Source organism: Vanessa cardui, chromosome 23 (assembly GCF_905220365.1).
Source record: "Vanessa cardui chromosome 23, ilVanCard2.1, whole genome shotgun sequence".
In the NCBI taxonomy this organism is placed as follows: Eukaryota; Metazoa; Arthropoda; class Insecta; order Lepidoptera; family Nymphalidae; genus Vanessa; species Vanessa cardui.
In genome coordinates, this window is record NC_061145.1 from 11,244,410 (window position 1) to 11,315,324 (window position 70,915).

The 70,915-nt window shown below is 45.2% G+C and overlaps 5 protein-coding genes across 11 annotated transcripts in view; 2 read left to right on the plus strand and 3 right to left on the minus strand.

Annotated features, from left to right (window-relative positions):
• The window catches only part of LOC124539678 (protein Skeletor, isoforms B/C), an 80,625-nt gene extending 61,673 nt beyond the window's left edge, over window positions 1-18,952 (minus strand). For both annotated transcript variants that reach the window (XM_047117000.1, XM_047116999.1), the window contains exons 1-2: window positions 18,795-18,952; window positions 951-1,088 (exon numbers count right to left, since the gene is read on the minus strand). In XM_047117000.1, the coding sequence (XP_046972956.1) occupies window positions 951-1,088; window positions 18,795-18,831 (175 nt within the window). In that variant the 5' untranslated portion in view covers window positions 18,832-18,952. The remainder of the gene's footprint in view (window positions 1-950; window positions 1,089-18,794) is intronic.
• A 6,221-nt stretch (window positions 18,953-25,173) lies between these two features.
• Window positions 25,174-29,836, plus strand: LOC124539769 (protein Skeletor, isoforms B/C). The gene is made up of 13 exons (XM_047117118.1): window positions 25,174-25,366; window positions 25,469-25,542; window positions 26,619-26,767; window positions 26,921-27,163; window positions 27,249-27,356; window positions 27,421-27,697; window positions 27,780-27,926; window positions 28,090-28,225; window positions 28,304-28,475; window positions 28,539-28,746; window positions 28,815-28,980; window positions 29,053-29,235; window positions 29,353-29,836. Exons 1-13 carry the CDS (start codon window positions 25,324-25,326, stop codon window positions 29,502-29,504), a joined length of 2,058 nt encoding a protein of 685 aa, XP_046973074.1. The 5' UTR covers window positions 25,174-25,323; the 3' UTR covers window positions 29,505-29,836.
• Window positions 29,837-30,050: 214 nt separating this feature from the next.
• Window positions 30,051-34,583, minus strand: LOC124539767 (protein fem-1 homolog A). Of its 3 annotated transcripts, XM_047117117.1 has the most exons (9): window positions 34,287-34,583; window positions 32,918-33,137; window positions 32,314-32,839; window positions 32,018-32,243; window positions 31,850-31,950; window positions 31,648-31,782; window positions 31,382-31,515; window positions 31,072-31,206; window positions 30,051-31,001 (listed from the first exon to the last, which is right to left on the minus strand). In XM_047117117.1, exons 1-9 carry the CDS (start codon window positions 34,457-34,459, stop codon window positions 30,636-30,638), a joined length of 2,016 nt encoding a protein of 671 aa, XP_046973073.1. In that variant the 5' UTR covers window positions 34,460-34,583; the 3' UTR covers window positions 30,051-30,635. The 3 variants fall into 3 exon arrangements, with proteins under 3 accessions (XP_046973073.1, XP_046973072.1, XP_046973071.1); XM_047117116.1 differs by having other exon boundaries at window positions 31,850-32,243; XM_047117115.1 differs by having other exon boundaries at window positions 32,018-32,839.
• A 607-nt stretch (window positions 34,584-35,190) lies between these two features.
• Window positions 35,191-38,650, plus strand: LOC124539649. The gene is made up of 5 exons (XM_047116950.1): window positions 35,191-35,443; window positions 36,195-36,491; window positions 37,325-37,507; window positions 37,578-37,919; window positions 38,468-38,650. Exons 2-5 carry the CDS (start codon window positions 36,201-36,203, stop codon window positions 38,648-38,650), a joined length of 999 nt encoding a protein of 332 aa, XP_046972906.1. The 5' UTR covers window positions 35,191-35,443; window positions 36,195-36,200.
• A 19-nt stretch (window positions 38,651-38,669) lies between these two features.
• LOC124539759 lies at window positions 38,670-41,707 on the minus strand. 4 transcript variants are annotated; one of them, XM_047117106.1, is made up of 5 exons: window positions 41,167-41,707; window positions 40,759-40,853; window positions 40,565-40,690; window positions 40,385-40,491; window positions 38,670-38,933 (listed from the first exon to the last, which is right to left on the minus strand). In XM_047117106.1, the coding sequence occupies exons 1-5, from the start codon at window positions 41,222-41,224 to the stop codon at window positions 38,705-38,707; spliced, it is 615 nt and encodes a 204-aa protein (XP_046973062.1). In that variant the 5' UTR covers window positions 41,225-41,707; the 3' UTR covers window positions 38,670-38,704. The 4 variants fall into 4 exon arrangements, with proteins under 4 accessions (XP_046973062.1, XP_046973063.1, XP_046973060.1 ...); XM_047117107.1 differs by having other exon boundaries at window positions 40,385-40,464; window positions 41,167-41,704; XM_047117104.1 differs by having other exon boundaries at window positions 40,759-40,914; window positions 41,167-41,701.
• Between the last annotated feature and the right edge of the window lie 29,208 nt (window positions 41,708-70,915).

A 70,915-nucleotide genomic window follows, 5' to 3' on the forward strand; every position in this document is an offset into this window, starting at 1 on the left:
CAAAATCTTGTATCGAATAATACGCCTTTTTTACCAATGTATTTTTTATAAATGATTTGAATTTACGAGACGGCAAAGTTAAAAATGTCTGCGGAATTTTATTATAGAAATGGATACCTTGCCCCAAGAAAAATTTATTGACTTTGCGGAGTCGGAAACTTGGCATTATAAGCTTATCCTTACTTCTAGTGCATATACAATGATTATTATCACTGATTTTATCAAAGTGATCAATGTTACTGTGAATATACATGATATTGTTATAAATATATTGCGACGCAATAGTGAGTATTCTTACTCTGTTAAAAACATCCCGAAGAGAGTCTCTAGCTCTAAGATTATAAATATACCGTCGTTACTTCTGAATCAATTTTATTTTGCCGACTAAAACCTAACTAGTACTTTAAAACGGTATAGACAATCAAATGAAACACAACTAAACATGAAAATTGAAAAAAATAACGAAATACTTTCTAGGTAACGAATTTCTAGTTGTTTAGAACACGTGCATCTTAACCGCTGACTGCGGGTTCAAACCCAAGCAAGCGCCACTGAATATTCATGTGCTTAATTTGTGTTTATAATTCATCTCGAGCTCTGTGATCTAGGAAAACATCGTGAGGAAACCTGTTTGTGTCTAATCTCATAAAAATTGTAACACATGTTTACCAACCCGCATTAGAACCGCCTGGTGGTTCCAAACTCAAACTCAAACTCAAATTCCTTTATTCAATATAGAAGCATTACACTTACTTATTGATTGTCAAATAAACACTACCACCGGTTCGGAAAAAGGAACACCCTGACCTGAGAAGAACCGGCGAAAGAAACTCAGCGGGTTCCTAATATTATGTAATGTGTAAATATGTTCCAAACCTATTCCTAAAGGAGTGAGGATGCCTTAGCCCAGCTGTGGTAAGTTCACAGGCTGTTGTTGTTGCTGTACTTACCAGGCCCTTCTCCGTCATAGTGGAAGTCGTGCAGGTAGAGCGTGCGCGAGTCGACGGCGAACACGCGGCCGCGCACGCCGTGGTGCAGCTCCGACAGCGGCCCGATCTCCTTGCCCAGGTAGTGCGCCCTCGACACCCCTGCGGACGAAATTAATTAGTCTTAGTAATATGATCCATGTCACATTCACAAGGGAATTATATTTAAATTTTTTCAATTTTTTTTTTTTTTATGTTATAGGTTGGCGGACGAGCATGTGGGCCACCTGATGGTATGTGGTCACCATCGCCCATAGACAATGTTGCTTAAAGAAATATTAGCTATTCCTTACATCGTCAATGTGCCACCAACCTTGGGAACTAAGATGTTATGTCCCTTGTGCCTGTTGTTACACTGGCTCACTCACCCTTCAGACCGGAACACAACAATACTGAGTACTGTTATTTGGCGGTAGAATAACTGATGAGTGGGTGGTACCTACCCAGACGGGCTTGCACAAAGCTCTACCACCAAAAAAGATTATTTACGTTAATAATTATTATCTCAATATATATGCACATCAAAATAAAATAATGTACAAATCATAAGCGTGTCAATAAACCTATAAGACAATATTTCTCTTCCCCTATTAATGTCGCAATAAAACTTCCTAGGATTGGCGTAGACAATAAAACCGCGTATTTTGTATATCACTTTTTTATAATTAATTTTAATTTCAAGTAAAGTACATAAAATAAAATACCACAACTAGTACATTAGTTCCTCAATGAACTTTTTGGTGACACGACCTTCAATGCCTTTCAATTTATTTAACCATTATTTGAATATTGGTTTCAGTTATTTGGTTCATTCTTGACAACAGGAAGCTCTAAGAACTGTCATAATATCCGTGATAAACATCTATACGAAATTGCAACGGAATTCGATATTAATTTTATGTTTGCATTATCTTTTTTTTTTGTTAACATAAGAATATATATATACAAATATGTTTGCATGGTATTACAGACATCTAGTTTCAAATAGACATCTAGTTTCAAATAGTCGCTTACAAATAAGTTAAATCGTTAACTCTTATTTTTTGCTCTTATAATTTCTAAATAATCGAATTCGTAACTGAAACTATCAGAAACAATCGGATAACCATCACCGCGTCTGAAACCGGTCCAATAGTGTTCATATCGGTATCTATATCAGAATCGAAATAACGTATCCATAACATCCCTTTGATAACGATAACTATAATAGCGTAATTGCGATCCCGTCTTCACAAGATACAGTTGACTCCGGCCGACGAGAACGAAACATATACGTACGACAGCGGAGAGGCTTCGCTCAGATCGTTGTTGCTACTTTGAAAAAAGTTCACACCTCTTTCTTATTTTCGGATTCTTTTTCTAATTATTTATTTTTCTCTAATATAAATATAAGAAAAATACAGGAACATATCAATTATATGAATAAATGATTTATTCCTTGGAGGACGTGGTTATGGAAGTTATTTCAATACTCTGCTCTTATGCGGGTTGCTAGATTCATACTTGCAATATTTCCTACTCATGTTTTCTTCACCGTCGAGCACGATGTGAGTTTAAAGTATAATACAGGCTTAAGGTCAAGTTAAGAGGGTCCCACCGATGGGCCTTTTCTAATTTATCTGTTAATAGACAGGCTGAAAACCAATGGGCCACGTCGCGTCGGTTTTCGTTATGTGTAGCCGACAAAAAGCCTAATTCTATGTCAATTTCGTGTTACTTAGTATAAGAATGAAGGCAATCTTTCTATTACTAGTTATTCTGATTTTATATTAATCTTTACATTTCGTAAATTCCTGCCGTTGCCAGTAATCGTCGATTAAACGATATAGAATCTAATTTGTCGCAAGGCTATCACAAAGTGTAGTATACAACCTCCTCCATGAACAAAATGTATATTAATACCAACGGTCGTGGTCTTCGATCAAACGGCGTTGAAGTATTTTAATAAGCGTCAAATAGACAGACCGGCATCCATTTTATGTGTGGGTTGTCCGCTGAGTGTGGTAACGATAAATGGTACTACAATTTCTAGCAATAGTTAACCTAACTAAACTACAATATAAAAACTTTTATGTAACTTAGTTTTAGTAAACCTACATGCAATCTCTTTTAGTCGTTTTCTCTCGATAGAATCAATTTTCCGAATCGTAACGCTTGACGAATAAAAATTATAGAATACGAATATTTTAACTTCATTGTATTTAAATTAATGTTAAATACCACAACATTTTAAGGGCGCTCAACGCGCTTAGGTCATAAAAAATACAAATTTTATACGGAGGAAAAGGAAGTCCTCGCTGTGAGCAGCTTTCTCTTCCTCCCTAAACGATCTCAAACACTTCTTTACTCACACACATTCACTTATTTCGATCGTAGAAAGAGAGATCACGTTTCTGTGCTTTGCGCCTGACAGACACACTTACAGTTAAGTGATAAATTACTTTCCCAAACACGGCTTCAATAATAACTTCTCATTTTATTTATATATTTCTTACACTTTCGTTCTATTTGCTTGTTTTTTATTAAATACGAGTTACTAATGTGCTTTTAATGTTCAAACGGGCCGCGTTTGTGACGCAGAATTTCTCAATATAACAAAAGATGCTAAGTTGTAAGGTGGTTCTCATATAAATAAGTCGACAATCAGAATGTACATATGCCCTTGTTATATTTATATCTGTACGTAGGAACGATAAAATGTCAATCGAAGCTTAATGGAATAACTACGGCGTAAGTGTGTCAGGTCGACATCCATTAATTCATCTTAACCGCTAAGTTATGTATCATTATGAAGTTCAGAGCGTATCTGGAGCGAGGTGATCGGAGGACATTTGAGAGGCGACCCTCCGCGCCCGCCGCGCCCCCCGCTACACGCTCCGTCACTTAATAATACACGAACTAGTTTTATTGTCTTAGATATATATTTCTAAGTCTACATATACCACATAGTATAAAACAAGGTCGTTTCGCTGTCTGTTTGTCCCTGTGTTTGCTAAGGTCTTCAAAAATACACAACGGATTTCAAAGCGTTTTTTTATAGATTTAATTTTTGAAACATTCTGCTTATGTATATTGATAATTTTAGAGGTTTCCAATGTGATGTAAATAAACACATATTTTTGCGCTTAGATCGCAAACGCTGCCTGAATCCTACGAGATAGATCAAAATAATGTAAAGCAGTATTGAAAACCTTTAAAAGCTCTGCAAAAAATTCGCAACGCTATAATATGTATACGTCTTACGGATAACTCACAAAAAAGACTTTGTTTTTTTATTTCTTCCCTTTTAACGAGAAAGCTTAATGCTAAACTTTATCCAATTAAGTAGATCAATATGGCCCTTTACAGCGTGTTGTTTAAATGAGTATTATCGCAGATATTACAGATTTAAAATGCAGGAACATTGCGCCTGGTATTGTCTTATAACAAAAAAGCTATAAAGTGAGAGTTGTACATAGAGATATTCTGCAGCAAATTTAGTATCAACATTGCACCCATGCAAGGCCGTATACATTATGTAGTCGAATCCACGCTTAGAATCGTTCCAGGCGTTCGAGTATTACTAACTAACACACACACACATGTCACATATCATGAGATAAAGTATCGAACTTGTATCAAACATGATCGATGCGGAGTGCTAGCTGTTGGTGCTTACAATTATGAGTCTCCGTCAAACGTTGTCGCATTTCACTCACGACGTGACGCATAAGCATTTCGCCCGGCGTCGGCCGCGGCGCGCAGAGCGAAGCGAGCAATTCATCGGCGACACGTAACTGTACGTCTAACGCATTACGCCGGTCCGTCTGTGAAAGTGCTCTCAGGAAAGTGACACGGCCTTAAATGGTTCTTGAAAAACGTTCAGTTGAATAAAACATCATCGCAGCCAGAGATGAAGTTTATAAAGTTTACAAACAAATATGTATGTCGATTGGTATCATTGTATCTTTAGCTTCGTTTGCAATTTAAAAACCTTATCGAAGTAGAGCACTTTTGGTACTAAAGTGTCTATCACTGGTAAGGTATATAGATTCTACTGACAGGAGACTCTTCATCATCAAACGTGATTTTTTATTTACTTAACTTTATTTAACTGAACTATATATGAATACTGTATCGGTAAATTTATATCGGTATGGGGGAATTTGTCATTCATCTACAATTCAATAAAATATATTGAATACACCAAATAAAATAAGCAAATACAGACAAGGAATGTTGCAAGCAAGATCTTACATAATATGATATGTTTATTAAAAATCAATTTTATGCACAAACACAATTTATTATTTAGTAATATGTTTGCACTGAGTCTGTTAAATATTACATTTTTGGTTTCTACTAAACAAAGAAACGGCATCACAATAGTTTACCCATTCATGAAGTTAGAGGCGTCCAATAAATTCCCCCGTTTAATGAAGCCTTTGTAGACGTTTCAATCGTCGACTTGTAACTCGTGATGGAAATTAATCACAACGAGACTGTCGGCTCTTGTTGCGAGTATCGCCGAATGGAATGAATGTTTATGATAAAACTTAAATATTAATTGATAAAAAGCCGGGAAGCTCCAAGTGAAGGAAACGTGAATCTGAAGTTGCTGACACTCTGGGTACTTAACTTGTGTTTATAATTTGTCTCGTGGTCGGCGGTGAAAGACAACACAGAGAGGAAACATGCAATAACGGATTAACTCCTGTCTCCCGTCAACCCCACTACAATTGTGATGAAGAAATGAAATTAGCTTCTAAGAAAGAGAAGACTCCTCCGCCCAGCGGTGGGTCACTCACGAGTTTTTACTTTTACTTTAATATGACGATGACTACAAAGATCCCTAAGCTTAGATTTACAATGATTCTAATTTTAATTAATTATAAATTCGATTGCCACGTCAGTCCTCACAGTTGTATAACTGTATTTACATTAAACTATTCCACTCGAAAACACATTATGGAAAAATTCAACTCGATTACACATTTAATATACATATTTCATTCGACATTCATTTAATATGAAAACAAACAGAATTCGGTAGGAATTCCTTTCATCCGATGAGACGTACTTTTGTGTGAGGAGAGACAATACGTTCATCAGAAATCAATTCGTAAAACCCAATCAGCAATTCTCAATCACTCCTGTTTTAAAAACTGTAAATTCTAAAATTCCTGCAGTCGAATATACACTCTATTTTTCTCGCCATGAAATACAAAATCATATTTCTGCTTGGAAATATTCGACGGCTACATGATACGTACGTGCATATATTCATATTATGGCTTTATTCTTAGGGCGTTGGACGTATGTTTCTAATGACAAAATAATTATCGAATTTGAGCTCTAATTTAGCGCAATAAAGCACAATTTTGCTCGGTGAGCTAGTTTAATCCGTGTATTGAAAATGCAAAGGTCGAAAGCTATAGGCGTTGAATACGTGCTAACGAACCCAAATGCATCGCTGAAACTACGAGCTCCCTTTTGTGAAATTCAGTTTTTGACGCTGTTTTTATGCTCTCTTCACACTTGGCGCACAAATCTTAAGCAATAGACGACTCTATGACGACTGCTTATATGGCCGTCAGCGAAATAATATCAATTTAAAATGTATTTACATTCGAGGTAATGATAAACTTTCATAGTTATATCTCTACGATGAAAACATTTCATTCGAGTTGGAGTGCGCTTAGATAGTAAATATCTTATGCAAATTTATAAATAGCGTGTGAAACATCAATAAGAATATCTTTATTATTTAAGCATTCTAATTTTAATCGAGACTCATTTCAATGTAGACCGGACCACGCGATCGCAAGCGTTGCTTCTAAAGCCGTTGGCAGTTTCTGCATTCGCAACTCTTTAGTACCTACGAATGTTCACAAGGAAAAATAGCAATATTTATTTTAAATATTTACAGACAGCTCAGTATGGAAGTGTTCGTATGTTTCTTAAAGAGTAAAGCCATTATTATAAAACATAAAACGTTTAATATGATTGCGTTTACGAAACTGCAGTGATAATTGTATTTTGATTACTATCCGAGCTTTATTTTACGACAGTAACTGTAATTTGGAATACAGTTTCGGCGATTTTATTTGTGCAATCAAACATTAAAATATCATCTCGTGCGTTATTGGCGGAAACGTTTCAATTATTCAGTCGCTCGAAGGGACACGTGACGTAAATTACTTTGACGTTTTGTAAAATTAATTCAACTGAGACTTGAAATTTAATTTAGATCTTTGTTTCGTAATGTCGTCTACGTTAACGATGACGTCAGATAACACGTAGGTAATCTATCTATACTTCTACAGATAATAAAATTAGCATGTCTCTTTGTAATTAAATAACCGCTTCTTGCTATATGCTACCTTTTATACAGGGTACATATATTAAAATAAAATTTTTGTACCTAACCAAAATAATTTGTTATGTCTGGTAAATAGCTGATGTAATAAGTAACTTAAGGCTACTTTTATTTTAGAATTACATATTAATAAAGACATCCTACAATGTCCAAATAATCCCGCGCATCCACCGTCCCGTCGACTGTCTCCCACTAACACAGAATTAATAAGTTATAGTAATATCTACGAACTGAACAATACATATTTTTTGAATTCAAATTCGATCAAAGTCGCGAGCACAGCAGAGTCGTTAAACAATACGTCTAGTTTTAAAGCTTATTTGTGTCTGTATAATTAATAAATTGTATAAAATTAAGAAAAAATAATCTTAATTTAAATGCCTCGTGGACGTCATAAAAAAACTATTGTAATATTCAATAATAATGATCAACCAAGCAGAAAAATGAGAAAAAGATACTATGTCATAATATATTGTATAAAAGTTGTTATATTTTTAAACATATGTTTTTTTTGTTTTGACGATAAAATCGCTTTTGCTCATTAGCTAGTTCGTTTGCTATTTACCCTGAAACGTGTATATAATAACAAAGCGCTCTCCGTGGACATATTTCGCCGCTATCAGAGAGAGTGATCGCGTCCATGTGGAAAGTCACCGCCGTCGAGGTGAATGTGTGTGACGTAACCGCGGGCGGAGACAGGCGTCTTCATACCCCAACTAATTACCGCAGGACTGCAGCTTCACTTTTAAACCATCTTGTTTATGTAAATATTACCTTTAATCTTAATTGTATTGCGTAATATTTGTATTAAGTTTTATATCACATGTCATAAAAATATGATTTCAACTATATGCTCGTTAAAATAAATATATAAAATAATATCTGTATGTCTTTGCGTTAAAATGGTGTCACATTTCAAATAGAGAATGATGAGTCAGTTGACAGGTTTTTATTGTGCTATTTAGTCACAGACGGCTCTGGGAGTAATTGTAATAATCTGGCTATATACGCTGTTGTCGTATTCAAAGAACACAAGCTTTATGAAATACTTAGAACATTTTTTACCAGTTTGTAAAAAATAATTTAGAAAAAGCTTATTTCATAAACACGTATAATATTGACAAATTTGGTGCTATTTTGTCTGATGACCTTTGACCAGCCAGCAACGGTATATTTGTGTCTTTAAAGGCTCATTACTGTAAATTGGAAATATAATTAACGTACAATGCAATCCCGTAAAATGTTGAGGTGTTTTACTTTAACAATGCAAATGCAATGAGACACATTCGCCGTCGCAGAGGCAGCGAGTGCTGAGAGTCGCGTCTGTCGTCGCTGTCCGCTTGTGACGACATTAAATAATCTAAGAGTGTCTCATCGCGCGGTACTTTCTCGCACTCACTTTCTACGAATTCTTGTGTTATTACTGCACTTGCGCTCTTGCAACGAGAATGTGTGACGCGCGGCAGACTCGCGGGCTCGTGTGCACTTATGTCATCGTTACAGGTTGAATCAGTTTTGAATTGTATACGGGCAAGAAACTTTTTACTAAATTTTATTATTTTAATTCTTCTTATGTTAGTTGTGCAGCAATGCTTGAATTGTTCTGGGAGTAAAGTGTCACCGTAAAGTGGAGCGACGTGCCGACGTGATTTGTAAGAATAATTTTATGAGCGCCGAGCACGAGTGTGTCACGCTTGCGTTTCATCTAATTGTAATATTGTCACAATAATAATTTAAACTGAAATAATATGTTTCTTTCGAAACAATGCATTCCTATGAAACTATAAAATAGTTTATTTTATTGTAAAACTAGTAATCTTGGATATTATACATAACATAATAGCTACATTTACGAGAACGTTGATAAGAATTCCGTTAATGATGATTAATCTAAAGAAAGACTTCAACGCGCTCAATACATTTAAAGCTTATTGATCTCTGAAGTAACTTTGTGTCAACTGTTTCTATCGGAGTGAGTTGGCTCCGGTCTCGAAGAATGCATTTGAAACGAATTGATGGCCCTCTGGTTATCTTTAGTCGCAGTCTCCTCGTTGAACTGGGACCGTACAAACGTCGACCGTCTATTTAGAATTATAGTAACTGACATAATATCTATTGGAGGAGCGACAGAATGACAAATTACATTTACGTAATATTTAAAAGCGAAAAATTACTGTCATATTAATGTAATACTATTAATACGGTGTCATGTATTTATAAATAATGACGTCAGGGAGCAGGTGTTCTTTGCAAAGTATCGTATTATAATTACTAGTTTTATGAAATCATAATTTTGTTAAAATGAAATTTGATCGAATTGCTTATGATTAAATCTCCGGGCGGTCTCCTACGTTTTGTAGACCAGTTTAACATCTTACAACAATTCGTTATTTACAAACGCACTAGCTGTGACCCGCGATTACTGGTATAGGTTGACGTCTGTAGTTGGTCAGCTTGTTGGCGTCGCAAAGCAAACTCGTATCGGCTGTAATCTTTGCTAATAAATGAACTATTGTTTATACCAGATTAATAGTTCTCGAGATAAGTGCCTTCGAGACAATGGGGAGTGACAACGCGAGGGGAGTCTACATCCAGAAGTCGTTCTGCTAAAAATGATGCAAAGAAATAAACTATTAAAAATCCTATGTATAATTTTTTTTATTAAATAATGCAGATTAAAGTTATATTACTAACAATCACTACTCTCAATTCCCTTTATATGAAGTTGTATAATTTTATGAGTCTACACTGTAACGGAGTTCTTACCCGCGGTGACCGAGGGCGGTAAGTCACTAACTTCTGAACTGACAACTTCGCTTGTTACAGACTTACCGACTTTTTTAGCGTATATTTTTTTTTTATTCAGAGTTTTTTATACTTTAAGGACTTCACCGATAAGGATGGTAACTATTTAAGTAGTCCTCTAAACAGACGTTACGTAAATATGATTCGTCTGTGTATTTATTTTACGAAACTAAATAAGAGTAAAAATATTTACTCTTTCAATACATTAAATAAATAAAAATTTACATCATAAAATAAATCGGATGGATTCAATATAAACATCGTTAACAAATAAATATTTTTTTATTTACCAATTTTAGAGGGCGGACGAATAAATAAACATGCTACAGTAAAAGTATCTACCAGTAGTAGTCGACGTATAGTCTATAATATATTATATTGATTAATTTCGTTTCATAATTTTTTTTACAAATTATAAAGCTAATAGTAACAAGTAGTATTCATATTAGCGGAGGAGGACGATTTTTTTTTAACTTCGTTATCTGCGCCGAAGGATCCTATTACGTATGACTCCTCATTTCACATAATTTTTAATGTCACCACCACACGAGGAGCGGCGTGGCGCAACGGCGTCTGCCGGCGGTTCCCACCGCGTTGGGAAACTCGTCGACAATACCGCGCTTGTGTAACGATTATATTATGAGCCATGAATGACTCTTTTTACATTTGATTGGCTTTATGCTCTTTTTATTTGGGAAAAGAAGTCCGTTATACAATATTCGAAACAAAGCAAATATTTACATAACACGTAGCCGGTACAGATTGTTCGTCCGGCGCCGCTGCGTGCACAAGTGTACCCGTTAGTGTGTGTGGGTGGAACTCTTAGACTCGTTCAATTTCAAGCGAGCTTCATCGCATCTTTGAGGGTCCAAATACCGTCCCTTCCTGCCCCAGTCTTGCTCTTTGTGACATTCCTCGAGCGCTCGTAGTTTGAATTTGTCTTGTCAAGAGACTTTTCATTTATGACTTCACTCGTATACTTCCTTCCTTGCAGAATATCTATACATATTAGTAAAATTGGAGTGTCTGTTTGTAATATTAAAATAACCCTTTTTTACTCAACACATATGTATTTATACACGGTACATATAGCAAAATATTTTTTTACAATTACTGTCGGTCTGTCTGTCTTTCTGTTTGGTCCGGATAATCTCTGAAAAGACTGGACCGATTTTGACGGGACTTTCACTGGCAGATAACTGATATAATAGGGAATAACTTAGGCTACGATCATTATTTTTTTTATTTTATTAATTCTATTATATTATTAATATATATTAATTTTATTATATTAATTCTTCAATTTACGTAAATATAATATAAAAGGAGATGATTTTTAAAAAATCGAAATTTTCCGAAGAAAATATTAAACAAAGACGGAGAATATTTGTTTTAAAACAATATTTTGTTTTATAATTAGTCCAAAAGCGTATAAAATTCATGAATACATTTTCTAGCGTATTTTCTGCTTTAGCTCAGAGAACAGGGACCATCTCATCTCAAATACTTTAATTCAATTTGCGTTTGAGTTAACAATACGATTCCATATACAGCTTACATCTCCTTGTTTTTCTTTGCAATGATTTTTCGTAACTTTTTGTGTTACGAAATACAACAATTCCAAAATGAATATTCGCAAAGTGCTTAACCCTAAATTAAATCAAGAGTTCACTTATTAAGTCGCCGAGGTGGTTGCGTAACCGACGCGAACGAAGGTAGTAAAAACTTTTCACAATCCTTTCTAATCAAACGCTCGTAATACGAAACAAGAACGAGCGATGTGGGATAATGTCGATGGACCGCTGCGAGTACCGTTGCCTCTGACCCACTGGTTGCGAGGAATGCGCCGCCGTACACTGCCGACTCTGCTGCTCGCTTCGTAGACACCCGCCAGCCCGGCCGGCAATGGACGAGGACCGCTGTGACCGATAGATGTGGCCGAGTGGCGCGCTCGATGCATGTTATCACACATCTAGAACACTTTTGAGTCGATCTTTGGCGATTTCTACAACGGCACTCTTTATTCCCGGCCTCGTAGCGTACGGGGCTTGCTTTGAATTACAACTTACATTTAACAGCTTATTGTATGTAGAGTATAATTTTATACTGTTTTATTGTTATATTAATATTGTTGGATTTGAAGCGTTTGTAATGAGACACAACCGTATATCTACTAATAAAGAAATAATATAATCATTGTAATCATTCTAAATCGCAATGACCTTTCCCGGGGCTCACTCGATATGAACGTATTGATCAATGTATGCTTTCAATACTATCATGTTACTTTTTGGAAAGAAAATAAAAAATATTTCCATATTAATAATATCTTGTTCAAACATGCAGCGCCTCAGCGGAGGCCTCACCAGCCGCGGTCTACATTCACTTCTATTTTTGCTTCGAACCGATTATCGAGCAAATAAAAAATATTATTGTATCTGTCACTTTTACTTGAAAATATTTTTTGTGTTCGCAAAGAATTGTATTCTGTTCACAGAGACGTGAACATCGATTCAATTAATTTGAATTAAATTTCTTATAATTAGTTTGCCTTTCTCGGCTCCGCGTCGCGTCGTGGGAATCGCCGATTGTGAAAGTTATGGTGGATGCAGGCGAAGGTCACGCTTTGATTGATCGTCTCCGCGAAGAATTCACGGACGGAGATGACTTATTAAACATATCAGATTTCAGCTCAGCGCACGGACATGAAAAGATCTGGGCGAGCCGCTCACATACAGAACATGTTACTACTCCAAGTACTTTTGGCAATTTATTTTTAATCGTTACAGCCTGTAACGGTCCCACAAGTGGACTAAGATGCCCTCTCCTTTTCGAGGAAAAGGCATAATATGGCATAAAAACGCGTTATTTTTAATTGTAGCATATTTGTAATGAAGTATCTCTCATATAAATAGATGTACATAATTATAATACACCGTTATGTATAACCCTAATCCGGCTCAACTAATTCTAAGAACTCCAATTTCAATCCCACATATTCTAACACACTGGAATTACAACCCACATTCCCTTCGTAACCTCGCTCGGAGCGCGTTAGGGGTTTATAGTCGCCTTGCCTTAACCTTGATTCGTTTAACTTCCGATACCAGCAATCGCTTTAGTGAGTGACTCGGTAAAGCTATCGCTCGCAATCATCGGTAACAAACACTTTGTCAGCGCGCTCCACGTTTCGCTACAGACCTGTTTGATAAAGGTTTTCGTTTTCACTTAAAACGGGACGAAGTTCTCATATTCTGTTTAAAAATTAATCGAGCGCAAAAGTTAAAAGTTTTGAGTAGAGCTTCTATTTAATTTATGTACGATAATGTAAAGGTCAACGTTATCAAAACATGCATAACTGCTTACACAATTTCAGCTGATGGGTGTTTGTGGAAATAGTTTATAATTCTATTGCGAGAAATGTTGTTCAATAACAGAAAGTTACATTTTTCAATTTTTATCTTGTCCGGGAACTTTTGTTACCGTAAGACGAGACCTTTCCGTGATAACCTTCCCGTATTCTAACAACATTAATCGTAATCGAAGCATTTGGCTGGCGTCAATTAATATCAAATATCGCCAAAGCTTAAGCATTAGCAGCGTTCGTAAACACCGACGAAAAGAGACAAAAAGCTCCGCCAGGAATGTTGGCGCCGCCGTTAGCGATACCGCCGCGAAACACGAGAGGCCCGCGTCCGCTGCGGTCGTTATTGAGGATAGTAATTTAGCAACTCCTATTATTATTTGTAATACTTATTAACTGCACTCAATCGATGTAGGACGGAACTACGGAATAAATCCCACAGAGTATTTCCACACGTACACATAAAAAAGCGGGATACCGGCGGTTTCTTTTTTCCTAAATTGTAAATTCATTATTGTTTTTGTAAAGGCGAGTAAGGATCTGATATATTTTCACACTCTATTATCTATATATACTTGTAAGTACACAGACATATTTTCTTGAACTTTGGTAAATTTACAAATATATAATACCTAAACTATACACGCATACAACGATGTGAAAGTCCAGGCTTTGGGGTTTCGTCGTCGTCCTCACATACGCTGCACGTCTTAATTATAAAATTAAATAATTGCTTAATTAAAATCTTCCACTTTTATGCACACGAATTAACAAATAACCAAATAATATTAAATTAGTTGAAAGTTTAATTGTGTTACAATAACAAGTAAAGACAACAATTAAAAAGTTAGAAGCAATATTGTATAATGTTCTATTATGTGTGATTGTAATTATGTAATAACAGCCTGTAAGCGCCCTTGCTGATCAGTTACCCTCTGCTCGTGGTAATATTGTATTTCATAGAGAATTATATACAAATAAATAGTTATCGCCCGCGGCTTCGCTCACGCTTTATGTGGTTGGTTGTCATGTGTCAGGCTAAAACGTAGCCTATGCCATCCTCGAAGTTCAAGTGTGCTTCAAAAAAAATTTCATCAAATTAGGTTCATTGCTTTGGTCGTGAAAGAGCGACAGACAGATTTACTTTCACTTTCATAATATTAATATAGAAATATAGATTAAGTCATTCCTTGAAAACATTCATTGCTTTTCTATTTGTTCTCTGAGTGAAGTAATAAGGCTGCTGAGCGCCACACGAATACGCTCCGCTCGCTCCCGATCCCGGACTCCATGTCACTTGTACCAGCTCCGCGCGATTTACATACGCCGACATTTGGCGTTAAGTTGTTAATATTAAAATATGCACCGCCGGCACTTCTAACGCCACAATATTTTAAAATATCATCTTTTTTCAATAATCCTCGCTCTCGTAACGCCGTGTTAATTTTGTGCGATTTTCCGCATACTTACTTTTACAGCATTAACTACACAATAAAGGCCAAATCTTTCAAAGATATGGTCTGGTGTCCGCGAATCTTTACATGGTATAAAACGAAGCCTCTTATGCTTAGATCTATAAAATAACACAACGGGTTTTGATGTTGTTTTATAGATATGTATAATGCAAGCACAATGTTGTGGAGAAACACTGATTATTTTAGAGTTTTCCTAAGTGATGTCGTAATTAACATATTTCTTGCGCTTACATTGCAAACGTTGGCTCAACCCTAGGAGGTACAACAAAATAATGTTCTACAGCTTGTACACCTTTAAAAGGTCTTCAAAAAAGTCCACGATGGTACATGCCTATCTCTTAGGGATTGACCTTTACTTTTTACGAGATATAATGGCTTATTTCCGAAGCGATTTCAAACAATACAGCATCAATCCTCACCCATTGAATACATCGTACATTTAATGTAGATCAATATGGCCCGATACAGCTTGTAATTTTAATGAATATATTCGAAGATACTATAGATTTAAAACACAGGGACATAGCAGTTTGTATTGTCTAATTACAAAAAAGCTGTGAACGTTATTCTGTTATATATTCAGTATTAGCACTGCACCCGTGCGAAGCCGGGGCTGGTCACTAGTATTCAATAAAAGTTAAGCTTTTGAAATATTCTCTGGTATTATTTAAACAAGAATGCAGAATATTGCAGTGGACTAAACGCGTCTGTCTCTTGTGTGTTAAAGATCTCCATTAGCGTTTATAACACACTAGCAACTCGCCCCGGCTATGCACGGTTGCAATGTTGATACTAAATATGCTACAGAATTAGTTTATCTACGACATCGCATTAGAAACTTTTATAATTATTAGTATTTCTTTGCTATATTGTCCATATATTATATACAAAAAACCTTCCTCTCGAATCACTCTATCTACTGAAATAAACTGCATCAAAATCAGTTGCGTAATATGAAAGCAAGTGACTTTTTTATACTATATAATGATTTCGCGAAGCCACGAATGTGGCGGACATACATTCGTGGCTGCTAGGACAGCATAGGAAAGCCCATATGAGTATCGCAACACTCGAGTTCATATTTACTTATCGAGTTACTGATTCACAAAAAATCATACTTTTCTCTTATTTATTTAAGTTTTTTAAATAAAGTTCTTTTCGTCTAAAAGATGACCTTTGCGTTTTTTCAACTCAAACATTATTAAAACTATAAATTTATTTCTTTGTATTGCGTGTTCTCCATTACACAAGACTTAAATAATATTTGCATTTGTATCAGTGACTAAAATAATGATTTTAAAAACCGTATCGTAAAATTATATGATATGTAATAATCTTAAAAATAAAGCACCGTCGTTAATTTTTGTTTGCACGAGTATTTTATGTGCATAAGAATTCTCGCGAAATGACTTCTTTTGTTGTATAAAATTTATAACTCGTATAATTATTACAATTCTTTTCGTATATATAATACACTAGTAATAATATGTCAACTTTTGAAATCTGAACAATCGGCTACGTAGATTAATTTGAAAGCGTCAACTTCATAGCATTCATTGTTAGTGATCCGTTTTAGAAAATAAAAGTTAACGCAAAGTGAACCGCAACCTGTCCGGCGGACCGTTTTTGACTTTCATCTCGCGGCGCGGCGGTGCGCTGTAGTGCAACCCTCTCATGTTTGGTAATACCGTAACAATAATAACACACAGGTGCTATTTTTTGAAATATTATAATTTGTATAATTTCAATATTTCAAATGGTTGCGTGATGTGTGTCACTTCGAGCTTCCAAACTCCGAGCTGCTTCTGAGAGTTTTTCGACTGTAACCTAACAGCTTTTAGCGGCCCGATCTGGGAGTGAGCCCTGACTTTATGACTAGTCACTAGACCAACGAGGTAGCTAAGGTGCTCTATACTGATCAAATTCTATAGAAGCTTTTCGAAATATTAATTATACTGAAAACAGTCGACAAGAAACATCGAAGAAATCGAAAATATATCTTGCAGATATACATATGTTGTAAAAGTACACAGAATGCATGGTCGTACGAGCTGACGTCAGGAACGAAACATCTAATTTGAATAATTAAACGTCCATAGACGGGAAGGTTGTAGGCCATATAACTTTATGACTCGACCCCGATGATGGGAGCAGAGAGCAGAGACCACAAACTATGAAACGGGCGAGTACATTCCAAAGGTAACGTGGACGAAACCGTGGGACGCAGGTCGTATAGTATGTATAATTTATTTAATGTAAACGTGAAACTAAATGAATCTCCCGCAGTCGGCGCGTCTGTAAGGTTTCAGTTCGGTCGCGGTGATCGCTTGTCATTGAACTTTGTGCTCGAACTCCGAACGTTCATTATTATTTTCTTACTTGTTAAAAATTACGACATTAATTACGAGTGACGACATCTCGTACCGCAACATCTTATATCCCTTTAAAAGCATTCGAATAGCTAAGGATTGTGAGTGACTCACAGACGGAGAAATCAAAGCACTCGATAAGGACTCCCTCGTGAAACGAATTTTCCGTTAAAGTCATTTCGTTAGGTTTTGACATCTATCCGTCGCATGTAGTTGTACGAACATTTACACTCGTAGTATTATCCGAAACGTTAGAGCCGCCCTAAATTAAAGGTTTATAGCTACTTTAAAACTTCGATCCGATAGCAAACTACAGTAAATTTCTTGTGACGTAATTAATAGGCAGCGGCGCCGCGGTCAACTTTCCTTGTAACTGTTACGGCGGTCCCACACTCAGCGAATTAGTTTTACTGGAATCTGTCTAGTTTAAAGAAACAAAGTTACTGCATGTAACTACATCAAATCTACTCTTATGGAGCTTTTTTTTATCAAACTACTTATTTCAACCTTTTTTTTAGAATGACTCGAATTAATTTACGATGAATTAGTTTAAATTGTATGTGTTCCAAAACATGAAACATATTTGCATGTGAACGAAATAAACAAAAAGACAAAGTTTATTAATGTTCAATCGCAAGCCCATTGTGTGCGGTGTTGGCGCAGCGCACCGAGAAGTTCCCAATAAATGTAGACTAATACACGCGATAGTTCGGCGCCGCCCAGCGAACTACTTTTGCAGAAGCAGCGGTTCGTATCCGTTTTAAGTTATTTGTAATCAGTGCCCGGGTCTTGCTTCGAATAAACTTTACATCGCACGATTTAAATATTAACGTGCAAACTTCGACTCGAATGACAATATATGATATCCCAACCTGTAATTGTCATGAATTATTGGATTTTAAAGAGCCTTGCCTTTTTTGACCGGCCTCAGCAACTTCAAATCACAGCGTTAAAGAAACTTGGATAAAAACTCACTGCATATATTTTGTACAGTCAACGGGATTTTACTATTACAATAAATCTTCAAGTTGGCTGAGAACGAATTAGACAGTTTTTAGAACGTAACTTTATATAAAACTTTACAAAACGCGACTTAAATGAAACGCTTCAATTAACGTTACGCTTTTTCTACTTTGATTAGAGCTACATCTTTGTAGCTTATTTTATCGCATTATGGTTCTCTTTTTTTAGATCCCTAGTAGAATTGATATTCTTATAACTTATTGTGTTATTACGATTCGCAAAATTAAGGAACAGTTGCTAGATATATATATATATTTTATAATTATGATACTCCCTTACTGACGTTAAAAATTTTATAGTCAATAAACACATTAAAAAATAACTTGTACTCCAAACTTTTAATTGAGTTTTAAACCAAGATCAAATTAAATATAATTAATAATATTAGGCATAATAAATTAAAATAATATTTACCAATGCATAGTAGCAGCGCGAACGCCGCGAAACGCATCACGATTAATATAAAAAAATCACTTTAGAATAAATACAAGGATCGTCGGACACGGTTGTTGTGCGCACGCGCTAGCGCCGGCGCGTCGCGATAGACTGGCGGAGAGTGCGCTCTGCGCTTGCGCAGGTTATGCTAACGAGATGCGATTAGATGCTGCCCGTACGCTTTAAGAAATCTCATCAAATTGCTCTGCACATGTCAGAAACACAAATACATATGAACGATTTAAATGATAAAACAAACATAAAAAAAAAAACAAAAATTGACAAAATGCAGCTTTTCCTAAGTTATTTTATTCGAAGGTCATACAAGTCTAGTTACCAGCTATAGTAATAGTTTAATGTGGTGGAAGATTAAGGTCTAATTAAATGGTTTGAAGGGAAGTGAGTCAGCGCTACAAAAGACACAAAACATGTCTTCTTTTTATGGTGGCAAGGTGGCAAGTTACTACCCGCACTATCCTACGATTGTCAAACTTGGAAATTTACAAACGAATTAAAAAAATAGATTATAACCAGACAAAACAATAGGGAAATAAGCATCTTGAAAATTAAGAAGTTATAAAAGTATCCGCCAAACTAACAGAAAACAAAAAACTAAAGCCGAACGCACTCAATTACTCACAGAAGCTAAATTGACGATGAGCTGGTCACAATGTCAAACTCATTGAAAATCGCTGGACTATAAAGACAACCATTGGGCCATAGAAAAAGAGACTGGGCCACAGCGTGACTGGGCAGACAACATACATAAGTTGCAGGTCAGAAGAATGGTCATCTCTGGAAGAGGCTTTTTCCTTCAACAATATTAACAATATTATATATGTTCACAGTAACATTGAACACTTCGATAGAATCATAGATAATCATTATATGTGAACGAAACCGAAGGATAATCTTGTAACGCCAAGTTTCTGACTCCATAAAATTAATAAATCGTTCTTGAAGCAAAGTAACAGACAGAAGTAAAGTAACCGTTTTTATAAAAAAATTCCGCAGATATTTTTAACAATGATTTGTTACGTGTAAAAAATTAAATTGATTTAAAAAACATATTACTCCATTCAGTATTATTTAAACGATAAAAGTTAAGTAAGCATATAAAGTAACGATTTCTACAAAACATTAAGTACGAGTAAGTAAGTTTGTGAGCAGCGTTACACTCCCAAGTAGCCACGCCGAGCGACCTCGTTTGCGAGCCTGCCTGACAAAATATTTGCTTGCACCGGAAATTAAATCCTCGGCTATAAGAAAGTTTCATCACATGGCAAAATTTACTTAATTACAAATATTTCATTGCTTGTAATTATTAAATGCGAACATGAATTGTTTTTGAAAAACTAAATGAGATTTAAACGAGTTAGTTGTTAACGCACCCCGTTACCAGGCTCGACTTTCATTTGTCTTTCAAGTTTACTCGATTTAAACTCAGGCCAAAAAATGTTTGTTTGTTATCTCGTTCATTTACATTAAAATAAAATAAAAAGACTGAAGAAAACGTATAATGTTAGTAAGAATGTCATCTAGTAAACAATAAATGAGCTCTCCTGTGTTTGTGGTGCATTAGTGTTGTAAGGGGTGGTGCACCTTGCTTGTGTCAACATGTCTTAGGCGATGGTGACCACTTACCATTAAGCTCGTTCACCTACCCGTTTTATATACAAGATAACAACAGAGACTAGTTTAATTTTTTTTTAATGAAATGTTAACATTTCCTCTCGCAAAAAAAATTGAATAACTTAATATCAAGTAATATTGATTAATACAAATTTCAGTAACACCATATGTATTGAACAAGTAAGGTATGTCGTAGAAATAGCATGATAAACATCTTAAAACGGAATTCAAAAAGGCTACAAAGTAATATTTTATTTTATCGCCAAAAGCTTTAATTCACAAACTTTCTCAATTTCTGAGAAAACGACGAAAGTTAAACAATGTCTTGATAAGTTTATTTCAAAACATAAATCAAAATTAATATTTTTAATTGCATTAGGACTGACTGAAACCAAATAGATAATTGGTCGAATATCACGATTCTGCAAAGGATTTAATAGTTAATTATCAAAATATTTATTTATTGACTGTTTTATCCTCTGATATAGTACTAGCGTCCCACGTCGGTTTCGCACTAATGCAATTTATTAATAATGAAAATGAGAATTGCCCTTAGCAATAAAATATTAAGTAGCTGGGCGTATTCGTTTTATAATTTTCTAAAGTCGATCATTCAAATTATATAAAATATTATTTTAAAGTATGCATATTAAAAGGCACAAGATAACTAACCTATTAAAGTTTATTAATTATTCGAAGAGAAAGGCTTCGTACAGTTTATAGATATTATGAACGTGCCTTAGCAGGTAGAACTTTTCTATAGTCCCTGTTGTAAAAATATTGTGATATACTAGAGTTTAGCCAGCGGTAGCCATGCTCACAAGTCACAACCAATGGCTTGCTTGTCTTCCATCAATATTTGAATATAAATTTAAATAAATTAATATTATTATACAAGTATTACATTAATAGAAAATATTAATGTATTTTATAAATAAATAAAAATAAGATTTTGGAGACGGTGCACAGGATCCTCGGTCAGATGAAGAAATTGTAATTAATTGAGGTTAAATCTCCTAATATAATATTTATTGAGTAAGAATTGCAAGAGTGCAGACTATTTGCCTAACCTGCGTAGGTTTGTTTTGTCTGTTTTACGAGGAAGTGGGCAAACTATTAGCGACAAAGCTGCTAATGTCACTGATTTAACTTTGCGAAATTAAATGAAGCAACTCTACAAATACGGACGAGTTCGACTTTCGTTCGAATAGTGTTGCAAGATCGTCGTTAATACAATTAACTAACTTTTAATTATTCTAAACGAGCAGTAAAGTCAAGTCACAGGTCAGTCCCGGGGAAAATATCAAAAAGCAAGCCAATTGTGTTGTAGTGTGGACACGGAATATGATTGAATGTTATGACATGTGTGATAGAGAATATAACATTTTTCTACGAGCGAAGACTAAGGCAAAAAAAGAGAACGTATAATAAAAGGCAACGTACGAACGTATAGTTGAGCCGAGATGGCCCAGTGGTTAGAACGCGTGCATCTTAACCGATGATTGCGGGTTCAAACCCAGACAAGCATCACTGAAAATTCATGTGCTTAATTTTTTATTATTCATCATCCATTAGTTTGTTACTTTGATTATTCAATGGAATTCTTATATAATTTTATTAGCTTTTTTCCTTTTTTACAATTTTTATTTTTTAACATAAATTAAGAAAAATCCCGTATTTTGTAAACATGGTTTTTTTATGCAATTGAATATCTATTATGTTTATTAATATAACTCTTTTAGTCGATGATTGCCTATAACAAATTGCATGCTGTATTTACCTGTAAGTAAAAGAACAATTGAAATGTATTACTAAAAATAACTGCTGTACGAATTATTGTATCTTTTGTTGGCAGTTCTAAATAAAATAAAATAAAATAAAATAAAATCATTTCGTGATCGGCGGTGAAGGAAAACATCGCGAGGAAACCTATATATGTCTATCTTATAGAAATTCTGCCACATGTGTATTCCACCAACCCACATTAGAACAGCGTAGTGGAATATGTTCCAAACATTCTCCCCAAAAGGGAGAAGAGGCCTTAGCCCTGCAGTGACAAATTTACAGGCTGTTGTTGAATAGTAGGGATACCGGCCGTGAGCGAAACAAATGTCCACCTCCGCATGTTGTAGAAACAGTTTTATGACCATAGGAGGGAGCTCCTACCCATAGATATCATCTGATAGGCCTCGCTGATAGTTCAAGATTGACCAGCACCGGCAAGGAGCCGCCAAAGTGTGGTTGAGAAACCCGTCTCCAGAACGTTACATCTGAGTAGATACGCAAATCATAATCGATATCAGATATTTTACCGACAAACAGCAATAATTAGTGCTGTCGTCCAATGTGTTGGTTGAGTGAGCTAATGTAACTACACAATAAATCTTAGTTCTCAAGGTTTGTATAGCACCAATGTCTATGCCGGTGGGGAGCAATAACCATCGGGCAGCACATCTGCCCCTCCGGCTACCTAATCCATACAAATATAAATCTCTAATAAGAGAATTATACTGACTATATAAGACGGACGACCTTACATCAAAATACCTAGTATGTAGGTACATATATTAGATTGGTAAATATTTAAGGTCATCTTTGTAAATTAAACGAAAGAGAAAAATATAATAGGCCGAGTGTATGTGCGCTTCTTGATCTTGTGACTTACTGTATACACCTACTAAAAATAGCCACACTCTTTCGTCGCAGTGAGGTACCATAGGATCAGGAACGCAAGTTACCATGACGCTCCGAGACCAAGACTGGTCCGTATGTTATGTGTAAGCAAGTTTTAGATATTGAACCCTGAAATCCATGATGAGAGATGGAAGGCGCTTAAGTTTATTCTTCATTGTCAAGTACACGAAACTGACCAGTTTTAGAGACGGTAATCTTTTATTTAAGTATCACACATCCACTCGGCCAAATAAGCTGATATAATATATATTTTTGGCCATTCATTTAGTACTTGGGATACATCTTTTCATTCCAACAAACAACAGTTGTAGTGCCTAGTCGTCTACTACTGTCCCTATATTCCATCATACCACGAGAAGCATTTTACAATATCCTGTGGCGTTCACGTAACTTGTTCCGTAATGGAGGTTTAAAGTACTATTGCCGATGATATGCCATTAATAGCTGCGATGCAGCGGTTATGTGAATGGCATAATAATACGGGAGTTGCCGCTTCCTCGACCTCAATGATAACTCCTAAATTTCTTGAAAATCACTTATCAACTCCCGCGTATACTACGTTTCTACCTCTCACTGTAGGTACCTGAAATTTAACTTTAAAAGCGTATTATCTTCTACAAGTAAGTACCTTGTTATATATGTAAATTTGGATATCGTTATTTCCTTTCTGATTGAAAATGCAATTCAAAAATAAGCCATACGTTAATGGAGTGATACTGGTGACAGTCAATTACAAGTATTAACTGCCAATATTTTTATTCTTTTAATATTGGTATTTTACTTTCGACTCTTAGAAATGGTTCTCATCATATAACTTAACAAAACGAACGACAGAAAAGACTTGAATCATATTGCATTTAAAATTGTTAACCTATAGATAAAATAAATTAAAGGAGTTCAAAATGAATTTTTAAGGAATCGTCGACACAATAATTAAAATCTCAAACCGTAAAAAAATGGGGATAACTTTGAACAAGGGCCGGATAATGTAAGAATCAAAGACAATACATTATACATACAAACATTGAAATTCTACATTTTTTTAATTTACCGTAATATGTATGTATGTTATGGCAATTTAAAAAGTCAGCCATGTGATTCTTACACCGAATTTTATTTTATACAAAGTTTGTAACAATAATTTTATGTTTTGCAAGAGCATTTAACTGTTCAATAACTGGGAGCTAATTGCCAGCAGTGTCTGTAAAACGGCACGTTTCCGTTGCGACATCAGACGAGTCGGCCTCCGCCGCACCGGTGCCCATTTTATAACCAAGTACCGATACGGCCGGTGTAGGCTGTAGCGGTGTAATCCATGACCGCCCCGAATTATTAACACAGATGACGTATAATGCATTGCTTATACACCTACACCTAATACTACATACCGGGAAACCAAATGTTGGAATGAAGCGACCCTATATCAAGAATAATTTCCCCTCTGACGTTGCAGTTAAAAAAATAGGAGGAAAATCAATGATTGTGTGCGAAGAAACATAGCATAGGGGGACATAACATAACTTAGATTGAAAGCAATTGATACATTGTGTACTTGTTGTAGTGCCAGTATCTACCAGTGGCAATTTAACTGCATGTATTCTGCCTCGCACAACCTCTTTGTAGAACCAGCTGCTAGCCCCCTGGTGTTGCAGATGTCCATGGGCGGTGGTAGTCGCTTTCCATCAGGTGAGGCTCCTGCTTGTTTGCCACCTATCACAAATAAAAAACTCAGTCCGTCGTTAGACTATTTACTCGTTGGTATTCTTAAAATACATTTCTTTAAAACTGCAGTAGCGATATTATTTATGACTTATTCGTAATTTTTTACAAGTCTTATTTGTGTGTTATATATTTATATTTTTCCAAATGTTCATAAATATTTTGAATCTTTAACCTAAATCATTGCTGGCAACACTAAAAACAAAGCCTTAATGTTTTCTCATTCGCATTTAAGTAAAAGTGAAAGTTCAATGCTCCTGATTGGTGCTTTTCTACACCGTTACATCGAACGGCCAATCATGTGAACGACCTTGCTTAGTTTATTGTGAGCAGAAACATACTCGTCGAGTGACATGTCAAATCGCTAAAGAACCGGAAGTAAACGTGCGCGAAGTGATCTTAAAAGTTTTACCAATGTTTTGACTGAGAAAGTTTTAAAAATAATTGTTTCGTAGATTTTAAGATGTACTCAATATGTTTGTTACTACTAGTACTTGTCGCACAAGGTACGAATATATTTCTCGTGTATTTATTTAAAAAAACACTTATCAACTTTCACTATTTATAAATGTTTAAAGTCAGAGATCACAAAATGATTTAAATTCCAGACTGCTCGAGCCAAGATGAAGTAGGACCCTACAGGGGAAAGTTTATTGGAAAACTAAATTCTTATCACCACCAGGTAAATATATAAAAACTTTCACTAAGTGGACCTTTTGTTTGACCATGGCACTGAGTGACTCACTCGAAAATACTCTATTATCTGTTCGTATTCTCGATATTCTTATTGTAAGTACTGACGTCAGATTCAACTTTGCAAATTAAAAAAATATAAAACAGGTTTTTGATTAATTTTCACACTTTTCTTTAAGTTATGTAAAATAACTTCAATAAATTAATTTATAAAACAAATTATTTATTGAATATCTTAATTGAAACTAATGCAGATCATTTAAAAATATACCAAAAAAAACAACTGATTCAAAAATTAAATAAGTAAAAAAAAGTAATTAAGTAAATATTCCGTGCGACACAAAGATAAGCTCTCAAAATATGAACAAAAGTCAGAATATCCACATAAAAAAAACATTTACAAAACAGTCAATAAAGTTAATAATTTATTTATTAATATAATGTTAAAAGTAAGTCAAGTTTATTACACTTCATTAAAGTACAACACTGTCATTAAGTACATCTCCATAAAGGAGCAAATATAACAGATATACAGAACCATTATTGTTGTTACAATACAGACTAATTGCAACAGGTATCAAATCATTTAGTCTTTTTCCAATTAAATAGATAGATTTAAATAAAAAAATATTCATAAAAAGTAAAAAAAAATTATGACTCTATCATTATTCCCTATTTATGCAACAGTATTATAAAATATACTTTACAGTTCCTACTATTTCATTTAACAACTTAACAATTCTTCCAAAGTTCCCATAACAATTTTGTATATTTTTTATTTATATTCGAAAAGTAGTTATTCCAAATCCATAGGAAACAACAGAAATAACAAACACAGTTACTGATTAATATTTACACATATTATATTGGTTGCATCTGTGCTGTGGTTGGAACCCAACCAATCACATTATATCTACATAAAATCCATTAATATAAAACTACAACAAATAAGTTTATATTTAATTAGCTTAACTTATTTGCACTCCATAAACTTACAATTCTGTTTTTTTCATTTAAAATTATATTTATTGAATATTATTTAAATGATATATTTATTCCTTCCAGGTATCAGGTGATGTGTACGCAGTTGATGATTGGACAATATTACTTGTGGATTTTAATTATGATGGTACGGGGGATGACACATTTTTCTGGGCCGGGGACTCCGGTAGGCCGGGACCTCTTGGCTTCATTGTTGCCGACCAACACGGCAAGTATGTTAATACACTGTTTCATTACAATGTCTTATTACTTTTGGTTGTATACCGTCTTTGCAGCAACAATAAAAAAAAGTGGAGAAATGTTATAATCTGCCATAATTATGGGTCAGTAATATATGACTACATTTTGAAAACTTTAATTTTCAGTACAAACATACTTGAACGCTACAACAATGAAGAGGTTCACCTCAAGTTACCAGATGGTAAGCGTGTATCGCGCATAACATGGTTTGCCGTGTACGACTTGGCCTCTCAGAATGCCTTTGGGGATGTATACATACCAGAAGAGTTCGAGGCGCCGGCCCCAAGGACCCTGACGCCTTTCGTAGCCGCGCCAGGCGTCAAATTATCTAGTCAGCCACTCAAATTTATTGATGCTTCTACATTCATGTAAGCAAGTCGATCATATAAGGGTATGACACTTATCACAACTGGTAAGTATCAAGATAAAGTGTTGAGGCATGAATATTTCCAGCATCCCGGAATTTCACTACGACGGCAGCGGTGAGGAGGTCTACTTCTGGACGGGCGTCGGTCCGCAGCCTTCGTCTCGAGGGAGCAAGATACCCGACGAGGACGGATAGTGAGCCATATTTTTAAATGTCGTGGCATCGAAGTTCGCTGGTCTAACGCGCCGACTCGCACAGCCTGGAGCCGCTGCGCGCGTACGCCGGCGAGGACGTGCGGCTGGCGCTGCCGGGCGGGCGCACGGTGTTCGACGTGGACTGGATCGCGCTGTACGACGTGCGCGCGCGCGCCGCGCTGGCGTCCGTGCTCGTGCCCGACGCGCTCAACGTGCCGCCCGCGCACGTGCGCACGCACCCGCACGCCTCCGCGCTGCCGCACTGCCGCCAGCTGCACCGGGACTACCAGGTCTCGTGGGAGGTCTTCGGCAATCAGATCACGATACAGCTGGCCGCGCTGGTGACGATCCCTCCCTTTAGTTTCACTGATGTTGGCTACGTTGCGCCCCCGGTGCCGATGTAACTCAGAGCGCGGTCCGCAGCTGGACGAGGACGAGTACATGGCGTTCGGCATCTCCGGCTCGTCGACGCGCTCGCAGATGCTGGGCGCGGACGTGGGCGTGGCCTGGTTCGACGCGCGGCTGCAGCGCGGGCTCGCCACCGACTACAACATCACCGCGCTGGCGCCCGTGAGTACAGACGCACAACACGCTCCCGGTCGAGCGAGTGACACGTTATATATAATGTTAATAGTATAACGATAGCTCGCGAATTATCTTCATGTAATATAGATTTCACATGTAACAATTAAATGCGTGACAATAAATAAATATGTCCTGCCGCTCGCCCCAGTGTGTCCAAGTGCTGGGCCAGTGGCGCGGCGTCTGTCGCGACGACCGCGTGGGCGGCCTGGACTCCCACCAGGTCATCAGCGCCAGCCGCGACCAGGGCCTCACCGTCGTCAGATACCGTCGCGGCTTACAGCCAGGTACCGATCTTTCCCCTCTCGCCTCCTTCTACTTTATTTGAACGAATATAAATAATTTCCAAACGTATCCTCGCACAGGGGAGGAGCTGGACCGCGAATGGCCCCTCGACCGCTCCGTGTTCGTCGTGTGGGCCATCGGCGGCCTAGACCACGCACAGGAGCCCGCCTTCCACCGCCTGTGGCCCGCCAGCGACATCCAGCTCGTGCTGAACCAGAAGGACCCCGCCAACGACTGCTTCGACTTCACCGTGTGAGTACCGGCCCGCCCGCCGCCCGCGCGGGGCGGCGGCGGCGCTGACGGCGGCCTGTGCAGGGGCGCGCGCGCGCGGCCGCCGGGCTGGGAGCGCGCCGAGCTGTTCGACCCGGCGCTGCGCGTGTTCCGCGCCGCGCTGGGCCCGGCGGGCGGCGCGCGCGGGCTGGCGGCGCGCGGCGCGGGCGCGGCGCCGGCGCGCGCCTGGTACGTCAACGGCCAGCTGGCGCCCGACCTGCAGCTGCGGCGGGGCCTCGTCTACACATTCCTGGTGAGCCGGTCGCCTGCGCCTCGCGCGTCGCCGGAGTCCGCGGAGGTTACGATCGCTCGTTTGCGCAGGTGAGCGGCGGGGACGACCCGCACTCGGCGGAGCTGTACCACCCGCTGGTGATCACGGCGGAGCGGCACGGCGGCCTGGAGCGCCTCGACGACGCCACGCAGCGCGGCGTGCGCGTGCTCGCGGGCGCGCGGCACACGCGGCGCGGCCGGCTCAGCCCCACGGCCGGTGCGTATGGCGGCGCGGAGGCCCGCAGTGCGGCCGGTGGCGGGGCGGGCGGCTGACGGCTGTGTGTTGCAGCGGGCGCGCTGTGCGTGGGCGAGCGCGCGTTGGGCGCGGACGCGCGGCGCGACGCGTTCGACTCGTTCCGCGCCTTCAACCGCTCGCTGCGCTGGCAGTGCGCGGGCCGCGCGGCGCCGCTGACGGTGACGCCCAACTCCTCGTGGCCCGACCGCGTCTACTACCACTCCTTTACGCACGCTGGTAGGTCCCTTGCACGTTGTAGTAAAGTAGGCGGTGACGCCGAGCGGTACTTTGCAATCGAGGGAATCGATGTGATCATTAGATGGCTAATATGATGGCGTTGTTTATTTCCCACAGACATGGGCGGCCGGATCTTCGTGGTGGACCGACACCGCCGTAACATTGCCCGAACCTCGGCCGGCTCCATCTCCGTCCCGCTCCCGTTGGTGGTCGTTACTATCGCCGTTTCACTCGCACTTGCGATAACATCTCGGAAATACGTCGATTAAATATAATATATTTTCGCTTCCGCTTCTCTCGTGTGTAAGACAGACGGTTCTATCTGTATTTCACAAAGATTTTATATATAGATGCAATTTTTCCACAGGGTTCTCACTTGAGGCCGCAGGTGGCTCTCGACGTGAGCGTTTAACATTGATGCGTTTTCGTTATTTATTTTTAATGTAGGGACCTTATAGATAAGAATTTGCTCAACGCTGCCCAGTCCGTCCAGACGTGAACGAACCCACGCTCGCAATACTCGTAGATGTAGGAGAGTCGTTAATAGAGATCTCTATGTATACATTTGTAACTATTTTGTAAATAAAATACTACGATTACTGATAATGTTTTATTTTGACTAGAATTACATAGTGCGTAATTAATTTCTAACCTACCTCTACGTCAACATCGTACTACCTTAATGTTCGATCCGAGAGTTTATGGCTTAATTTATTTCATTTTTAATTTTATATTCAAAAGATTTTAATGCGATTGCGATGCGCTGCCGATACACGAACGAAAGGTGAAAGCATAGCAAAACTAATTAGTACAGAATAGTCCTGAACAGACATCTATATAAGATGTATGATATACCTTAATTTTGGACAAAATGTTTGAACTTTCTGATGACGGAGTTCTCTATACGTTCAAATGCGATTGCAATTACACCCGAGTGCCAAATTCTTACCACTGCTACGGGGTATAGTACTTGTAGAAAGCAGGGCGCGAATCGACTGCTTTACATCTGTCATAAATGGTCCTTCGAGCCGGATAATGATAGTTGAGAGAGATGGCAGCGATGTCAGTTTTATCATTATGAAACAAATAACTAAACTAGATATTACAATAAAAGGAGTTCCCAAGTACAATAGGTCAGTTTATTGCTCCTACAAAAATACAATATAGCATTAAACTGGATATAAGCATATGAAGTCGAGTTACATCATATACTGAGGTAATATAAACATTTTATGAAATTACATTTAATATTATTCTACGACGGTAAGAGTTCCTTTGAGTTCTAGAAGCCGTTGAAGTATGTTAAATTTGACAATAGCAAAAGATTTTTACATTTTGTTATTGTCAAATTTAACACCGTCACCGGCTACGGTGCGATCACAGATGACGCAATGCTATGCTCAGGCGCGGTGCAGCTCGACGAAGGCCAGCAGCGCGGGCGGCGCGGCGCCCGGGCCCGCGCGCACGCCGGCCGCCAGCAGCGCGCGCGCCGCCAGGCACGCCAGCGACACGTGGCGCAGCACGCACACGCGCGAGCCGCGGTTCTGCAGCACCATCTCGGCCGCCGACTCGCCGAACCGGTTGGGCTGGTCCAGGTGCGCGCCGCCCGCCAGCAGCTCCTCCACCAGCTCCGTCGAGAAGTTGTACGGCACGGCGGCCACGTGCAGCGCCGTCGAGCGCGACTCGTTGCGCGCGCGCGGGTCGGCGCCGCAGCGCAGCAGCAGCCCCGCCACGGCCACGCAGGGGAGCACCGGCTGCCGAAAGAACTGAAACGACCGGATACGCGCGTCACGTTCGCGTGCCGTGTGTCCGCGTCGTGCCGGCGGCTCCACTCACCGGCACTTCGATCAGCTCGGCGAAGTACGTGGAGCGCATGACGTTGAGGCGCGACACGCACAGGTGCAGCAGCGTGTCGCCCGTGCGCGCGCTGCGCACGTCGGCGCGCACGAGGCGCCGCACGTGCTCGCTGAGCTGCGACACGTATGGGCACTTGTCAAACGGAAATCTTAACAAAATAAATCCAATAAAAGATTTTTTCAAACACGAAAATGAGCACTACAAACAAATTAAAAGTCAGGTGCCAAATTCATATGTCTTCGTTGTAACGGGTTCATTATGGTTTCTGGAAGTATTTTAGACGACGTACCTCCTGGAAGTCGCGAGCAGTGGTGGCGGTGGCCAGCAGCAGGTACAGTAGGTGTGATGCGCAGCGCAGGGCGCGGTCGAAGGCGTCGGCCTGCCGCTTGTGCACCGGCCGCGCCTGCAGAGCGCGCCGGCTCGCTGTAACACGAATCACCCCGACCCTGACACATCTACGCTACTCAAAGCTACGGTTTTACGATGATACAAAACTATTATAAAAGTGCCACGACGAGATGTTTCCAAATGATTGGAGTGGCCCAAAGAACTTACGCGGGAGGTTCTCGGCGACCAGGCGGAACACTCGCAGCACGTCGGCGTAGCGCGGCACGCCGGCCGGCCGCTCGAGGCGCCCGCTCGTCACGTCCAGCATCAGCTTCGTGAGAGCGCTGGCCGCGTGGCACGTCTCTGCACGGACACATAGGTTAGCCCCGACCGACTCGACCCGCCCGCCGCCCGGCACTCGCTCACCGACCCGTGAAAAGCAGCGAATCCTTCCGTATGCGAATCTGCAACGCGCAGGTCCAGAGGTCGAAGCAGCGCTGATACCGTCCCGAGTCGGCGTACGCCGCGCCCCTGCGGGCAGAGAGCAGACGGTCGGTCAGCGGCGACGGACCCCGCGGCGCACACGAGCGACGCGTACCGGTACATGAGGCGGTACACGGCGTCCTTGTGCGAGGCGCCCAGCACGCGCGCCGCCACCAGCAGCGCCTGCGTGCGCAGCTCGTCGATGTCCAGCGCCAGCGCCTCCAGCTGCTCCGAGCTGCGCCACTCGGCCGCGCCGCCCAGCGCGCCCTCGGCCACCGCGGCCAGGCCCGCGTCGTCGGCGGCGCGCTTGGGCAGGTGCGCGCCGTGCGCGTGGCGGATGGCTGCGGGAACGAGACGTGAGACTCGCTCGGCACTCCTCACGCCGAGTGCGTGCGCACGCTCGGCTCTCACCGGTGGCGCGGCGCCAGGAGGCGAGCGCGGCGTCCGCGTCGTTGAACTCGTCCAGCTGCGTGGCGCCCAGCAGCTCGTAGGCGTCGGCCACGCGCGAGGGCGTGTAGCGCACGCGCGACAGCAGCAGGCTGACGACCTGCGTGGCGCCCTTGACGCAGGCCGTGCGCAGCGCGTCGTCGCCGGCGCGCGAGCGCAGGTGCGGGGACGCGCCGCGCTGCAGCAGCAGGCGCACCGTCTCCAGCCGGTGCTCCTGGATCGCGTAGTGCAGCGCCGTCTTCAGCTGCATGTCGCGCGCGTCGACCCGCGCGCCGCGCTGCAGCAGGTACGAGCACAGCGGCACCGACTGCACAGAGTTTATGAGGCAGGTCCCGCCGTTGTAATTGGGCCGGTGGATGTCCGCGCCTCGCTCCACCAGAAACTTCACTACGTCCAGGTGCGTCATGAAGCAGGCCGAGCGCACCGGCGTCGATCCGCTGTCGCTGCCCGCGTTGATGTCGGCGCCCGCGTCGGCGAGGATGCGCAGGATCTGCGGAGTTCACGGCTCGAGTGGTACGGGTGGGCTGCGGCAGGCGAGGCCGGGGGCGGCGTCGGGGCGGCGGGCTACCTGCATGCGGCCGGCGACGGCGGCGCACCAGAGCGGCGTGACGGAGTGCGTGGAGCGGTCGTGCGGCACCTCGTACACGCCGCGCTGCTCCAGTTCGGCGTTGCACACGTACACGAGATACTCCACCATTTCCGCGTTGCCGCGCCGACACGCCACGAACAGCGGCGCGCAGCCATCGCGCGTACGGCTGCAGATGTCGCGACGGTGCTCGGGACGAATCCTAACGACATCTTTTTATGTTACTTGAATTATAAATTGGTCATGTTACAACTTGCTTTAAATATCATGAAATTGTTTTTTTATTTGCTACATATGCTCAGATTGCACAAACCAGAGACGTATTTTGGAAACTTTTAATTTATGGTTTTTAGCTAAAAAAATCTGGTTTACCTAATGAAATATTGAACAATTGTCATTTTTGATTCATCTTTTTCTATTTCAAATGTAATGTACAAATTAAGCTTTTGTATAATGTATTCTATTTATTCTAGCATTCTTTGCATCCTATATATATTTAGCATAGAAACTGCCATACACATATGCTATTTCGAAATCATAGAATTTTAATGTCCTCAATTTGTTTTTATAATCACACTTTTTACACCAACCACACACCTTGTGGTTGGTGTGATTCCAACAAACCGCATGGTCCTTCCATGAACAGTTGAAATTTTCACAAATTATGTATTTCTGTTGCAATAAATACTAAAAACAAAATAAAATAAATATTTAAGAGGAACTGCCATGCAGCAAAAGCTAGTTTTTGCTGAATTTCAATAAATTGTAACATGTAGGCACGTGAAATAATCACAAAATACTTAATTATATATTTATTTTAGTACTTAATCAAATTAAAATATTTAAGGAGAGCTCTCATTAAACAAAACCGATTTTCCACCCAATATTAAAATCAATTCAAAAAATTTGAAATATTCATAAAATATTAACATTTATTTAAAAATTACTAATATTATTTACTTATTAGGGTTCCATGCCCAAAATAAAATTTGTGTACATATTTTATTTACCTATTCGCACCTAATCTGACTCGCACTTGACAGATGATTTTTTTTATGTTTAAGAAAATTGATTTTCTGGTACTGTTTAGTTATTGAACTGTTACCAAAAGAAGAACTGCATTTGTTAATTCTATACAAACGTTCAATCTTGCTTAAAGTGTACAATTTATTAGAATATAAAGGATAAGCAACAAATTATCGATGTTTATTTTGAACACAAAATTGTCTAGAAAATATATTTATAATATTTTCTAAGTATAGAGTATAAGGACTGAATACAATGTAAGATATAATACGCATTAAAATGTACTAACAGTTTTTTGAAACCAGAATCACCTATATCTTGGTACCTTTCGAGTATTTTACGAAGGCGCGCAGAAAGCCGTGCCCCTGGGGGATTATGCTTGCATTCTTCTATTAAATCATTAAACGCGGCTTCGTGGTCATCTTGCTCCCGGAGTCCTGAGTCTGAGTCCCGGAAATCTCTGTTATTGCTATTATTATCAGTACTTTCGTCGCACATCGTTTTCTATGATGTTAAGATAATATTTACATATTAAATAATAGTATGTTATTGGTATATAACAGTTTAATTATATTCTATTCGAATGTTAATGACAATAAGTATCAAAACATGAAACAATGAACATTCAACATACACAACCGGTAGTAATTGAAAGTTCAATTTGTCAAATGTTTATTGACATAATATTATTGTAGGTATATTTATTCCTTTTCTTAGCGAAATGACATTTGAAATTAAATTATAATATAATAGACACTTAAGAGGAGATTATTAAGTTTTAAATTTTGAATTATTTAATGACGATACGAATATTAAGTATTAATAATACTAATAATAACTCAATAGTAAATTGTTAAACCACTTTATAAATAAAATATATTTAATTAAATTATTGTTGCGTTAGATAATTTAACTAAAGAGAGCTTATTCAGAAACTTTCGATTCCATCATTAGCATGCAGTGCTTGTCTGCTTGATATTTTCAAGCCAATTAATGCCTACAAGAATATAAAATACGCATCCGATTTTAATTGAAACGATTGTATACATTAATGAAACTTTACGAAGCGACTTTCAAACAGATTAAACTGTTTTGCACAAAATTTTAGTTTTGGAGACACAAGAATAATATACTTGAATTTTTGTAAAGGATTTAAAGATTATTGTTTATCGAAATAATTTTTAGTATTATATCAACCTTTAAGAAATTTTTACTTATCCTCACGTCATCTAGTAACACAGTTCTTTTCTGTCAAAGTCAAGTTTGTGAAATCTAACAGACCGAAGATGTACCTATATATAGCGCAAGTGTTGATTCAATGTTTTGACACCTATTTTTTTAAGTATTTATAAACATTTTTAATAATTGTCCTGAAAAGTGTAAAGCAACTGGTAGATATTGTCTAGAAAAGTGTCACCTGAAAAGTCTCTAGAATTCTATATAAAAATAAATATTTAAGACTCGCATCCGTACATCGAATAGGTAAATAAAATACGTACACATATTTTATTTTGGGCATGGAACCCTAATAAGTAAATAATATTAGTAATTTTTAAATAAATCTTAATATTTTATGAATATTTCAAATTTCACACACACAGACACACACACACACACACACACACACACACACACACACACACACACACACACACACACACACACACACACACACACACACACACACACACACTCACATCACATTACAATACAATATAAATAATAAGAAAGGCACATAATTTGTTATTAAAATAATAACAATTGCAATTGTATAAAGTTAGTATAAGATATTATAACTAAGTTTTTGGCTAGCCAAATTTTTATGAATAGCCCCTTCCGATGGGAGTCGGCGCTGTTCGCTGAGACACAGGTTCACCTAGTTCAGCAACAGATGATTCCGCTTTGTTACGTGGTGCATACTTTAAGGAACTTATTGTTAACTGAAATACCTTGTAATTGCTTTTTTTGGAGACAATAAATTATTATTATTATTATTATTCTAAACACGAAGTTATTTTTGTTTGAAATAAGTATAATACATCAAACATTTAGCATAGAAAATTTTATGTTCTATTTGAAAAAGTTAGTTAAAAACTGCAATATATCAAAATCACAAGTTATCAATTTATTGTCGTGTAAATTGCGAACTAATATGAGATTTATAAAAAAATAGTATACTGTGATATTATAGAATAACTTAATGTATGCTTAATAATTATGTTTTGCTTTCAAGATCACCATGATCAACGAAACCGATGTAAACCTGGAATTGGAATCTCTACCAGAAGAAGACAATGTGACTCACAAAGATTTAAGCTTGAATGATTTGAAAATTCAAATGCAAAAACTTAAAGAGCTGAATAATGATTTCCAAATAGAGAGCAAGCCAGCCATTGTGGATTACGCAGCCAAAGACATAATTGAAAAACTAATAACTGACCTCTTTGAATATGATACTGATTTTCTAAAAGATTATCATAATGTTCTTCAAAGTAATGACACAGCCACAATAAGAGAGGTTACTAATAATGTAAGATTTAGAAATGTTTATGTAGTATAATAGTATATAATTTGTACACAGTAAGTTTTTAAAAGTATATGGCTTTCCTGTTTTACACACCAGAACTCTTTGAATTTTTAATATAATGGGTAATAAATTGGGATTTGTCCCACAAAATGGTGCCGTATCACCACTGCTCATAGAAATAGGTGCTGTAAGAGAAATAAACCAAGCCATTGTCATTGTGCCACTTTTGTTTTCAATATATTATCAGTCTTCTATTTTCAAAATTACTACTACAGTAAATAGTAAGTCTGAAGTTTTGAGGGTAAAATATTTATGTACTTACAAGTTAATGTTCTATATATGTGTGACACTCTTTACTAGATAAAGTGTAGGAAACTTTATTATATTCAATTCAAGGTAAACTAAAGTTTCTTACACCACACATAATGTTGTCGTTTTTTTGTATACAAATATAATATTATTAGGCACCATAGCCTAGGTTTAGGATATAAAAAAAAAACATCAAGTCCATAATATCAATGCTCTTATATATGAATTATTACTTGAATACAGTAGAAATGGAGAAGAAGAAGGTTTATAAAAATATATATATATCTATATATAAATATATATATATATATATAGAAGTGGGTTTATAAAAATATACATCTGGACAGCAAGCAATACGCAAATAGGCAGTGATTATATTATGTGTTTGAAAATTAATTAATACTTTGTGACTTTAATTTAATTACAACTTTCCATATATATATTTATCAAAGTTACAACAGTTTTAATTTTCACTTTATTAGCTATGGGATCTATGAAACATATAACATCCACTTAATGATCGTCAGGTGCTGTCGAGCATGCAGCAAGCGATAAGACATCACAGGAGCACGGGCAAGACACTCAACAAAGAGTGGGCCAAGGTGACGCTGGCGGCCTGGCTGTCGGCGGCCACGCTGTGGAGCGCGCCGCGCGTGCCCGAGGCCGCCCGGACTTTTCAGAGCTTGCTCACTCTCATGAACGCAGACGAGGTACCGGCGCGACCCGCCGCCCCCTCCCGCTAGGGCCCGCTATACGCTACAGTGGATATGAACGTCGCAGATGAAGCGCGTCGCACAGATGTGGTGGCGCTCCGTGCCCGTGGACGCGCTGCTCGAGCTGGCGGCGGTGGCGCTGGCGCCGCCCGCGCCGCGCGCGCTGGCCGACATGCTGCTGCGCGCCGCGCTGCAGCGCCTGGCGCCGCGCGGGCAGCCGCCGCAGTGGGCGGCGGGCGCGCTGCGGGCGCCCGAGCTGGAGGAGGCGGCGGGCCGCGCCGGCGCCAGCGCGCCGCTGCTGCGCGTGGCGGCGCGCGTGCTGGCGACCGACCGCAACAAGTCGCTGCTGGCCTGCCTCAGGCGCCTGGCGCGCGAGGGCGGCGCTAGAGATCGCTGCGAGCGTTTGCAGGTGACGGCCTCTCTTATCTTATTCTTCTTTGTCGAAATTCTAGGTGTTTTCATTTAAATTCGTTGTTATTTGTAGTTTATATAATCATCAATAGATGGCGCTGTACGTACTTAAATCGCGCTATCTTTTTGTTTCTTACAAATGATAAGGTATTTAGTTTCTTTATGTAATGGATATTGTGTCTTGTGTTGAGTAATAAAGTATATGTGCAGTGCAAAGTGTTTTGAATTGGAGCCCTACGGATCAGGTAATAGTGTAGTGTCGAACATCTTTGTAGAAATTAAACTTGCTTTCGTTTATGACGAATGATTTGCTTTATTTTGAATTTAATTATGGGAAAATTATTTTAAATATATATATAAAAAATTTACTAAGCAGGATTTTTAGTTACTTTGTTTATGTTTTTTATCAAAATTTACTTAGAGCTTAGCGTTTACGATAGTTACATTACAATCTGACGCGACAGGTTGTAATCTATCGATTGTAATATAACGAATTTTGTAATCTTACGGTGTTATATATAATGGTCATTCTAAAATAATTCGCAGATCAGCGTGAGTGTATCGAAGTTCCACATGCTGTTCGGCGACGGCGAGGTTCAGTTGAAGAGCAAGAGGGGACGCAAGAGAAAGGCCGACGCGACCGGCACCGACGACGCCGCCGACGCCGCCGACGTCGTCGACGCTCGTCATCGTCTTAGAAAAACTCCAAAGTGTTCATACAAACAATAAAAACATTTAATCACAACTCTGTATCAATAATGAGACTCGTCGCGCGCGCGGCCCTCACGCCAGCGGCAGGTCGAGGCCGAGGCGCACGAGCGGCAACGTGAGCGCGGCGCCGCACAGCGGGCGCTCGTAGGCGGCGCGGCACTCCCAGCCCGCGGCGTGCAGCGCGGCGCGCGCGCCCGCCTGCAAGTGGCTCAGCGCCGCGTCCAGCGCCGCCAGCCCGCGCGCCGCCGCCGCGCAACGCGCCGCGCCCGCCAGCGCGCGCGCCACGCCGCGCCCGCGCCACCTGACACGATTTGACGTTGTGCTTTATTAATTGAATTCAAGAACAAACTGTTCTCTGTTGAACTAAAAATATATATTACACTATTTCTCATCTATCCATCCATCATCAAGTGATAACTGTAGTCCCTATGACATTCTGTTTGAGTGCCGTAACCATTAGTCTGGTGCCGTTACATACCACCACCCCCACCACAATCTTCTAAATTAAAAATGACGGATCTCAAGACTAACCTATATACGAAATTTCAAACTCTATTTCAACACTCAAGGGCAGAATATCCAAAAACGCTTAAATAAATATCGACTCATTTCTAACCAACAACAACAACAACAATAACAACTGCCTGTAAATTTCTCAATGCTGAACTAAGGCCTCCTCACCCTTTGAGGAGAATTTGGAACATATTCCACCACGCTATTGAAATCCGGTTTGGTGGAATACACATGTGGCAGAATTTCTATGAAATTATATACATGCAGGTTTCCTCACGATGTTTTCCTTCCGCGCCGATCAAGATGAATCGTAAACACAAATTAAGCACGTGAATATTCAGTGGTGCTTGCATGAGTTTGAACCCGCAGTCATCGGTTAAGATGCACTTGTTATAAACACTGGGCCATCACGGCTCTTATAATTTCTAACCAGTTTCCCAAAAATATAGTTTCATGTTTCTAACTTCAAAGATGGCGTACTTTCAGATTATACGAAACCCCATAGGGCTAAAATATCCAGAAAATGAAAATACCTTTGTACTCATTTTTAATCGGTATCCTCAAAATAAAATTTCATGTTTCTAACTTAAAAACTGACAGACTTACATACGAACATTTAACCCCTATTTCACTCTTAGTGGGGCGCCTACTCAATAAATCCATCCTACTCCAATTTTCAAAGCCCAACATCGCCGAGCGTTAACTTCAATAGTTTACGCTCAGCGATGATGAGTCAATCAGTCACTTGTTATTTTATATATATATACATATTACTCATACACCAATTTCCCTGACCTTCTTGAGATATTCATCATCGGATGAATACTGAAAATAAACAATACCTTTAGATCTACATATTATTTTCTCCTCAAGTGCATCATAGGCCCCACCTATAGTTAATCGTACAAGCAAATGGACCACCTCACAGTATGTGGTCACCACTGCCAACAGAGAATGATGCTTTAAGAAATATTATATGTTCCTTTCCTCCGTGGGTGGTACCTAACCAGATAGGCATTGACAAAGCCCTACCACTAAATATTTAATCCAGTTTCTACAAAATAAAAAACAAACTCTAAATCTTTTTCAACAAAATATATAGTTTTAAACAAAATAAAAGTTTTGAGGATAAATGACTGTCAAATTATCTGGAAGTAAAGTCAATCCTTAGACAAACGTCAAAGATCATAGCAAAAACAAATTACAATGTAAATGCTTGTGCATTATATAATTACTCACTTGGGGTGGACAACCATTGCATGCAGCCAGCCTCTGTTATGAGGACCCCAGAACTCTGAGATACTGACCGTGCCTATAACCTGAAACATGATGGAAATTATTTTATACTTTTGACTTTTATTGAATTATTTGTTCACTAAGACTTAATGTAAAAATGGAGTAAAACAATTCACAAATTACTTGAGAATAAGCTGAATGTTTTTCTGCAACCAGCTGAATATGAATCGGCACTCTTTCCGTTCTAGGGGTCAACAGAAGACATCCCCTCAGCTCTGCCACAATGCCAATTATCTCTTGACGCACACTCTTAAAAATAAAAAATCAATCAATGAATGAAAAAAAAATTAAGATTGTTCAGAAGCATGTTGATTTACCTGTGACTGTTTGTGTGCAAGTGCATGATGGACACATACCACAGTCACTGCTACAACTAGTGCGGCTATTGGCAGAAGCACCAGGCATGTTGTAGCTGATATTCCACAGAAGATGAACAGGACGGCAGCGGCCAGCACACAACATTCCAATGTCAACTAATTTTTGCAATTCATAATTCATCAATAACAACTATAATTCAAAAGTTTTAGAATTTATACACATGGAAAGTAATGAACTTTGTTATTTTACATAGTTATTACTAGTTAACATAATCTAACTCAAATATATATTCTTATTCTAAAATATCTTAATTTTTTTAAATCTGGACAAATGGTTATTCAGTTTCATATGATATGATTGCAACAAACTATACTGAGAAATTAAAAAAATCAAGCAAAGTACTATACCTCCTGGAAGAAGAAAAATATAAATGCATCCCAAAAATATCCGGAATAGGCCTGACATACAAGGTCCATGCGCTGCTGTAAATCCTCCGTACGAGCTTGACGAATAACTATTTCACACGACATTGTCGGTAACAAGTAAATTATTTTGTATTATCGTAAATATGCTGTTAACAAAAAACCATTTTACTTTAACTATCAATTATTATTGAATTGATTAATAAGTCATACATTAGATTTCACTTTAAATCACAATCATCTTGAAAATCAAATCGTAGAATGATTTATCTTTGGTGTAATATAGGGATTTAAGGAGAGTAGAAACCGTAACGTATTACAAATTGAGGTAATATTTAAGATTTATATTGAAACTTTATTTATAGGTAGCATGCATCACTATTGTATTTAAATCACAAAAATTGTTAGACTAAGTTTAAATTTAGTGCGGAACGAACTATTCCCAACTTTGCCGAAACTTCAGAAAATTAGAAAAACTGTCAGTAACTCAGTAGGTAGTTACTAGTTGGTAGTAAACACTAAACAGTAAACAGACAGATACAGATGACAGAGCAGTTACCTTCAAAGTCAACTGTCAAAACTCAAAAGCTTAACCCGGAGGGAAAAAATAATAAAAAATGGGAAAATTCATCAATCATTAATAGCCGTACATTAAAAACGAATATTAAAAATATCATAAAAAAAATCCTTAAAAAGGTCTTACGGCACGGGACGGCAACATGCACCACATTGTTAACTTTAAAACGTCCATATAATGATTTCCGTTATCATGCAACGTGAAATCATTATATTAAAGTAATGTGAAAAGGAACGTCTTAAAAACACTAACGTTATTCCTGTTATGACTACTTTAATAGGTACTTTACTTTTTACTTTTGGCGTTATAGTTGTAAAAAAATTAACATTGAAACGAAAATTAATTGTGTTTTTTTGAATTAAAATGGAAGTTTGGTTTGTCAAATAATAATAATAATAAGCCCCCCAAAATCCAACCTTACGTCCGAGTCGAACACCAGACCACGATGGGGGCGGACACGCATACATCTGAAACTTATGTGGCAGACAAGGCTATGGTAACCCAAGTCCCAACAAACATAGAGCAACATTCAGAGAGATTACGTATAGGGCCGCTACCCGGGGGTCGCCGTCGCCGGGGCACACCTGGAGCCAGTGCTGGGTGTTACAGCAAGCGATCCACTGGCGGTGGGGGACTGAGCGGGCGGGTTCCCCCCGAACAATTATCTACAGCCGACAATAGTTTACCCGTTATTACTGCTAGTCAAAATGCTGCTGTTAGTTTAAACAGGCCAACTGAGGATGTTTCACAGGGAGCTGCTAGCTCACAACCTGCGACCACCAAGGCTGGTAAACCCAGAGTACGCATGAAGTGGGACAAAGAAGTTAACTTATTTATTATGCGTACTTATCTTTATATTACAAAATTAGAAACTGATAAAGTTATGTACCCTAAACGGCTATTCGACAAATTTAAAACACAATACCCGGATTGGAATGTAAGTCAACAACGTATCGCAGATCAGAGAAGAGTAATAATTAGAAATAAATTAATAAGTGAAGATGAAATAGCACATCTTAAATCAGAAATTGCTGAACAATTAAGAAGGGAAGCGGATTTAAATAATCAAACAGATACATCGTTGCATTCACCCCATTTACAACCGTTAATTCAGACACACAATATAGTTACTAGCCCTACAACTTACAATATTACACAATCTGATGCTTCTACACAGACAAATTTAACATCCCTGGTTCACGATACAGAAGTACAATATACTCAATCTACAACCTTAGAAAACCCACAACAAGAAAACATTGAAGAATTAAAGAATCTTTTAGAAACAGCACTAACTAAATTTCAAGGTACTGATCCTAAAGCCCGACCAAAATTACCGCGATTAAAAGAGAGTAAATTACTTCATGATCTGATTTACACATTCAATACTCGTATATTACCTACCTTTTTTTCATTAGATTCCGACCTACTGCATTTACATACATTAATATATTGTTCAGCTTTAGTAATAATAACAAAACTTGGCTATAAAATTAAGTCAGGAAATATAGAAGATTCAAGCATACAGAAGAAAAAGAGCCATAAGCCAGCATGGGAACATAGATTAGAAAACGATATAAAAAAGCTTAGGGCAGACATTGGTAGGTTAACTCAATATTTAAAAGGCAATAGATCTAAAAAAGTAATAAAAAAAGTAGAGATAATATTTTAAAATACCAAATTGCACACTATCCACGAACGAGAAAACAAGAAACCAGAAGAATATATCGACACGCTTAAACAGAAACTATCTTTAAAATCACATAGACTTGCAAGATACAGGAAAGCACTAAATAGAAAACAAGATAATAAATTATGTTGTACCAACGAAAAAGCTTTTTACAGGTCATTGAATAGTTGTACCTCGAATAATACAAACAATGAAGAACAAATACCAAATAAAGATGAACTTAAAAACTACTGGGCAGGGATTTGGGAAAAAAGGAGTGACCACAATTTACAGGCAAAATGGATTGAAGAAGAGACTCAGAAGTGGGGTTATTTGGAACAGATGGAATTTATAGAATTAAAATTAGATGATTTAACTGAAGTTTTAAAGAAAACGAAAAATTGGAAAGCTGCTGGAATAGACCAGATACATAATTTCTGGTATAAAAAGTTTACGTCATTACATGATATTCTAACGAAAATAATTTCAGACCTAATTAACTGTAGAACTCCACTCCCAAATTTTATAACAACTGGTTTGACCTACATGCTACCAAAAAACCAAAACACCCACGATCCATCACAGTACCGTCCCATAACATGCCTACCAACAATATATAAAATAATCACATCTTGTATTACCAATAAGATAGTCTCACACCTGGAAGCACATAATGTAATGTCAGAGGAACAAAAGGGATGCAGGCGAAACCACAGAGGATGTAAAGAGCAATTAGTTATAGATTCAACTATACTAAAACATTCAAATAAATTTAATAGAAATTTGTATGTCACATATATAGATTTCAAAAAAGCTTTTGATAGTGTCCCACATTCATGGTTAGTTAAAATTTTACAAGCATATAAGATTCATCCTAATATTATTAAATTTTTGAAAGAGGCCATGTCTAATTGGAGAACCACAATAACTTTAACAACAAAAACATCTAAAATCTGTTGTGACGAAATCCATATTAGAAATGGCATCTTCCAGGGAGACTCTCTCAGTCCTTTGTGGTTTTGCCTCGCCTCTATCTAGAATACTATCAGATTCTAAATTTGGATACCAATTAACACGTGACATAGCGGTTTCTCATTTGATGTACATGGATGATATAAAACTATTTAGCAAATCTGCGAAAGAAATGAAAGAATTTATAAAATTTACAGCGCAATTCAGTAAAGATATAAATATGAATTTTGGCTTGGATAAATGCAAAACTTTAACTATAAAGAATGGAAAATTAATTGAGAAAAATTATGAAATAAGTGAGGAAATAAATATATCCGAGATGTTAGAAGGGGACTTATATAAATATTTGGGTATACTTCAAGCTACGGATATTAATCACTCAAAATTAAAACAAGATCTTACCACTGAGTACATCAAAAGAGTAAACCAGCTGTCAAAAACATCTTTATTCGCGAAATCTCATAAAAGCAATAAATACTTTTGCTATTCCGGTCCTAACTTACTCCTTCGGGATAATCAAATGGTCTCAGACAGATATTAAGAATTTAGAAATAAAAACAAGAGTCACGCTAACTAAACATAATTATCACCATCTGAAATCAGCTATAGAAAGATTAACGTTGAAAAGACAATTAGGAGGAAGAGGGGTAGTTGATTTAAAAATACTTTGGCAAAACCAAATCCATAATATTCAAAAAATTTTCTACAATAAAGCAAATACTAGTAAAATACACGCAGCTATAGTAGAAGTTGATGATATTTTCACACCTAACGGTGTGAAACCTAACCTAAAAAATAATAATAAATAGTTTAAAACTATCCAAGAACAAATAAATGAAAAAATTAATGATTGGAGAAGAAAAGAACTACATGGTAGGCATATCCACGATCTAGAGCAAAATTTCATAGATTTAGATGCGTCAAATAAATGGTTACAAAAAGGTTACCTGTCCCCCGAAACAGAAGGCTTTCGAAGCTATTCAAGACCAGGTTATCAATACAAGAAATTATAAAAAATATATACTTAAAGAATCAATAGAATCAGATTTATGTCGAAAATGTCACAGAATGCCAGAAAATATACAACATTTTACAGGAGCTTGCCCTACTCTAGTTCAAACAGATTACACCCATCGCCACAACCAAATAGTTCACTACATACATCGAAAACTTGCACACAAATATAACTTCACAAATACTCCACTAAAACCTTACTATGAATACCAGCCCAACCCCGTTTTAGAAAATGAAAAAATAAAAATATATTATGATAGAGCAATTCTTTCTGATAAAACGATTCATTACAATAGACCGGATATAACTTTAGTTAACAAATCGTCTAAAATAGCTTACTTAATTGATGTTTCTGTTCCAAACACACATAACTTATTAAAAACTATTACGGAAAAGATCAATCAATATACAGAATTAAAAGAAGAAATAATTAGAATCTGGAATTTAAATAAGGTTTTTATTGTCCCTATCGTGCTTTCCACTACCGGAGTCATACCTAAACACTTACACCACAGTTTAAAAATTCTTGATTTACCACCTCTCACATACATTACCATGCAAAAAGCTGTTATTTTAAATACTTGTCAAATAGTACGTAAGTTTTTGGAATCTGATAATGAGCTGATTTACTGTACTGACTGACTTTTTCACTCCCCAGATACACTTGGTCATTGACCCGTGTGACTGGAATATTTGCCCCATTATTTGGGAGATAAATAGTCCAACAAGAATAATAATAATATAAGGCCCCCCGAAACCCAATCACACGTCCTGATTGACCATCTAATCACGTGGGGGGCGGACACACGATAATTAAATTACTGGCGTGGCAAACGTGGCAATGGTAACCCATTTAGTATGGAGGCGCGTAGTAAGAAGAAACGTATAGGGCCGCTACCCGGGGGCGATCGCCGGGGCACACGTGGAGCTGACGCTGGGTGTGACAGCATGCGGACCGTCAGCGGTGAGGAGTTGAGCAGGCGAGCTTTTCCCGATAAATTCCACACTACAGCCGGTCGTCGTGAGTTGAACAGGCGGGCTCACGGCGTTAATGCTACAGCCGCTACCGATGATGAAATTAACAGACTGACCGACAGAACAAGTAGCCCAATAGAGCCTTATAATAGTCCTAGCACTTCATCATACACACCCTCCGTTCAGTCATCACCTACCACTATTAGCTTAAATACAGAACCACACTTACCAGCTTTGAATGTTGTGCGGGACGCGAATGCCTTTTTGCCCGCGTCCACCAAGACTGGAAAACTGAGAGTTCGCATGAGTTGGAGCAAAGAGGTAAACTCATTTATCATGCGAACATATTACTATATTACCAATTTAGAGACTGACATGACCACGTATAGACAGAAGATGCATGAACTTTTTACACAAGAATAACACATGTAGAATAGTAAGAAAGTTCATGCAATTAGAAGAGACTGACACAACATAATTACTACACATAAATATTACATACATAAAAAACACACACCACATACTGCATTCACTTGATTTATATCCATGAATGTAGTTTACACCAGCTTAAAGGCTGAGAAAAACAAAATTTACGATAATAATAATAATCATTTCATCATGACATTCGTGACCATAATTTACATAGATCCATATAGTGTTAGTAAAAATAAATTAATTAATCTTAATACCTAAATTGGTTAGTAAGTTCACAAAAGCAATTTTACTTAATTATTTATGAATGACATTTTTTTTTTTTTAACTAATTTAGACTATTCTACTGGACTACGTGAAGTCGTATCTAGTGAGTTAGTATTGGTGAATCCCAGCGGTCCGACAATGCACGCAAGATGGTGTTGGGACTGCCCCTTACTCGTCGTAGTAAGGACGCGCAGTCAAAGCAGACTCCAGATTCCTCTTTTCAGCTTGAAACCACTTTCATTTCAATTTTGTGCCAGAAGTCAAAAACGATTTATTTGAAAACATTATTGAATTAGATGTACAAATTGGCACAAAAAATACGTCAACAAAGCTTAATTGCGGAGTATCGATAGCCCGTTTTAAATTTTTGACAAAAAATAATCTCAAAGGTCGAATAAAAATGCATAAGTATGAAAGCCAGCGAGAACAAGTACGTTCAGAGGGGCAGTGACCGCATACTAAATATAGATCCGTTTTCTCGCGAAAATTGAAATTGACGTTTTGAAACCAATTTTTTGCTGTAACAGTGTTTTAGAATGAAATAATCTCAGTAAAATACTTATTTGATTAATAAAATAAGTGATTTTAGAATTCGTATCCTTGGATCAAATAAATGTAAAATACAATAATGTACAGGCCTCCACGGGGCTCGACATTAGGGCTGCTTTGAAACATGGACTACGATTTGATACGATCGAGCTGCAGGTATTGAATCTGTTTTTATTTAAAAAAGTGAGTCCGGTCTATTAAGAATTTTGGAACTTGAGACTCTTATCGGAACGTTTTGAACAAAGTAGTGTATAAAACTATATCACTATATTAATTTACCAATCAATACATACATATATTATTTATCCGCTTATTGTATATAATTATATCCTTTGACCGCCCATCCACGAATGTGGGTTTCTTCTACCCTGCCCGTTTAAAATCCACCGCCATTTTTTTTTTTTTTTTTTTTTTCTATTGCCAGGCAGTACCAGTCGCCGCACCACGCCACAAGAAGAAGTGGCGGGAGTCCCTCAATAACACAGTGTCGACTGTCGATAATCGTATCAATAATTATACTAATAAATGTTATTTCAAATAAAAACGTATTTAAAAATTAAAGTACATATATTTAAAAACTCGTGTCACTAGGATTTCTCAATGTTGCGTCACAATATACTGACATCAACATTATGTATATTCATAGTAATATTGATCACTTTATATCATATATGCATAATCCAAAAGTGAATCATTTTTGAGTTATCACGTTTTTTTTTTTTTTAGCTTTTTTAAAAATTTGTCAAAAATTCAACGTCAAAAATTTATTTAAAAAAGTCTCAATTAAAAACTATTTTTTTTTTCTTTTGTTTTATAAAAACGATTAAACACTGAATATTTGTGAATATTTAAACAGTAAAAAAATGCGATAAGGAAAACGGATTTATTTCAATAATAAAACAAAAATGTATAAACAGAAGGAAATTATTTCAAATCAATCGAAATAAGATGACCAGAAAGGACGCTGGTGGACATTGGAATTCTAATAAAGGTCGCTCTTTAAAATTACCACAAAGAAATTAATAAAAATAACAACCAATGGAAAAAAAAAACTTAATACAAATGTATAATAAAATTTAGAAACAGTTCAATAGCAAAGTTATAAAAAAGACATTTTGTAATATATCGAAATAAAGTATTAATGAGCGAATCCAAAAAAAACTCTTTAAATCATCATGTCTATGAACTATTAATCATGTGTATTAATTAATAGAGATATGATAATAAAATAAGATTGATGTAATGAAAAAAAAAAAAAAAAAAAAAAAAAATGTATATGTGGTATACAAAACAGTATATATATTTAATATAACACACTTATAGACGGAAGAAATTACAGGCTGTACTAATTTGTTTCCTACGTCAATGAAACGGTAGGTAGGTAGGTAGGTAGGTAGGTAGGTAGGTAGGTAGGTAGGTAGGTAGGTAGGTAGGTAGGTAGGTAGGTAGGTAGGTAGGTAGGTAGGTAGGTAGGTAGGTAGGTAGGTAGGTAGGTAGGTAGGTAGGTAGGTAGGTAGGTTAGGTTAGGTTAGGTTAGGTTAGGTTAGGTTAGGTTAGGTTAGGTTAGGTTAGGTTGGGGTGCATGTCAGTCGCCTCCTCGTGGCGCACCCTGGGCAACGGGGCCGGCTTGAGCTTGCTCGCCGGCCGCGGCTAAGACTGACACGGAGGAAGGCCGCGGGGTCGCTCCTAGTACTTCTCCGATTACGGCGGAGTGGACTATGTGAGCGGCCTCGCTGGCAATTAGCGGAGGAGTATATATATGTAATATATGTATACATGTAAATATTGTATTATTTGTAAATATTGTATTATTTGTAAGTATTGTAAATATTTATATATAGAGCGGAGGGCTCGTTACGAGCACTGAAGGAGGAGTGGTGGTCCACCATCTGATGCGTGGTGGTCCACCGTGTGGTGTGGAGATACACCGATGGTCGGCGGCGGAGCCTGTCATCTTATCCGCCGCCACCAGGGCGTCAGCATTGTTGGCGCCCAGCCTCCAGTGGCGGACTCGGGGGAGTCCGTCACGTTTACTGGACGGAGGCAACGGAGGAAGGCGCGCCCTTGGGCGCGCATTCAAAGATTTGACCGCCTCACGGCGGTCGCCGCGGGGGGGCCGCGGAAGTATGCTTTAGCGTTCCCGTAGCCCCTCCATCACGCGGTACGGTGGAAACCCGAGGAGGTTTTAGTGGGTAGGACAGGGCCTTCTGCCCTGGCACGGGGCCCTTATGGCCCCGGTCGAGTCCCACATACCCGTCCCGGTCCCCCGGCCGGGCGGGAGGCGTAAATGCCTTTCCTCCTCGTAAAACAAAAAAAAAAAAAAAAAAAAAAAAAAAAAAAAAAAAAAAAAAAAAAAAAAAAAAAAAAAAAAAAAAAAAAAAGGTTAGGTTAGGTTAGGTTGGGGTGCATGTCAGTCGCCTCCTCGTGGCGCACCCTGGGCAACGGTGTCGACGATCTTTTGTCGTCGGCAACGGCTAAGACTGACGCGGAGGCATGCCACGGGTCGCTCGCTCCCGGTCCTTCTCTGTTTTCAGAGTGGACTGTGTGCGCGGCCTGGTGGCAAAGAAGGAGTTGTACATATTTGTAAATATACTTGACGTAGGTTATAAATATTATATTATTTTATTTTATTTAAGTTAAGGCGTTTGTGAATATTTTGTTTTTACTTATTTACTTTTAAGGAGTTTGTACATATTGTAAATTTTGTTTTGTTTAGAGGAAGAAAACCTCATCAAAAAACACCCCGAATCCCAAGTGGCGACGCAGCGCGATGGGATGCATGGCCGGAGGGTATTCCGGTCATGACTGCGTCTCGCCGGCAGCCCCGGCAAAAAATTTTCATTATGAGTGCAACTAAGGAAATATATTCTCCAGGAGGGTGTCACTCCCTCTCCGATCCGCTTCACGGATCGGACCGTCCCAACGAATCTGGAGGGGACACAGTCGCACTACGGATTTTTTCTAACGACCAAACAGCGAGCATAACGGACACTGAAACGGAGAGAGAAGGCGTAGGTTTAAGTAGTTTAGTAGGAAAAAATGTAAATATTACTAATTTAGGAGATATGGAGGTGGATGTGGGCGCCCTGACGGTGAGCACGGGAAATATAGACCCTTGCCTGCTGAAAGAACCTGTGGTCCGGTTGGAACGGCTCTCCGAGTCGGATTCATCGGTCTGCAGCATATTTCAGCAGCGGCGACGAAAGGGCGAGAAGAGGTCTCACATGGGAGACAGCTGCTCTGGCTCGGACACCGACGGGAGTCAGCGGCAGGGCAGCAATGACACTGGACATTCGGTTAGTAGGTGGCTAAAACCTGCTAACAAAAGGGGACGGGGGAACGGAAATCGTTTCCAGGCGGAGGATTCGCTGGCCGCTTACAGCGAGGCGGCCAGAAAGGCTTTAGACGAAAGGGTTGCCCGATCCAGGAACCGGCAACCCGTAAGTGCTGAGGACGTGCCGAAGACGTCCGCCGCTCTCGATGCAGCCGTTCAGGAGGCGATCGGGGTGGTCGTGCAGGTTGCCGACAAATCGGGCAACCTCAAGGGCACTTTTGTGCGAGCCCTGAAGGCAGCTGCCGACACCATCAAAGGTGCGGTAGCAGACCTTAGGGCCATGTCGATGACGGAGGAGGTTGCGCGCTTAGAGGTGGCTAACGCGCAACTCTCAGGCCAGCTGGCTGAGCTGAGGCGGGAGGTGGCTCAGATGCGCCAGCAACCACCAACGGATGAAGGCCACATCCAAAAGATGTTGGAGGAGGCGCTACGGTCCAACCGGGAACAGTTCGCAACTATGCTGAACGCCCGGATGGAAGGAATCGAGCGCCGCCTTCTTCCGGAGCCCCGGCTGCGGCCACCGCTGGCCGCCGACCGGAAGGCAGCGCAGGCGACAGCTGCGGCTGCAAACCCGGTGAGGACGCCCGAGACCGCTGGCGTGGTGGTAGAGCCAGCCAAACACGGCAAAAAGAAGAAGCGGCCACCAACACTAGCTGCACAAGAAGCGGCTAATAGAAGGTCGGCTCCAACGACAACACCTGTGGAGCCGAACAACACACCGACGACCTGGAGCGCTGTCGTCGGTAAGAAGAAGAAGCCGAAGAAGCCGGCTAACAAACCAGTGCAGCAAGCGACCACCAGACCTGCTGCACAAAAGAAGAGGAAACTACGCCCCCCTCGCACGTCTGTGATCACCATCACGATCAAACCCGGTGCCGAGGAGAAGGGCGTGAAGTACGATAACGTCCTGGCGCACGCAAAGAGTCGCATCAAATTAAGTGATGTCGGCTTGACTGCGGTGCGCTTCAGGACGGCGGCGACGGGAGCGCGCATGCTGGAGATACCGCCAGGCACCAACGAAGCCGAGAAAGCGGCGGATGCCCTGGCGGAGAAGCTGCGCGAGCTATTCAGCCCGGACGAGGTCCAAATACACCGTCCGACCAAGTGCGCGGAGCTCAGGGTCCTGGACCTGGACGACTCCGTCACGGTGGAGGAGGTCGTGGCGTCGGTCGCCGAAGCCGGGGGCTGCACGACCGGAGCCATCAAGCCTGGCATTCTCGCCCGGCACTCGAGCGGCACGGGCTCACTGTGGGTGAGTTGCCCAGTGGCGGCCGCTAAGAAGATCGTGGCGGTCGGTAGGGTTAGGGTCGGGTGGGTGTCGGCGCGAGTGCTTTTGCTCGAGTCGCGGCCACTCCGATGCTACAGATGTCTGGAGGGGGGCCACATGGGTGCCAAGTGTGACAGGGGTGTCGACCGTAGCCGTTTGTGCTATCGCTGCGGTCAGCCCGATCACAGGGCCCGAGAGTGCACCGCCGCTGACGCAAACTGCATCATCTGCTCAGCGGCCGGTAAGCCTGCGGCACACGCCGTCGGCGCTAGAGAATGCCAGGGCAGCAAAGGTCCAGCCCGAGGCAAGAAGAGAGGAGTAGCGGTGAGGAAGGGCCCGGCAGCAACTTCCCAACGGCGAACGGAGGCGGAGCCTATGGAGACCGCTCAGTGATGGCCCTAAGATGTCTCCAGGCCAACATCAACCACTCTGCTAGAGCTCAGGACCTTCTTGTCCAGAGCATGGCAGAGTGGCAAATCGACGTCGCGGTGGTATCGGAGCCCTACGTCGTTCATTTACGGGACGACTGGGTCTCCGACCACGATGGAGTGGTGACCATCATCGCTCCCGCTGTCGCGGACTCCCCGACCATAGAGTGTGTGGTCAAGGGGAAGGGCTGCGTGCTCGCCGTCGTCGGTGGTGTGGCGATCATCGGCGTTTACGCCTCGCCTAACCGAACCCTCGCCGAGTTCGAGCGACTTCTGGTGGAGATCGGTGCTCTGGTGGGACAGGCTTCGCCAACCCCTGTGTTAGTCGCGGGGGACTTCAATGCCAAATCAACGGCTTGGGGTTCCCCTGCGACGGATGTCAGGGGCGAGGCGTTGGAGGAGTGGGCCGTGTCGCTGGGACTCACCCCCATGAACAGCGGATCGGAGAGCACGTGCGTGCGGCAACAGGGCGAGTCGATCGTCGACATCACGTTTGCGTCCAACGCCCTAGCCCGCCGTGTTCGAGGCTGGAGGGTGGAGACGGAGGTGGAGACTCTATCGGACCACCGATACATCCGGTTTGATGTCTCCGCGGTTCCCGTTTCCGCCCATGCCACTGTCGGTCAGTCGAGTGGCCCTCGCTGGAAACTAAGTCGTCTCGACAGCCAGCTGGCCAAAGAGGCGGCGATCGTCGAAAGCTGGGGGACCGCTCCTGACTCTGTGGTGCAAGTCGACCGAGAGGCTGATCGACTCGGCTGTGCGCTGTCCCGCGTCTGCGACGCTGCGATGCCGCGGGCCAAACCGCTCCCGCCGCGTCGTCGAGTGTACTGGTGGCGGCCGGAACTCCGCCAACTGCGCAGAGCCTGTGTGGCTGCTCGCCGCCAGTACGCACGGTGCAGGAGGAGAAGAGTCCGTGACCACAATCTAGAGGCGGCCCTTTACACCGCCTACAGAGAAGCCTGCGTCACCCTGCAGAAAGCCATATCCCGTGCCAAGGAGGAGGCATGGCGCGAATGGCTGGCGACCCTCGACGCCGATCCGTGGGGCAGACCGTACCGGTTGGTGAGGCAGAAGCTCCGACCCTGGGCTCCTCCACTCACCAGCACCCTTCAGCCAGACGTCCTGGAGAGTGTCGTGGGTGCTCTCTTTCCGGAGCGGGGAGAATTTATACCACCTTCGATGGCGCCTCTCAACGATCACGACCAACTCGATCAGGCGTCCCCCGTTACCGAGGCGGAATTATGTGCTGCTGTCGTCAAGCTCGGGTCTAAAAGGACAGCCCCGGGGCCCGACGGCATTCCAGGACGTGCTCTAGCCATAGCTCTTGGCGAGATGGGCGAGAGCGTCAGACACCTCTTCTCCGAGTGTCTTGCGCAGGGTAGGTTCCCCGACAGGTGGAAAACGGGTAGGCTCGTCCTAATCCGCAAGGACGGACGACCGCCCGATCAGCCGTCGGCCTACCGCCCTATAGTGCTGCTCGACGAGGCGAGCAAGCTTTTTGAGCGCATTATTGCAGCCCGCCTTGTCGCAAGCATGGAGCCGGGACTGAGCGAGCGCCAGTTCGGCTTCCGCCCAGGTCGCTCGACCCTCGACGCTATCGCGAGCTTGAGGGATCTCGCAGAGCAGGAAGTCTCTCGGGGTGGGGTACTGATAGCTGTGTCTTTGGATATTTCCAACGCTTTCAACACCTTGCCCTGGGAGACGGTAATGGAGGCCTTGCGGTACCATAGAGTGCCCCCATACCTTCGGCAGATCATCGCCGACTACTTCGCGGGCAGAGCAGTCGCTTACCCGACAAAGGAGGGATGGAGAAGGAAGAGGATGACGTGCGGTGTTCCACAGGGCTCTGTTTTGGGTCCGTTGCTGTGGAACATCGGGTACGACTGGGTGCTACGCGGGGCCACTCTGCGGGGGGTCAGCGTGACGTGTTACGCCGACGACACCCTCGTGTCGGCCCGCGGTAAAACCCATCGCGAGGCGACCTATTTCGCCACGGCCGGAGTGGCGCATGCAGTCCACCGCATCCGCGCTCTGGGCCTCGAGGTGGCCTTGCACAAATCCGAGGTTCTTGTTTTTCATGGACCTCGGAACGCGCCACCTCAGGGAGCGGCGATAACCATCGGCGGAACTTCCATCACCATCGGGTCGACGATGAAGTACCTGGGACTCGTCCTCGATGGCAGGTGGAAGTTCGAGGAGCACTTCCGGCGCTTGGCCCCGAGACTGGTGGCTGCAGCCGGAGCGCTCGGGCGCATTTTGCCCAACATTGGAGGGCCAGGCAATCCAGCGAGACGCCTTTACATCGGAGTGGTGCGCTCGATGGCGCTGTACGGTGCGCCGATATGGGCGGACGCGCTGAGCGCCCGCAACGTCGCTTCGCTACGACGTCCGCAGCGGGTGATGGCGCTCAGAGCGGCTCGGGCGTATCGTACGGTGTCCAACACCGCAGCCTGTCTGCTGTCTGCAAGCCCGCCATGGGACCTCGAGGCCGAGATCAACTCGAGTGTTTACTGGCGGGCCAAGGATGCAAGAGCGGAGGGGAACTCACCCCAAGTCTTACAGTGGAGGAAGGAGGCACAACAACGCCTTCTTGAAATGTGGAGGGAAAGGCTGCGAGTTCCGGATGCCGGTGGGGATCTCGTGGCGGCCATTCGGCCTGTTTTGAGAGAGTGGGTCGAGCGCAAACACGGCCCACTCTCCTACCACCTGACGCAGCTCCTGACCGGCCACGGGTGTTTTGGTAAATACCTGTGTGACGTGGTCGGCAGAGAGCCTGCACCGACGTGCCACCACTGTGGCAACGAAGCCGTGGACACGGCCGAGCACACGCGCGCAGAGTGCCCAGCCTGGGCGGAGCCTCGCGCAGCCCTGTCCACGGCCATTGGACCGGACATCTCGCTTCCGGCCTTAGTGCGCAAGATGGTCGCGAGCGAAGAAGCGTGGGCGGCATTACGAACCTTCAGCGAGGTCGTAATGTCCGCCAAGGAGAAGGCGGAACGACAGCGGGAGGACGACACCAACTCCCTCCCGTTGCGTCGACGGAGACCTGGTCGACGACGCCGTGACCATCTAGGCCGGTTGCATTGACCTGATTCGACACAGCGGTGGCGGACCTTTACATCCGCTGCCGCTTTAACCGGACGTGACATAGCGTAGTCGGCAGCGGACCTTTACACCCGCTGCCGCCTAGCCTCCAGTGGCGGACTCGGGGGAGTCCGTCACGGTTCTGACGGAGGCGGAGACGGAAGCGTGCCACAACATCTTGGCACGCTCTACAGACGAGTCGCCCTTCTACAGCGACGGCCGCTGGCGGGGCCGCGGTGGTGAGCCACGTGCGTTCCCGCAGTCCTGCCGCCTTGCGGTGAAGGCGGAAATCCTAGGAGGTTTTAGTGGGTAGGACGGGGCCTCTGCCCCGGGAGTCCCACATATCCGTCCCGGTCCCCCCCTTTCGACCGGGCGGAATGCGTAAATGCATTTCCTCCTAGTAAAAAAAAAAAAAAAAAAAAAAAAAAAAAAAAAAAAAAAAAAAAAAAGGTTAGGTTAGGTTGGAGGTGGAAGTGCAAGCCCCGATGGCGCGCAAAATACAGACGCAGGAAACTGCACAGAAAATCCCAGTGGTGAGACTGGAACGACTCTCCGAGTCAGGCCCGTCTCCCACGCAAACCGGACGAGACACGCGAAGGAAGGGGGAGAAGCGGCCCCGCACGGCGGACAGCTTCTCGGGCTCCGAGAGCGATGCGAGCGCGCATTTTAGCGACGCAGAACTCTCGGAGTCGTCAGTGAGTAGGTGGCTGAAGCCCTCGAGTAAGAGAGGGCGTGGCAGACCGCCTACTCACGGGATGTACGTCGGGCTCGGCAAATCCCAAGATGAGCTCAGCTCCCAAAAGGAGAAAGAACGGCGGTACGAAGCGGAGGATGCGCTGGCCGCATACACTGAAGCGGCCAAGGCGGCGATCGAGGAAAGGGCGGCTCGCTCGAGGAATCGCACGCCGACCATCGGTATAACCGAAAACGACATTCCGAAGACGTCAGCCGCCTTAGACGCGAAGGTCCAGGAAGCGCTTGACGTGGTGCTTCAGGTTGCCGACAAATCAGGCAACCTGAAGGGCACCTTCGTCAGGGCTCTGAAGACTGCCGCTGACACCATTAAAGGTGCAGTTGCGGATCTGAGAGCCCTGACCGTGACAGAAGAGGTGGCGCGGCTGGAGGCTGCGAACACGCAGCTCTCGGGCCAGTTGGCCGAGCTAAGAAGAGAAGTGGCCCTGATGCGCACACAGCCTGCGAGTATGGACGAGGCAACCATCCAGCGCGTAATGGAGGAGGCGCTGCGCTCCAGCCGGGAGCAGTTCGGCAACATGCTGAATGCCCGGATGGAGGGCATCGAGCGGCGCCTCCTCCCGGAGCCCCGGCTGCGACCTCCACTGGCCGCAGACCGAAAGACGACGCAGACTGCGGTTACAGCTGCACGGGTGACGACTCCAACGCAGTCGCCCGCTGCTGTGGACACGGAGAGAGGTGGGAGCTCTAAAACGGCTCAACCAAAAGTCAACAAAAAGAAGGGGAAAAAGAAGAGGACAAAGCCCAGTATGGCTGCTCAAGAAGCAGCAGCAGCTGCGGGTAACACAACTGTCCCTCCAGCGCCGTCGAAGCCGGTCAGTTCCGGAATGTCATGGGCGGCCGTTGTTCGCAAACAACCGAACAAGCCGCCCAAAAACCCGGCGAAAGATACAAAGGGAAAGAAGAAAGCCCCTAGGCAAAGGAAGCTTCGCCCTCCTCGCACCGCGGTCATTACGATCACACTGAAACCCGGTGCTGAGGAGAAAGGGGTCAGGTACGAGAGCGTTCTCGCTGAGGCCAAAAGCCGTGTCAAACTCGGCGAGGTCGGCCTCACCTCCGTGCGCTTCAGGACAACAGCCACGGGGGCGAGGATGCTCGAAGTGCCGCCGGGCACGAACGAACCGGAGAAGGCGGCGGACGCTCTAGCGGCCAAGCTCCGGGAGGTCCTCGATCAGGACGAAGTCCAGATCAATCGGCCTACCAAATGTGTCGAGATACGCGTCATGGATCTGGACGATGCGGTCTCGGCGGAGGAAGTAGTGGCGGCGGTCGCCGCAGAAGGAGGTTGCCCTGATGGAGCGATTAGGCCAGGCGTGGTCGTTCGGGGCTTCAACGGCTGCAGGTCGCTGTGGCTCAGCTGCCCAGTCGCAGCGGCCAAAAAGATATTGGCAACTGGCAGGGTTAAGGTGGGGTGGATCTCGGCGCGGGTGCTGTTGCTCGAGCCGAGGCCGCTCCGCTGCTACAAATGCCTCGAGGGAGGCCACATGGGGGCCAAGTGCGACAGGGACGTCGACCGCAGCCGTCTGTGCTTCCGCTGCGGTCGGGCTGACCACAAGGCCCGAGATTGTACAGACGCAGAAGCAAGATGCGCCATATGCTCAGCGGCTGGCAAACCGGCGGCGCATGCCATCGGCAGCAGGGCGTGTCCTACGAACAGAACCCGCCCTGCGCGAGGTAAAGCCAGAGGAACGGTGGCGAAGAGGCCCGTCACCGCGTCCCAACGGACCGTGGAGGAGCCAATGGAGACATCGCACTAATGGCTCTGCGTTGTCTTCAGGCCAATTTAAACCACTCTGCCAGAGCTCAGGACCTCCTAGTCCAAAGCATGGCAGAGTGGCAAATCGACGTTGCGGTGGTATCGGAGCCCTACGTCGTTCATCTACGGGACGACTGGGTCTCCGACCACGAAGGAGTGGTGGCAATCGTCGCCCCTGCCGTCGCTGGTTCCCCTGCTATCGAAGGGGTAGCCAGGGGCAGAGGGTTCGTGGTCGCGGTGATCGGGAGTGTGGTGACCGTGGGCGTCTACGCCTCGCCCAATCGGAGTCTCGCAGAGTTTGAACAGCTGCTCGTCGAGGTCGGGGCTCTGATTGGGCAAGCATCGCCTAACTCGGTGCTAGTTGCGGGGGACTTCAACGCCAAATCTACGGCTTGGGGTTCCCCTGCGACAGACGCCAGAGGCGAGGCGCTGGAAGATTGGGCGGTCTCGCTCGGTCTCGCGGTGATCAACAGTGGGTCGGAGAGCACGTGCGTGCGGCAGCAGGGCGAGTCGATCGTGGACGTTACGTTCGCGTCCATCGCCCTAGCCCGCCGTGTTCAAGAGTGGAGGGTGGAGACGGCCGTGGAGACTCTATCGGATCATCGATACATCCGATTCGATGTCTCCGCGGTTCCAGTCGTCCGGCCCGCTGTTGAGCGGACAGAAGGTCCGCGGTGGAGCCTGGGCCGCCTCGATAGCCAGTTGGCAAAAGAGGCGGCAATCGTGGAGGCCTGGTGCGCCGGCACCGAGCCGGTGGCGCAGGTCGACCGAGAGGCTGACCAACTCGGCGCAGCCCTGTTTCGCATTTGCGATGTGGCGATGCCGAGAGTCAAGCCTCAGGCTCCACGTCGCCGCGTGTATTGGTGGCGGCCGGAACTCCGCCAGCTGCGGAGAGCCTGTGTTGCGGCTCGCCGCCAGTACGCCAGGAGCAGGAGAAGACGTGTGCGTGACCGCGACCTGGAGGCGACCTTTTACACCGCCTACAGGGACGCTTGCGATCAACTCAAGAAGGCCATAGCCCAGGCGAAAGAGGATGCGTGGCTAGAATGGCTCGCGACGCTGGAGAGCGACCCATGGGGGAGACCGTACCGGGTCGTGAGACAAAAACTCCGACCCTGGACCCCCCCACTCACCAGCACTCTCCAGCCACATTTACTGGAGAGAGTTGTGGGCGCGCTCTTCCCGGAACGCGGGGATTTTGTCCCACCACCGATGGCACCCGGAAGCCGTGACAACATCGGCGCCGACCACCTGGCGCCTCCAGTCACCGAGTCGGAATTAGTCTCGGCAGTGCTTAAGCTCCGCTCGAAGAAGACAGCCCCAGGGCCCGATGGGATACCGGGACGCGCACTGGCGATCGCACTGGGCGAAATGGGTGACAGCGTCCGGCGTTTATTCACCGCGTGCCTGGCTCAAGGCAGGTTCCCCGATCGGTGGAAAACGGGAAAGCTCGTACTCATTCGTAAGGAGGGTCGAGCGCCCGATCAGCCGTCGGCCTACCGCCCAATCGTGCTGCTCGACGAGGTGAGCAAGCTCTTCGAGCGTGTGCTCGCCGTCCGCCTAGTCGACAGCATGGAGCCGGGCCTTAGCGAGCGGCAGTATGGCTTCCGCCCTGGCCGCTCGACGCTGGACGCGATCGCCAAGGTGAGGGACCTCGCAGAGGAGGAGGCGAGCCGGGGTGGGGTTTTGTTGGCTGTCTCGTTGGACATATCCAACGCCTTCAACTCCCTGCCCTGGGAAGTCGTCAAGGAAGCACTGAGGTACCATAACGTACCGTGGTACCTGCGGCGTCTAATTGGCGATTACCTCACAGGACGTGCCGTGGTATACCCGACTGGAGACGGTATCAAGAGGAGACAGATGTCGTGCGGTGTTCCACAGGGCTCTGTACTGGGTCCTCTCCTGTGGAACATCGGGTACGACTGGGTGCTGCGCGGGGCCACCCTGCGGGGGGTCAGCGTCACATGCTACGCTGACGACACCCTCGTGTCGGCCCGCGGCAGTACCCACCGGGAGGCAGCTTATCTCGCCACAGCTGGCGTCGCGCACGTGGTTCATCGCATCCGTGCTCTGGGCCTCGAGGTGGCCTTGCACAAGTCCGAGGCCCTTGCTTTTCATGGTCCTCGGAACGCGCCACCTCCGGGCATGGTGCTGACAGTCGGCGGAACTTCCATCCCCATCGGGTCGACGATGAAGTACTTGGGACTCGTCCTCGATGGCAGGTGGAAGTTCGAAGAGCATTTCCGGCGCTTGGCCCCGAGACTGGTGGCTGCAGCCGGAGCGCTGGGGCGGATTCTGCCCAACGTAGGTGGACCAGGGAGTTCGTGCAGGCGTCTGTACTCCGGCGTGGTGCGCTCGATGGCACTCTACGGTGCGCCAATATGGGCGGACGCTCTGAGCGCTCGCAACGTCGCCTCTCTGCGACGTCCGCAGCGGGCGATGGCGCTCAGGGCGGCTCGGGCGTACCGGACGGTGTCATACACCGCGGCCGGCTTGCTGTCCGGAAGCCCGCCATGGGACCTCGAGGCCGAGTTCAACTCGAGCGTCTACTGGCGGGTCAAGGCGGCAAGGGCAGATGGCAACCCCCCCCTAGTCCAACAGTGGAGGGAGGAGGCAAGACACCGCCTGATGGAGAGGTGGGCGGATCGGCTTCGAGTTCCGGATGCCGGCGGGGAGCTCGTGGCGGCCATCCGCCCGGTTCTGAGAGAGTGGGTCGAACGCAAGCACGGCCCACTGACGTACCACCTGACGCAGCTCATGTCCGGTCACGGCTGCTTCGCCAAGTACTTGTGCGAGGTGGTCGGGAGAGAGCCGTCAGTGGTATGTCTCCATTGCGACGACGGAGCCGTGGACACGGCCGAGCACACGCGCGCAGAGTGCCCAGCCTGGGCGGAGCCTCGCGCAGCCCTGTCCACGGCCATTGGACCAGACATCTCGCTTCCGGCCTTAGTGCGCAAGATGGTCGCGAGTGAAGAGGCGTGGGCGGCATTACGCACCTTCAGCGAGGTCGTAATGTCCGCCAAGGAGAAGGCGGAACGACAGCGGGAGGACGACACCAACTCCCTCCCGTTGCGTCGACGGAGACCTGGTCGACGACGCCGCGACCACCTAGGCCGGTTGCCTTGACCCGATCTGACACAGCGGCGGCGGACCTTTACATCCGCCGCCGCACAACTCGGACGTGACACAGCGCTATCGGCAGCGGACTTTTACATCTGCTGCCGCATGGCCCTGTTTTAACTTGACGCAACGTAGTCGGCAGCGGAACTTTACATCCGCTGCCTTCGCCCAGCCTCCAGTGGCGGACTCGGGGGAGTCCGTCACGGTTCTGACGGAGGCGGAGACGGAAGCGTGCCGCAACATCCTGGCACGCTCTCGAGATGAGTCGCCCATTTACAGCGACGACCGCTGGCAGGGCCGCGGTGGTGAGCCACGTGCGTTCCCGTAGTCCTGCCGCCTTGCGGTGAAGGCGGAAATCCTAGGAGGTTTTAGTGGGTAGGACGGGGCCTTCTGCCCCGGGAGTCCCACATATCCGTCCCGGTCCCCCCCCTTTCGACCGGGCGGAATGCGTAAATGCATTTCCTCCTAGTAAAACAAAAAAAAAAAAAAAAAAAAAAAAAAAAAAAAAAAAAAAAAAAAAAGGTTAGGTTAGGTTAGGTTAGGTTAGGTTAGGTTAGGTTAGGTTGGGGTGCATGTGGGGTGCATGTCAGTCGCCTCCTCGTGGCGCACCCTGGGCAACGGTGTCGACGATCTTTTGTCGTCGGCAACGGCTAAGACTGACGGGGAGGGTATGTCACGGACCGCTCCTGGTACTTCTCTGATTAGCAGAGTGGACTGTGTGAGCGGCTTCGTGGCAAAGGGGAGTGTTTGTGACGTTTGGTGTTGTTGTTTTGTCATTCGTTGCTTGTAAATAGTTGTGTAATTTGTTAAAAATTTGTTTGTGGCGTCTATAACATGTTTCGTGTTTTGTCTCCGGGGTTTATTGACCTCGGAGACCGAAGGAGGAACGCGTAATCCCGCTGGTGAGGTGTCGTGGAACACGTCTCGCGGCTTCGAGCGGGACCGCGGGTCTTGCCTTAACCGGCCGGACCGTGAGGAAGACAACCTCTATAAAAATCACCCCGAATCCCAAGTGGCGACGCGGCACGAGGGGATGCATGGCTGATGGGATGTTCAGTCGCGACCGCGATCCTCGTCAGGGCACCGGCCGACACCCTTGACGAGTTACGCGAGGCTTACCCAGGTACAGGGGGCACCACCTGGGCGGACCGTCACTTCCCCCATGCTCGTGGGATAAGTTATGGAAGAATCGAAAAACAAAAACCCCAAAAGGACTCCGAGCTCCTTAAGCTCGGAACACGACGACATGGTGGTGGAGGTGTGCGCCCCGGTGGCGTGCGCTGGAACCGGAAACCAAAACACGAAGGAGGGACCTACTGGCCGACCTGAACGACTCTCCGAGTCGGACTCGTCGGTCTGCAGTATGCGGACGGTGGAATCACTCGATTCCCCAAACAAGGAAGATACAAATGCGCGGCGGAAGGGCGAAAAGCGGACCCACGCTGAGGATAGCTGCTCTGGCTCCGAAAGTGACGTGAGCGTGCAGCTGAGTGAAAACTCGGACTCAGCGAGGTGGCTTAAACCCGCAAACAAGAGAGGGCGAGGCCGGCCGCCCACTCACGGTAAATACGTGGGCTTGGGCAAGTCTCAAGCGGAACTCCGTGCGGCGAAAACGAAGGCCAGAGAGGACCGCTTCGAGACCGAAGACGCCCTGGCCGCTTACACTGAAGCGGCCAAATCGACTTTAGAGGAAAGAGCGGCTCGTAATCGGAGTCGTCACACGGACGCGACCAATGAGGACGCTCAAAAGACGTCCGCCGCATTGGATCATACGGTGAAGGAGGCGTTGGACGTGGTACTTCAGGTTGCCAACAAGTCGGGCAACCTGAAGGGTACCTTCGTCAGGGCCCTGAAGACTGCCGCTGACACCATCAAAGGTGCGGTGGCGGAACTTAGAGCCCTGACCATGTCGGAGGAAGTGGCCCGGCTGGAAGCTGCGAACGCGAAGCTTTCCGGCCAGTTGGCGGAACTAAGGCGTGAAGTGGCCGATATGCGTAGGAAGCCACCACAACCAAGTGAAGACAATCTAAAACGCATCATGGAGGAAGCGTTGAGGAGCAGCCGGGAGCAGTTCAGCAATATGCTGAACGCCCGGATGGAGGGCATTGAGCGACGCCTCCTTCCGGAGCCTCGGCTGCGACCTCCGCTGGCCGCAGACCGCAGGGCAGAGCAGAGCCGAGCAGCGCAGACTACGGTCCCTGCTGCGAAGCCACCGTCGGCACCACCCGTGCCGTCCACCGCCAAGGCCGCGGATAAGGGTAACGCGAAGACGGCCTCGACTTCTTCGACGAAGAAGAAGTCCAAACGCCCCAGCATGGCTGCCCAGGAGGCGGCAGCGGCTGCGGCAAAGAAGACTGCCCCCGCGCCGACTCCGAAGCCGGGCAGCTCTTCTGTGTCTTGGGCGACTGTTGTTCGGCAGCCGCCGAACCCGAAGCCGCCCAAGAAGGCGACGGCGACAAAAGCGAAGACGGGGACGCCGAAAACTGTCCCAACTGCAAAGGAGCAGAAAAAGGCCCGCAAAAGGCTTCGCTCTCCTCGCACCGCGGTGATCACGATCACCTTGAGACCCGGTGCAGAGGAGAAGGGCCTGAAGTATGAGACCGTCCTGGCTGAAGCCAAAAGCAAGATAAGGCTCAGTGAGGTTGGCCTGACGACGGTCCGCTTCAGAACGGCGGCAACGGGAGCGCGGATGCTCGAGATTCCGCCGGGCACCGCTGACGCCGAGAAGTCGGCGGATGCCCTTGCGGAAAAGCTCCGCAGCGTCCTCAACCCGGACGAGGTCCAGATCCATCGACCGACGAAATGCGTCGAGGTCAGAGTTATGGATCTGGACGACTCGGTGTCGTCGGAGGAGGTGGTGGCAGCTGTGGCCAGCGAAGGAGGATGCTCCGAAGGGGCGATCAGGCCGGGCGTGGTAGTCCGTTCTGCCAATGGCTGCAGATCGCTCTGGCTCAGCTGCCCTGTCGTAGCGGCCAAGAAGTTGATGGCTACTGGTAGGGTCAAGGTGGGGTGGATCTCGGCGCGAGTGCTTTTGCTCGAGCCGAGGCCACTTCGCTGCTACAAGTGTCTTGAAGGTGGCCACATGGGGGCCGTTTGTGACAGGGGTGTGGACCGCAGCCGTCTGTGCTTCCGCTGCGGTCAGCCCGACCACAAGGCCCGCGAATGCACCGCCGCTGAAGCGAACTGCATCCTGTGCTCAGCGGCCGGTAAAACTGCGACGCACGTCTTGGGCAGTAAGGCGTGCCAGGGCGGCAAAGGTCGCCCTGTGAAAAGAACGGGAGGTGCGGTGACGAAAGGGCCCGTCACCGTGTCCCAACGGATTGAGGTGCCTATGGAGACCGCACAATAATGGCCCTGCGTTGTCTCCAGGCCAATTTAAACCACTCCGCCAGAGCCCAGGACCTTCTAGTCCAGAGCATGGCGGAGTGGCAAATCGGAGTGGCAATCGTGGCGGAGCCCTACGTCGTTCATTTACGGGACGACTGGGTCTCCGACCACGAGGGAGTGATCTCCATCGTCGCTCCCGCTATTCCCGGCGCCCCTGCGATCGATAGGGTTGCCAAGGGCAGAGGGTGCGTGGCCGCGATTGTGAATGGCACAGCGTTCGTGGCAGTCTACGCCTCTCCTAACCGGAGTCTCGCCGAGTTCGAGCAACTTCTCGTTGAGGTCGGGGCTCTGGTCGGGCAGTACTCACCGAGTCCGGTGATCGTCGCGGGGGACTTCAATGCCAAATCCACGGCTTGGGGCTCCCCTGCGACCGATGCCAGAGGAGAGGTGTTAGAGGAGTGGGCCGTGTCATCGGGACTCACGGCGATCAACAGGGGATCGGAGAGCACGTGCGTGCGGCAGCAGGGCGAGTCGATCGTGGACTTAACGTTCGCGTCCATCGCCCTAGCCCGCCGTGTTCGAGATTGGAGGGTGGAGACGGGGGTGGAGACTCTATCGGATCACCGATATATCCGATTTGATGTCTCCGCGGTTCCCGTCGTCCGGCCCGCTGTTGAGCGGTCAGAAGGTCCGCGGTGGAGTCTTGGTCGTCTCGATCGCCAGTTGGCAAAAGAGGCGGCCATCGTGGAGGCCTGGTGCGCCGGTTCCGACCCGGTCGTCCAGGTCGACCGAGAGGCCGACCGACTCGGTGCCGCCCTGTTTCGCATCTGCGATGCGGCGATGCCGAGGGTGAAGCCTCAGACTCCACGTCGCCGAGTCTACTGGTGGCGCCCGGAGCTACGGACGTTGCGGAGGGCGTGTGTTGCGGCCCGCCGCCAATACGCCAGGTCCAGACGGAGGCGGATACGCGATCACGACCTGGAGGAGGCTCTTTACACCTCCTACAGGGAGGCTTGCGTGTCGCTCCGAAAGGCCATCGCGCAGGCGAAGGAAGCGGCATGGGTGGAGTGGCTGGCGTCTCTTGACGCGGATCCGTGGGGGAGACCGTACAGGTTTGTGAGGCAGAAGCTCCGACCCTGGACACCCCCGCTCACCACCACCATCCAGCCGCGGCTTCTGGGACGAATCGCGGAGGAACTATTTCCGGAGCGCGGAGCGTTCGTCCCACCGGCGATGGAGCCCGAGATTGTGAGGGAGGTGCCGGACCAGGCGTCCCCGGTTACCGAGGCGGAGTTGTGCGCGGCTGTCCTGAAGCTTCGCTCGAAGAGGACAGCCCCCGGGCCTGACGGGATACCGGGACGCGCCTTGGCGATCGCGTCGGAGGAGTTGGGCGATGGCATGTGCCGACTGTTCTCGGCCTGCCTGGCTCAGGGTAGGTTCCCGAATCGGTGGAAAACGGGTAAGCTCGTTCTCATCCGCAAGGAGGGACGAGCCCCCGATCAGCCGTCGGCCTACCGGCCCATCGTGCTGCTCGACGAAGCGGGTAAGCTCTTCGAGCGTATACTTGCAGCCCGTCTAGTCGGTAGCATGGAGCCAGGCCTGAGCGAGTGGCAGTTCGGCTTTCGCCGGGGCCGCTCGACGTTGGACGCAGTCGCCAGACTGAGGGAGGTCGCAGAGGAGGAGGTCTCTCGGGGTGGGGTGCTGTTGGCATTGTCGTTGGATATTTCCAACGCCTTCAACACTCTGCCCTGGGAAGTGGTACTGGAAGCTCTCAGATACCACAACGTTCCGGTCTATCTGCGACGAACCATCGCCGACTACTTCTCGGGTAGGGCGGTGGTGTTCCCGACGATGGAGGGAGATAGCAGGAGGGCTATGACCTGCGGTGTTCCACAGGGCTCGGTTTTGGGGCCGCTACTGTGGAACATCGGCTACGATTGGGTGCTGCGCGGGGCCACGTTGCGGGGGGTCAGCGTGACCTGCTACGCTGACGACACCCTCGTGTCGGCCCGCGGCAGTACCCATCGGGAGGCGGCGTATCTTGCCACGGCGGGAGTGGCACATGCGGTCCACCGCATTCGTGCTCTGGGCCTTGAGGTGGCCTTGCACAAATCCGAGGCCCTAGTCTTTCATGGACCTCGGAACGTGCCACCTCAGGGCATGTCCATAACAGTCGGCGGAACTTCCATCACCATCGGGTCGACGATGAAGTACCTGGGACTCGTCCTCGATGGCAGGTGGAAGTTTGAGGAGCACTTCCGGCGCTTGGCCCCAAGACTGGTGGCTGCAGCCGGAGCGTTGGGGCGGATTTTGCCCAACGTCGGTGGACCGGGCGGTTCCTGCAGACGGCTGTACTCCGGCGTGGTGCGTTCGATGGCACTATACGGTGCGCCAATATGGGCGGATGCTCTGAGCAATCGCGTCAACGTCGCCTCGCTGCGACGTCCGCAGCGTGCGATGGCGCTCAGGGCGGCTCGGGCGTACCGGACGGTGTCATTCACCGCGGCCGGCTTGCTGTCCGGAAGCCCGCCATGGGACCTCGAGGCCGAGATCAACTCGAGTGTCTACTGGCGGGTCAAGGCGGCAAGAGCGAGCGGGAACGGACCGCTACTGCGCGAGGTACAGCAGTGGAGGGAGGAGGCAAGACGCCGCCTCATGGAGAAGTGGGAAGATCGGCTGCGAGTTCCGGATGCCAGTGGGGAACTCGTGGCGGCGATCCGGCCCGTTTTGCGAGAGTGGGTCGAGCGCAAGCACGGCCCACTGACGTACCACCTGACGCAGCTCATAACCGGTCACGGCTGCTTCGCCAAATACCTGTGCGAAGTGGTCGGGAGAGAGCCGTCGGTGGTATGTCATCATTGCGATGACGGAGCCGTGGACACGGCCGAACACACGCGCGCAGAGTGCCCAGCCTGGGCGGAGCCTCGCGCAGCCTTGTCCACGGTCATTGGAGTGGACCTATCGCTTCCGGCCCTCATTAGAAAGATGGTCGCGAGTGAGGAGGCCTGGGCGGCATTACGGGTCTTCAGCGAAGCCGTAATGTCCGCGAAGGAGGAGGCGGAGCGACAGCGGGAGGACGATCCGAACTCCCTCCCGCTGCGCCGACGGAGACCTGGTCGGCGGCGCCGCGACCATCTTGGCCGGTTGCTATGACTGACTTGACGCAGCGGTGGCGGACCTTTACATCCGTCGCCGCATTACCCGGATGTGACACAGCGCTATCGGCAGCGGACTTTTACATCCGCTGTCGCATAGCAATGACCTGATTTGACGTAATGTAGTCGGCAGCGGACCTTTACATCCGCTGTCGTCCTAAATGGAATTGACGAAGTGTAGTCGGCAGCGGACCTTTACATCCGCTGCCGCCGCCTAGCCTCCAGTGGCGGACTCGGGGGGAGTCCGTCACGGTTCAGACGGAGGCGGAGTGTCGGAAGGTGCGCCGTAACACCCTGGCGTGCCTTTCACTAAGTGTCGCCCTCATTTGCGACAGCCGCTGGCAGGGTCGCGGTGGTGAGCCAAACGCGTTCCCGTGGCCCTGCCGCCTTGCGGAGAGGCGGAAATCCTAGGAGGTTTTAGTGGGTAGGACGGGGCCTTCTGCCCCGGGAGTCCCACATATCCGTCCCGGTCCCCCTTCGGCCGGGCGGAATGCGTAAATGCATTTCCTCCTAGTAAAACAAAAAAAAAAAAAAAAAAAAAAAAAAAAAAAAGGTTGGGGTGCATGTCAGTCGCCTCCTCGTGGCGCACCCTGGGCAACGGGGCCGGCTTGAGCTTGCTCGCCGGCCACGGCTAAGACTGACGCGGAGGGCATGCCACGGGTCGCTCCCGGTCTTTCTCTGTTTTCAGAGTGGACTGTGTGCGCGGCCCCGTGGCAGAGAAGGAGTGTAAATATATTCTGTAAATATATATATATTAATTAGTTTTATTAGGTAGGCTATAAATATTTTATTTTATTTTATTTTAATGTAGGTTATGTAAATTTTTTGTAAATTTTGCTTTTTTTGAGGAAGACAACCTCGATAAAAAATAACCCCAAATCCCAAGTGGCTACGCAGCGCGATGGGATGCATGGCCGGAGGGTAGTTCGGTCCCGACTGCATTTCTTTTTCCTTCTTCCTTTGTTCTTTCTTCTTTTACTCTTTTATACTTCTTCGCCGGCAGCCCCGGCAAAAAACCTAAACATGAGTGCATCCGAAAAAAATATATCTCCAGGGGGGTTTCAGTCCCTCTCCGATCCGCCTCACGGATCGGACCGTCCCATCGAATCTGGAGGGGACAAAGATGCCAGATGGATTCCTTCAAACGACCTTACCGCGACCACAACTGACTATGATTTGCAAACGATGAGGGTACCTGTGGTTAGATTGGAGCGACTGGGTGAGCTGTCGGACGCCGACAGCGCATCCAGTCGGATGAGTATGGCGAGCGCGGTGTCGAAGCGTTCACGGAAACGCGCGAGAGAGGTCCCGGATTCTGGGTCGGACTCTGCTCGCAGCGACACACCGACTAGGAAAGGTAGACCGACTACTACCGGCAAATATGCCGGTATCGGTCTATCAAGACGCGAGGCCGCGGCTGCGACGAAGGCTGCAGCAGCTGCCGAAAAACTGGAGGAGGACGAGCGGCAGATCGCGGCTCTGACCAAGAGGGTGGTGGAAGGGAGAGCCACTCCTCGGTCGGAGTCGTCAGACTCTGCTGCCTTAGAGGTCGAGGCAGAGGAGCTACCTGCCTCCGACCTCAACCGGAGGATGACGGACGCGGTTGCAGCCATCAGACGGGTGGGCAAGGTCTCCAAGGGCCTTAGCGGCTGTAGCCAGAAGGCGCTTAAAGAGGCTACGGCCTCAATTCTGGAGTGCGCCCAGGTGCTGCTCACCCGCACTGACACGGAGGAGACGGCGCTGCTGCGGGCCCAGAACACCAGGCTCGCAGCACAGGTGGAGGCGCTCAGAAAAGAGCACCTCGAGCTCAAGGCCGAGATGGCCAACTTCCGCCGGGAACACCTCAGGCGGGAGGTGGGCCTTCTGAGCGCCACACCTGACGCCACGCTGCAACCGCAGCAACAGCAGCAGTCGCCGCAAGAGACGGAGCTGGTTCGCCTGATCCGTCAGGAGATGGCGAGCTTTAACGCTCGTTTCTCGGTGCTCGAGGGGAGGATTCTACGTCCCCCCCTAGCTGCAGACCAGCGCAGCGCACCGGCGCCGACATATGCGGCCAAAGCCGCAGCGTCCCGTGCCACCCAACCGGCACAAGCGGCTGCTGCCAAAAAAGGGAAGTCGAAGGCGGCCAAAAAGGCAAGTGCGGCCCAAGCCGCAGCGCCCCGTGCCGTCCAACCGGCACAAACAGCCAATAGTGAAAAAAGACCGGTGTCAAGACCCGAGGCGGAATGGGAGGTTGCGGGCGCCGCTAAACGCAACAAAAAGGCGCGCCAGCGGGCCAAAAAGGAGGCCCACAAGAAGAAGGAGGAGGGAGTCGCGGCGGCCAAGCGCCGGCCTGCAAGGCTCAGGACTCCCCGCTCGACTGCAGTGGCTCTCACCCTGCAGCCAGGGGCGGAGGAGCGGGGCCTCTCTTATGCCGACATCTTGGCGAAGGCAAAAGCCGAGATCTCGCTGAGCGATCTCGGCATAACGGGCCTCCGGTGCAAAACGACTGCGACCGGAGGCCGACTCCTGGAGGTCTCGGGGGCCACGAGTGGTCCCAAAGCCGACGCCCTAGCGGAAAAGCTCAGGGCGTCACTGGGGTCGGACGACGTCCGAGTGTCCAGGCCCACCAAATGCGCGGTTTTGCGCATTTCGGGCCTGGATGACTCTGCGACGATAGAAGAGGTCGTCGCCGCCGTCTCCAAGACCGGAGGATGCCCGCCTGATCAGGTCAAGGCGGGCACGATACGTCGGGGGGTCTCCGGACTCGGGACTACCCACGTGAGCTGTCCCTTAGCGGCGACCAGAAAGCTAAGGGACAGCAGACTCCTGGTGGGGTGGGTCTCGGCGCAGGTCACGCTCCTACCGCCGAGGCCTTTCCGGTGCTACCGGTGTCTGGAGGGTGGACACGCGGGGGCACGGTGCACCGCTGAGGTTGATCGCAGCCAATTATGCTACCGCTGCGGTCAGCCCGGCCACAAGGCTGGCACCTGCTCTGCCAAGACGGCGCACTGCGTTATATGTGCGGCGTCTGGAAAGCCAGCCGAGCACCGGATCGGGTCGAAGGCCTGTGTGA

Bases quoted from the DNA above. Each gene is read 5' to 3' on its own strand.
- LOC124539767 (XM_047117115.1), bottom strand. From the start codon at position 34,459: ATGTGCGACGAAAGTACTGATAATAATAGCAATAACAGAGATTTCCGG. The intron at 33,138-34,286 runs GTACCAAGATAT...AGATGTCGTTAG, and splicing joins CTTCGTAAAATACTCGAAAG to GATTCGTCCCGAGCACCGTC. The intron at 31,783-31,849 runs GTCGGTGAGCGA...GTGTCCGTGCAG, and splicing joins GGATTCGCTGCTTTTCACGG to AGACGTGCCACGCGGCCAGC.
- LOC124539769 (XM_047117118.1), top strand. From the start codon at position 25,324: ATGTACTCAATATGTTTGTTACTACTAGTACTTGTCGCACAAG. The intron at 26,768-26,920 runs GTATGTTAATAC...TTTAATTTTCAG, and splicing joins GTTGCCGACCAACACGGCAA to TACAAACATACTTGAACGCT. The intron at 28,747-28,814 runs GTGAGCCGGTCG...TCGTTTGCGCAG, and splicing joins GCCTCGTCTACACATTCCTG to GTGAGCGGCGGGGACGACCC.
- LOC124539649 (XM_047116950.1), top strand. From the start codon at position 36,201: ATGATCAACGAAACCGATGTAAACCTGGAATTGGAATCTCTACCAGAA. The intron at 36,492-37,324 runs GTAAGATTTAGA...AATGATCGTCAG, and splicing joins TAAGAGAGGTTACTAATAAT to GTGCTGTCGAGCATGCAGCA. The intron at 37,920-38,467 runs GTGACGGCCTCT...AATAATTCGCAG, and splicing joins ATCGCTGCGAGCGTTTGCAG to ATCAGCGTGAGTGTATCGAA.
- LOC124539759 (XM_047117104.1), bottom strand. From the start codon at position 41,289: ATGTCGTGTGAAATAGTTATTCGTCAAGCTCGTACGGAGGATTTACAG. The intron at 40,691-40,758 runs GTAAATCAACAT...TTTATTTTTAAG, and splicing joins TTGCACACAAACAGTCACAG to AGTGTGCGTCAAGAGATAAT. The intron at 40,492-40,564 runs GTAATTTGTGAA...AAAAGTCAAAAG, and splicing joins AACATTCAGCTTATTCTCAA to TATAAAATAATTTCCATCAT.